The sequence below is a fragment of the Sminthopsis crassicaudata genome, chromosome 4 (assembly GCF_048593235.1).
Source record: "Sminthopsis crassicaudata isolate SCR6 chromosome 4, ASM4859323v1, whole genome shotgun sequence".
NCBI lineage: Eukaryota > Metazoa > Chordata > Mammalia > Dasyuromorphia > Dasyuridae > Sminthopsis > Sminthopsis crassicaudata.
Window position 1 is genome coordinate 444,598,800 of NC_133620.1, and position 72,089 is coordinate 444,670,888.

At 40.1% G+C, this 72,089-nt stretch overlaps 1 protein-coding gene across 2 annotated transcripts; it reads right to left on the minus strand.

The window, feature by feature from the left end:
• Window positions 1–19,526: 19,526 nt before the first annotated feature.
• HEATR6 (HEAT repeat containing 6) lies at window positions 19,527–47,799 on the minus strand. Of its 2 annotated transcripts, XM_074263516.1 has the most exons (20): window positions 47,494–47,799; window positions 45,466–45,573; window positions 43,238–43,378; window positions 42,496–42,611; window positions 40,746–40,860; window positions 39,044–39,145; window positions 37,432–37,569; window positions 36,364–36,659; window positions 35,974–36,151; window positions 34,779–34,985; window positions 34,263–34,362; window positions 32,941–33,296; window positions 31,237–31,359; window positions 30,592–30,678; window positions 28,387–28,521; window positions 27,648–27,770; window positions 24,279–24,403; window positions 23,928–24,024; window positions 22,514–22,718; window positions 19,527–21,666 (listed from the first exon to the last, which is right to left on the minus strand). In XM_074263516.1, exons 1-20 carry the CDS (start codon window positions 47,698–47,700, stop codon window positions 21,110–21,112), a joined length of 3,516 nt encoding a protein of 1,171 aa, XP_074119617.1. In that variant the 5' UTR covers window positions 47,701–47,799; the 3' UTR covers window positions 19,527–21,109. The 2 variants fall into 2 exon arrangements, with proteins under 2 accessions (XP_074119617.1, XP_074119618.1); XM_074263517.1 differs by lacking the exons at window positions 40,746–40,860; window positions 43,238–43,378; window positions 45,466–45,573; window positions 47,494–47,799 and having other exon boundaries at window positions 42,496–42,607.
• Window positions 47,800–72,089: the final 24,290 nt, after the last annotated feature.

Here is a 72,089-nt window from a genome sequence, read left to right on the forward strand (position 1 = left end):
CCAAGATTCTGCCACCAAAGGACTTTCTAGCAAGGAAATCTTTGGATGGCCCAGACTTACATACCCTCATCATCACTGGTGATAATGGTGATTTGATTATTTATTCCTGATAAATATAATAAATATTAAATATAAATTAATAAGCAGTTTCTATTGCTTAAGTGGTTACAAGAAAAGACAGGATTAATTTTGGGATGCTCATTCTGACTTGGGAGATTTGGGTAAGTCGATTGACCCTTGAGTAGACTCTGAATTTAGAATGAGAGGAGCTGAGTTCAAATCCCACTTCAGTCCTTACTTATTTGGTAACCTCGAGCAGGTGACCTGCCCCCTGCCCTGAGCCCTACTTTTCTCTTCTCTGGACAGGATGACCTCAAGGATCCCTTCTAACTCAAATCTATGACTCCATGAACATTTTGTGAAATGTGATCCTAGGTTTGGAGTTAAAGGAACTTCATTTTAATCCTCACTCTGTACTTGCTAGCGAAGTATGACTTTGAGCAAATCATACTTTTCTGGGCCTAAGTTTCCCTATCTGTAAAATAAAAGGATTGAATGAGCTGACCTCTAAGGTCTCTTCCAGCCTTTAATCTAGAACCTTTGTGAGCTTATTACTTGTTACTGAAATAAAACTGAAAGGTGGCTAATGCTTCTGAAATACATGAAGGTGTGTAGCTAGAAGCAGACGTGAAGGACAAAGTGTGGGAAGAAGACCACACAATCTCGATAAAAGAGGGACAGTGTGGGGCAGTGAAAATGATGTCCTATAAGTCAAGAAGATTAAGTCTTGACAATATCAAGAAATCCAATATCAAGTCCCAACTGCATTATCATGGTCCAATCACTTTTCCCTCAGTTTTTCTTTTCTTGTCTATAAAATGGGCATCCTAGTAGCAAAAATCTTAAATTTAGAACTTGGAAGAACCTCAGAAGTTATCTATTCCAACACTGTAACATCCCTCGTGAGGAAACCAAGACTTATAAATATGGATTAAATTGTTCAAGATCCCAGAGATGATGATTAATCAGCACATAATTAAACTGTAATATGAGTCTTCTGACTCCAAATCCAGCTGTTTTTTGTTTTTAGTTTTAAAGATGATGATACTTTCATCATCCTCATCACTGAGTTGCTGTAACCCAGTAATGTTGTAAGGATCTAATAAAATCCTATTAATAAAATGCCTTGTAATTGTAAGACAGCAATACCAGAATAAACTGTAAATATGCAAATATGATTTTAATTTACAGACAAGGGTGGCTCAGAAATTTCTAGTGTACTCCATTCAAGCCCAAAGGCCACGGAGCTACTGAACCACTTTTCTTGAAATTATTCCCTCCTTTTCCCCCATCTCCCAAAAATAAATGAAAGGGAAGAGTCAAGGATGAGCGCCCAGAGAGGTTTTCATGTGCCCAGCTCAGCAGATTCAGAGCTGACCCCTTCAGAGTTTGGACTCTGACCTAGCACTGACATTCTCTCTGCTCAATGGTCATTCACACAATGAATTCATCTGTGTAATTGCGCCTCCTTGCTCACTGTCCCCAGTTAACTCCATGTTTGCAGGTAGATTCAAATGCTTAACTTGAAAAAAGCTGGGTTTTTCTTCCATTTCAGGCTTATCTTGGAGGCATTCATGCTGGAATTTCCTGGGCTTACCTTTTTTATCTTTTGCTGGGAGTGAGAGCAGGAGGAAGGGAGTCCTCCTATGTTTTATGGTTACTTTGGGGAACAATTATGAGCAAGGATTCTTGACTACTCTTATGTCCTACCCCCCCAGGCCACAGATCTTGGGGAGCAGAAGTGACTCAAAGAAAGGCACAGAGATGTGTGAGAAAGGGACTAGCTGTGGAACCTGAAGATCTGGCTTCAAATACTATGCTAGTTATTTACTGGCTGGCTGACATGGGGCAAATCATCCCACTTTTCTAAGCATTGCTATCTTGATCTGTAAAACAAAAGGGCTGGGCTAGCTGGCCTCCAAGGTGTCTTCCAGCTCTGAATTTTGGATCCTAGGTTCTTCCTAGACTTTGGAAAGTCTTAATGACCTTCACTTTTCTCCTTTATAAAATGAGGGGATTTGACTCAATGGTCTTTAATGATCATCCTTATATCTATGATCATCTACTGCCCATTTGCTCTGGTTTAATTTATTATGATTCAAAATGAAGGAGTTGTATTGAAAGACTTCAAAATTTCTTTCCAGATTTTGGTCCTGTCGCTAAGAACCTAAGACTCTAAGAGATGAAAGTTCTAGACCAGGGGTTCTCAAACTACAGCCTGTGGGCCAGATGCGGCCGGCTGAGGACGTTTATGCAGCCCGCTGGTTATGGCAAATGGGCTGAGGGGCAGAGACAGAGTGTGAGTTTTTGTTTTTACTCTAGTCCGGCCCTCCCACAGTCTGAGGGACAGTGACCTGGTCCCTATTTAAAAAGTTTGAGGACCACTGCTCTAGAGTGATCAATTAAGGGCCCACATTTAAGTGCCCTTAATATGGTAAGGTTAAGTGCTGAGGCTACAAAGATGGATGCGAGATACCTGCCTTCAGGGAACTTACCTTCTGTAGGGAGAGGCAACATGCACACATAAGGACATACAAAATAAAGTCAAGATAATCTCCATAAGGAGACTCAAGAAGAGCTTCATGGAGGAGGTGATGTTTTAATTAAGCTTCATAGATAATCAGAAGAATTCCTCATTTATTTGAAGAATACTCTGCAAAATGGAAAACTATGCTTGGTTAATAACATGACAACATTGTGATATGGTGGAACAACCACCAGACCAGACTCCCCTTGGACTAGCTCCTTATCTCACTGAAACTAATTTCCTACTTGTATTTTCATATTTCAAGTTATCAGTATATCCATCCATCTATCAATCCAAAAGCATTAAGTGCCTACTATTTTCCAGGTGCTGGCAATACAAATGCAAAGAATGAAACAATCTTAACAACAATAAACTAGCATTATACCCCCCACACATGCACACATATACCCACACATATATAAAACATATATATGCACATATGTTCATACTCTAACTCTAATTCTAACCTTAACCATACATACACACAGATGTATGTAGAAACACATGTATGAATATTTTTATGCACGTGCTGTTCATTCTTCATGTCCCAATAGACCAATGACAATATGATATTGGGATTAAGATACACAATGTGTTTGACGGAGGCTGATCAGCCTAGTACAAGATCAGAAGATTCTACCACAGTTCAGTCACAAAGAGTCCATCTGAGATGTCTCTGGATTGAACGTCTCACATTTCTTTTGCTGTACTGCAATTCTGCTTTGCTTATAGAACACAAGAACACAGCACCTTCTTTGCTGAGGGCACACCATGCTGGGTAGTCCCGTGCCAGTGTCTCCCACCTAACAATCATTCCAAAGTTCTTCAGAAACACCTTAAGATTATCCTTCTGTCACTCCTGACCATGTGAGCACCTGCCCTGTGTGAGTTCTCCATAAAAGTCTTCTAGACAAATATATGTTTGGCATTCCAGCTATGTGGTCAGCCTATCAGATCGCTCTCTCTGAAGTAGAATTTGAATGCTTGGCAGTCCATTCTGAGAGAGAAATTCAATATCTTGTATCTTATCTTTCCAGGTGATCTTCAGAATTTTCCTAAGACAACTCAAAAGACCTTGAAAAGACTATAAGCTAAGGCTAAAGTAGAGGGAGAATTGGTGTGCAACTTTTTGTTTGCAGATGATTGTATACTCAATGTAGTCTCTGAGGTCAGGATGTCACAACACAGTATGAATTAATTCTCTGCCACTCGTGTTCATTTAAGTCTGACAATCAACAGCAAGAAAACAGAGGTCCTCCATCAGCCAGCACCACACCATCCGAGCGTGGAACCATTGGTTACAACAAACAGAAATTTTGAATGTTGTTTATAAGTTCACTTATCTAGGTAGTACACTTTGCAAGGATGTACATGTAGATGAAAAGGTCGACACACACACACACACAAACACACATTGCCAGAGGTAGCTCAGAAGCTGTGAAGGGAAGTGTGGAAGAGAAGAGATATTAAGCTGTCTACTAAATCAAAGGTCTGCAAAACCATAGTACTGATCTCATTGTTATATGTCTGTGAAACCTGGACAGTCCACCAGTGCCATGCTAGAAAATTCATATACACGTATAGACATATGCATGGATATATGTAGAAATATATGTATATGTGAGATAAATACTTATATATGTATATATATATACTTATACATATATATGGGATAAATACTCATATGATTATATATACTTCCATATAAATGTGAGATAAATACTCATTGGTGTATTATATATACTTACATATGAATATGTGGGAAAATTCTCAATATATATTATGTATACTTACATATATGTGGAATAAATACTTATAGATATAGATATAGATATATACATAGACATGTATATATATACACACTTAGATATGTATATGTGGAATAAATGTCAAGTGAATTCAAACGATTTAAACGCTTGCTATATTTTAACAATGTGTTTGTGAAGGAAGGCCCTAGGGGATCAGAAGATGCAAAAGATGAAACCTGAACTGTTAGAGAGACACTCTGAGGCAGAGATAAAGATGAGTACATTCCAGGTAGGTGGACATTCTCTCTTTCCAATAGGATAAATCACAGTCCATTTGGGTTCTCTTCATGAATGAGACTTGTCCATGGATTCCCATAAGTCTTTATAGGAGGTCCACTTAGTGTTCTGGTGTCCTCGCTTTCTGTCCCGTGACATTCTACTGACATAACACATGGCCTGACTATCACTTGCCCTTCATTCTCACTCTTCTGATCAAGAGTAGAAATGATGCTTTTTGTCCTCCCTTCCTCCCAGGAGTGTTGTGAGAAAAGCCAATACTATCTTAGAGTTTTGAGCTGTAAGTGACCTGAAAGATCATGTAATGCAGGAGTTCTTAAGATTTCTTTTGTATCATGGGTCCCTTGGCTCTAAGCTGATAAAAGCCTATGGGCCTCTGCTAAGAATCATACTTAAAATTAAGAAAGTAAAATAAATAGGATTATAAAGAAAATCAATTATTTTGAAATACAGGCATATTTTTCTTAATCCAATATCAACGATCTCCTGAATTCTATGCAAAGATGCCTTGAAAAGGAAAGCGTCCATTAATTCAAGTTCGAATCTGATCTCAGATATAGTTGTGTGACACTGGGTTAAGTCGTTTAACTTCTACCTCAGTTGCTTCAACTGTAAAATGGAGGATAATAATCCTCCTAGGATTGTTGTGAGGATAGAAAGAGATAATGTTGGTTAAGTGCTCAGCATATAGCTTTGTTGGTGATGATGATGATGATAATGATGTTGAGTCATGTCTGATCTTCCATAGTCCCATTTGGGGGGGTTTCTTAGTGAAAATGTTAGAGTCTTTTGATATTTCCTTCTCCAGTTTATTTAGCAACTGAGGAAACAGGGTTAAGTGGGCCACATAACTAGTAAGTGTCTGAGACCAGATTTGAACTCAGGTCCTCTTGGTTCCAGAGCTGATCCTCTATCCACTTTGCCACCTAGTTGCCCTTTTGGTACATAGTAGGTATTCAATATAAATACTTGTTTCCTCCATTCTTTCTATCCTCTACCAATGCAGGTCAGTTTTAGTTTTCTGGGGCACTAAGAAGTTAAATGATTTGCTCAGGGTGACAGTTACAACAGGTAAGACTTGAATCCGTATGTTCTGACTCCAAGACCCTGAATCACTATACCATGTGCTGTATAAACATGATTTCTCATGACTGTTCCTATGACTGTAGGAACACTGTAGTTTGTTTGCAACCTCTTGCTTTTGAGGAGTGCCACCTAAAGGCCAGGTCAAGAAAAGGCTTCTTCCTTCTTTTTCCGAATAAAAGCAGGGGAGGATGGGAGGGAGCTAGTGTCCTCAAGTCTGAAAGGATTTGCTTTCCAGTTTGAATCTCTGCTCCCATACCCTTTGACCCAGCAAGAAACCCCTAGGACTATACTCCCAAAGGGACCAAAGAAAAAGGAAAAGGAGCCTTATATACAAATATAAATACAGTGTAGTTCTTTTTGACTAAGAAAAGAACTTGAACTTTACAAATGGGAAATGGCCAAACAAGTTATAATATATGGCACAAATGGAAATATTGCTCTTGTGCTGTAAGAAAAAGTTTCAGAGAAAGGTGACTTGTATGAACTTAGTCATGAGAATGATTTGTACAATGACAACACTGTAAAAACAAACAACTTTGAATGACTGAAGAACTCTGATCAATACAATAAAGAACCATTGTGAAGAATTCTGATCAGTACAATGAAGCACAGTTTCTGTAGGCTGATGGTAAAACCTGACAGAGAAGTGATGCATTCAGGGTACAGAGTGAGGTATTAATTTTATGGACATGGGGATTTGATTTCTTTGACAATATGTGTGTATACATATATATTATATATGTATGTACACATATTATATGTGTATACACATGTATATTTGCATATATATACATAGATATTGTGTGTATAGAAACATAATTATTACAAACATTTTTCTTTTTCCTTTGTTCTCATGGAAGGAAGAGAAAAGATGGAGAGAAAATAAATCTTTGTTCTTAGAAAAAAAAAAAATAAACTCCAACTTTCAAAAAATAAGAGGTTTGGCTTTCTCCCAAGTCTCCCATTTCACCTCATTTGTACCTTTCTCAGCCCAGTAGGTCACATGTTCTGTCTGAACTTGATGGAAAGGACATTGGGGTGGTTGACATTGTGGGGGGAGGGAGCTGAGACTTTTGACAAATATGTCAAGTTTTCACTTAATCATTACCCCTGCTGACATCAATGGAAATGAAATCGCAAGGAGCTTCTGGAGGATGATGAAGTGGTGTTCTTGACTGTGGGCCAAATCCCAATATTAACAATCTGACACCCTAGATCAGAGGTTCTTAACTATGGACATGGATTCCATATTCATGGATAGAGTTCAGGGGGATCTGTGAACAAAAACAAAGACCAAAAAATGCCATTTTTAAAAATTAACTTTCAACTAAAATTTAGCATTTCCTCTAATTATTTAAAAAATGAAAAAGGGTTTCACCAGAGTTCCAGAAAGGGGGTTCATGACACAAAAACCTCTATCCTAGATCTAAAATTTAGGTAGGATCTTAGAGATCTGCTAGCCCAACTGCCTCTTTTTACAGATAAGGAAACTGAGCCCCAGAATAGCCCACATGGCAGCAGAAAAGAGATTACCCATAGAGATGAGTAAGATAAAGAGAATGTATATAAACTCACAGGCCTGTTCTGAGGCTTGGGTAGATAATATCTGCTGTTGACTCCCACATGGAAACCAAAATAGTTCCTTCTTTTTCCTAAGAAAGTCAGGCAGAAGGAGAGGGCTCAAATCCCAAAGCAGCTACCTTAGCAAAGCACGAGGAGGCCTTGAGAGCAAACGGACATCTCTTGAAATAGGAAATTGGCTGTTTGCTTATTTGGGTAATGCTATCAAAAGGACTTTACGGGTTGAGCTGAAGTGTGAGTTTTGGCCTGATCCATGCCTGAAAAGCTACCTGAAAGAACCTTCAGTCCTTCAACCCTTGCACCTGGCTCAGGAGTAGACAATAACTTAAGTCCTTTCAAATCTCCTTGGACTTCAAGTTGGAAGGAGACTTTGAGAAAGGATGCCCACTGCCTGTGTCAGCTTGAGGTACAATCGTCAACTTGATTCCATAATTCTTTTTAGGGAAGGTTTCTTAAAACAGTAGCTCTCAAATGATATTGCAAAACCTTTTCTCCTTAACAATCCATGAATTAGCTAACTTGAGTATTGTTAAGAAAAAAAAGGAATACCAAGGTTACACAATATCACACACAATCTAATCTGATCCAATAAATATTTGGTAACAGATTTATAGCTATCATTTTTAAAAAATTATACTCTTATAGAAATGCTTGTTTTTTCCATAAATTAATTTTTTTAAAAAGAGGCTATTATGTTCCAAGTACTAGCCTGGAATGGGCTCCCTTCTCCTTTCTGCTTCTTGGAATCCTTAGTTTCTTTCAAGATATCACTTAAGTGCCATTTTTACAGTCTTTTCTTGGTCTCCCCAGGTTGTTAATGTACCCCCCAACACACATAAATTTTTTATTTACCCTATAGAATTTAAGATCCTTGAAAATGATTTCATCTTTGTATGTTCAGAACTTAGCAGGTAGGTGCCTCATAAATGACTTGTGGAGGGACAGTTCTCAGTACAAATTGCTTTTTTGCTTTGTACAGGCATATTCTCATTTGCATCTCATTTTATTGTTTTGAAGATATTGCTTTTTTTTTCAAATTGGAGATTTGTGACAACCTAATTTTAAGCAAGTCTATCGGCATGTGCTCACCTTGTGTCTCTGTGTCACATTTTGGTCATTCTTGGCATATTTAAAACTTTTTCATTATTTGTTTATCTCTGATAGAGATCTGTGATCAATCACGTTACTGCAGTAATTATTTTGGCATCCCATCAACCATGTACGTATAAGACAATGAATTAATAAAGGTGTATGTGTTCTGACTGACCCACCAATTTGCCGTTCCTTCCAGAGTGCTGGACTTGAGTCTAAATTCTGCCTTAGACACTTCTTAACTATGTGACCCTTAACCTCTCTCAACATTTTTCTCATTTGTAAAATGAGGGTATTGGATTCTCTAGCTTCTCAGGTCCCTTCTACCTTTTGACTTGTGATGCTGTGATCCTGCCATCCCATAGTTTATGGGTCAGAAGCAGAATGTCATGTCACCTAAGGCTATCCAGAGAATGTCAGACTGGCTGTAAGGATGCTTCTCATTCCTTTCATTTTGTGCAAGGAACACAGGGACGTGCTGGCAGTGCCAGACATAACCTGAGGAATTCTTTGCAGAGTTTCCCATATTTAAATTAAAATTATTAAAAGACATGGAAAACACTATTTGATGAACTTGACCAATTAGCAATCTAATTTTAAAAAGAAAGAAGGCTATACATGAACTGGTGAATTTCTTTGTGGTTTTTTAAAATATATGTTTTACATGTATTTTTAATGCATACATGAATTTTTAAAAAGTAGTAACAGAATCATCTCATTTATATCCCTTTCTGGACTTCTTTTGTTTTCTTCTGCATATTTAAAAAAAAATCTTTGTGGCTTTTTTCTTTTCTCCTTTAATGAAAAGCATGTTGTGGCAATGTTGAAATATAATGGAACAGGCATCAGAACCACACTTGGGATGGGAAGGCAGAAGATGCTTAGTCTTACTGTCTGGCTATGTGGTATTATATAAAACAATCTCTCTGAATCTCAGTTCCTTCAACAGCCAATTAATGAGGCTAATCCCAGGGGAGGAAGTAACAAATGGGACAGGTCTATGGAAAATTATATAAAATGTCCAGTTTCCCAAATGTTAGGTATTCTCTTACAAGAGTGTTCATATATGACTTTACTTGTTCATCACATCCCCATCAGACTCATCTTCTTTGTGACAGATCTGATCATGACATTCCTCCGTCTAAAAACGGTTCCCTTTTACCCCCGAGTAAAGTCCACACTTCTACACCTGGCATTCAAAGTCAAGCATTATCCTGTGATTTCAGCTTTGTGTTATTATTCTGTTCCCCGTTCTTTGTGCGTGAGCCAAAGTGAACTACTCGTGTTCCCCTTTGCTCATGAACTTTACTGTGTCTGGAATGCCTTCCCATTATTCTGTTAAGTTCAATACCAAAACAAGTTTAGACAGTGACTGAATCTGAAAAGTACAATCAACATCCCACACCAGCTCATCTCACCACTGAAAAGAGGGGGGTGGGATCCATTATCTGTTCTCTGAGACTAGTAATAATAGCAAATATTTACAATTTGCAGAATGTTTTATGTAAAGAGAGAGAACACTACTGCTAGAAGCTGAAATCTTACACTTGAATGTAAATGATACGGAATGAAACTGTCTTGTAGAGACATTAGAGCATGCATAAAAATTCTGTAAAAGGTTCTGGTCTGCTAAGTACATGAATAGGAGAATCTTTGATTGGCTGCATAGAAAGAACTGGATGATGTCTTGTTGGTCCTTCATTTTTTAAGAGGACCAATGATATCATGTGGCCATGCCCTGACTGATCTGTGAATTAGATTTAAATGAGGCAGAGTTACACAAAGTGGGCTTCATTCTCTCTTCCAGAGTCATCAAAATCCAGTGGCAGGACAAAGGCCAGGATGACTGGTGAGAGCCTGGGATGCAGCAGATGGCATCTTCAGTGCCTGACCCAACTCTAAGTGCTCCTCGGAGGCTGCTTCAGCTACATTCATGGCTGTTTAAACAAATTGTTTCATCCACCCATTCCCCTGGAGAAAGTATTCCCATGCTTGGGGTAGACATTCCCCTAATTCCTCTAATCCATTGGTTACCCTCACATTGGTTGAGCCCATTTGCTGAGGCAGTTTTGCTGGGGTGTGGCTGCTTGCAGGTTATAACTAACTCAAGGTGAAAGTTGAAAGCCAGGTGGACACCAAAGGTGACTAAGCAGTCCTGAAACGGGCTGGGCAAGCCCTCCCACCAGAAGTGCTAGTCCTTCCAGAACACTCCGAACAACCCCAGTATATTCTTAAAAAGGCACTAGAGACCAGGAGCTCTGCTATAACTTCATGGTCAGCATTCACTGAGACAGTGCTCTAAGGAGAGAAACCTTGAGCCCTTCCCACTAAGGCCAAAATGTGGCCCTATGAAATGTGTGATGTCCTAGTATCTCTAGACACCAGCTAAGTTAAGTACCGACTTAGCACCTTGTAAGGATCCTAACAGAAATGTGCCTTGATCTCTGTGTTTATTCTTTCCGGTTTTAGGGGAAGGGATTAGAGATTTTGACCTTGTGAGATTTGAAAGGTCAGGAGAATGAACCATTGGTCAATCTAACATCCCAGCATCTGGGTTTTTTAGCCAACCCTGCATCAGTGCCCAAGGAGCAAGACATGACCCAGCTTGGAGGAAGCTGAGATAAGAACTCCTCCTGTACCAAAATAACATTTGGACAAGAACTTGGTGATATCAAGGTTATGTAGGAACTGAATTAAGTTTGAAGCACTCTCCCCAGTGTCTGAGGTAGTGTAAGGAAGTGTTCATCCTCCAAGATGTTAGAGGGAAATGTTTACACTTCTAGACTTTCTACATTTTCAAAGTAATTGTCCCTTTGAAAAAGCTAATTAATGTTGAGTGGTTAGATAAGACTAAGATGCTAATCACTCACTGGTGACTCATGGCAGTAATAGGAAGGAATACAGCCAGAAACAGAGGAGAGATCCTCATCCCAAATCCCACCAAATCCCAAGGAGAGAGACATAAAGATCTCCAGTCTCTTCTATGTTGAGGAATCTGAATCAATTGGACAAACTGTTCTATTCTGCACATGTCAGTCTCCATTCCAGAGGACACTGGCATACGGCGTATTATTTTTCTGGTTCTATATCATTTAATCTGCATACAATCATATATATCACCCTATATTTATTTGAATTCTTTACATTTGCTTTTGGCCAACCAGCAATCATTTCTTCCAACCCCAAATCCCTGGCCCCCAGTTTCTCTCCAAGGTTGGGTTTTGTTTGTCTGTTTGCTGATACTCGTGGTCCTGCAGGGAATATTTTCATATACATAGATTCTATGGTACAGGCTTAGGATTGGAAATAGATTTTGAAACCAACGAGCCCAATCTTCTCATTATATGGATGAAGGGACTGAGACCCAGAAGGTGAAATAGCACCACACATAGATAGCAAGAGACAGAGACAGGATTTTTGGCTCCATGAGCTCCAGAGGAAAAAAATCTCAATCCTGGAGCCCAAGAGCATAGGTCTAAGTCTACACCTGACCTTGATGATCTCTGAGACTTTGAGCAAGTGACTTGATCACTCTGGGCCAGTTTCCTCAGATGGCTTCTAAGTTTCCTTTAAATTCATCAATTCTCCAAATAAAGGCTTTTCCCCACTGAATCTTGTTTGGCTTTCCTTATTGTAAACTATTTCCTTGGGGTGTGAGAGTGGGGAAGATAATGTCAGTGGAAGCATCTCTAGAGCAAAGGGTAGGAACAATTTTGAAATTCTCCTTTCATAGCTGCAAACTGCTTTCCAAAATAGTTGGAGTAATTTACAGTTAGATTAGCTGAGTTACCCCATCCATTGGGTTTGGGGTTTATTTTCCATATCTTCAGGTTCAAGTTGGTCCCTAGTGAGACTTAATTTTTGATAACAGAAGAATCCAAATTTTGCTCTAAGTCTAGTCTTTTGACTTGCCCTCCCACCCACTTCTCCATACCAGTAATATCTTTTCATAGTTCATTATTTGTTTTGCTTTTTTTGGCTTCCATAACCAGGAAGTTCGTGGTTTTACAAGCCCTAAGACAAATGGTATTATTATGGCATTTAAAAATGTATAATAAAATAGTCAAGGTCTCAAAACAGGAGTGGTAGTTTGGAATTATAAAAAGGCAGGGAAAGACTGACAGCAAAGACTCCTGGCCTTGGACTTCAAAGGCACCAATGCTTTAAAACCAACTTGGAGGAAAAACACGCTGGTTGCTGACTTCAGGTGATGGAGTCGAGGAGTTGGAAGGGAAGAAAGTCACTTTATAGTTTATATAGCACATTCACCTATGAGATCCTTTAAATTTCATTAGAATTCCAAGAAAAAACCAAGGCAGGAATCATTATGATTCCTGTTTTACAGAAAAGAAAAACAAGAAATGAAATGATATCTATTCAAGATCACACTGTGAATTGGTGGCACACCTGGGACTAATTCAAACCCATCATGTGCTGGAGTCTCACAAGATAGAGTCATGGAGAAAGCACTGGTTTGAGGAGATCTTGGTCCCAATTCCATCTCTGCTTACATGAGTGAATTATGAAAAAGCTTTAGTATGCTGGAAATACGTAAACAAAAGTAAAGATAGAACATAGCACATATAGGGGAGAAGCAGCAGAATTGAGTATTTTGGTTTCAAAAGTTAAAAAGATGGTACCTCAAGTCACCAGGGTGTAGACTGCAAAGCAATTCTGTAGCAAATTGCATTCTGGATTTGATTATGATTCCAGAAGAGGGGAGAGAGATGTGAGGAGGGTCATGGATGTTACTAGCCAAGCTGATGAGAGAGAGGATGGCAGAAAAACAAATGAAGAATGGATGATTGAGTTGTGTGACTGGGTAAGTCATTTAACTTCTCTATATAACCAAAAGAAGTATACTTCTCTATAAGTCTCCATTGTCTCATCTAGAAGATGAGGGGCTTTGGTTGGACTCAATGACTTCTAAGATCCCTTCTAGCTTAAAATCTATGATTTTGCCTCTATCATTTGTCTGTGTGCTCTTGGGCAAGTGCCTGAGTCTCATTTTCACAAACAGGGGTTAGATGAGATACCCATGAAGGTCCTCTCCAGTTCTAACTCTATGGTCCTATCATAGTTAACGATATGGAATATGAGCACTGTACATTCATATAATTGGTTGATTTTTGAAGAAGGAGGTTAAGAGAGCTAGGCAAAACATGGAATGGAAAAGCCTGACTTATGGCACCATCAAGGCATAGTTGGAAGTGACCTTAAGAGGATGAAAACAATTCTTTCATTTTTACAGATGAGGAAACTGAGGCTTAGAGGAGTCATAATTTGCTCTGGTCTACACAAGTAACATGTGCCTAAGAAGTGTCTTTCTGATTTTCAAATCCCATGCTTTATCCAATGCGCCAAGATTTTGGCAATCTAGAAGGATGTAATTTAATGAAAATAAAATTCTGTTTTGGAGTTGAAAAAGCCAGTTGGGAAAATACAGGATGCTATACATGCTATAGAGCAAATTAAGGGGAAAACTTGGGGGATTTTGAGGGCTACAAACTGGCTATGATCCAATAATGGGAGATGCAATCAGAAGAGCTCATTTGGCCACGGACTGCCTTCATGGAAGTATAAAGTCCAGAAAAAGGGAGATTACAAGTGCTGCTGACTCTGCTGCACTCAGACCACACCTGATGATGTGTGTGAACGTCTGGGTATCACATTTTAAAAAGGACAAGGGTAATCAGAATGATAAAGGGACCAGAAGCCATATACAAAATGTCCCAAAAGTTTTAATAGCTTGAAACTACACTAAAAATTTGAGGATAGTTTGAATATAAACAAATCAGAGGTGAAGATTAGCTTTTTTTCCCCCTTTTTTTATTAAAAGGAAGCATTATTGCTGTTTTCAAATCTTCTAAGGTCTGATAAGTGAAAGATGGTTTATATTTATTCTTTGTAGTCCTAGAGGAAAGACATAAAACTGCTAGGCAGAAGTTACGGTGAGAAATATTTTGGTCCAATTGATGAATGATCTAACAATTAGAGCTATCCAATAGAGAGCTTCCTATCACAAAAGTATTCAAGTAAAGCTTAGATGATCTTTTGTCCAGGATATTGCAGGGGAGAGTTCTGTCTAGGGATGAGAAAGAGTTAAATGACCTCAAAGGTCTTTTCTAATGCTGAGGTTCTGTGAGGCATGATGCAGAAGAAAGAGTCTTTAAAGCATTTAAAGTCTTTTTGGAGGTATTGTATTTGAGTCCCAGACTCTGCTGTTCATAATCTGTGATATAAAAATTAGAATTGGACTAAATGGTTTCTAAGATCTCTTATAGATCTAAATCAATGATGATGATGATTGGTAATGGTGAGAGTGGTGATGATGGGAAAAGGATAAAAAGGAGGAAAAGAAGAGAAGGAGAAGCAGAACTAAAATGAAGGAAGGAGGAGGAGGAGAAATAGAGGAGGAGGAGGAGAAATAGAGGAGGAGGAGGAAGAGGAGGAGGAGGAGGAGGAAGAGGAGGAGAAATAGAGGAGGAGGAGGAGAAATAAAGGAGGAGGAAGAGGAGGAGGAGGAGGAGGAGGAGGAGGAGGAGGAGGAGGAGGAGGAGGAGGAGGAGGAGGAGGAGGAGGAGGAGGAGGAGAAGGTAGAGTGATTAGAAGGTCCTGCTATAGCAATAATCATCATAGGATTTAGACATCATCTAGTCCAACTGTAGATCATTTTTAAAATAAGTGTGAATAATGAGCACTGGATTTGGATTCAAAGGACACTAGTTCAAATCCCACCTGTTTAATTCAATGATTTCAGGGAAGTCCTGAGCATCAGTTTCCCTATCTGTAAAATGGTCTTTTCTAACTCTAACTCTACAATCCCAAAGCCACAAAGTTTGTATTAAATCCTAGAATTAGCATTTGAATTCAGGCCTTCTAATGCCAAATCCCATGTTTTCTTCCCATTGTACCATACAATCCCTTATTAGTAGGCTTCTAAAGAGTTTCACACACTGACCTTACTGAGACACTGAAGGTCAATTGGCAGAGTAGGCTGCTCAAACTTATTTGGCAGAATAATATATGGTTTGGATAAACAGTAGCCAGTGTGCAATTTGAAGGCCTGAACATCAGAAAACTGAGACCAGTCTCTGGTACGCCCCAGCTGTGTGACTCTGATAAACCCCTTGCCTTCCTTATCTGTGAAATGAAAATAGTAATAGCTAAGATAGCTATCTCTCAGTGGACCCTCGATGAGTCACAGGTGCAGGAGCACAACTGCAGGTGTGGATGAGATGGAGTCCTAATTAATTGTCTCCCTCCTCTTCTTAGCCAAAGATGCCAGTCTGCACCCAGCTTGAGGTAAAGACCCTCTGTTAAAAACGAAGCCCTGAGCCCCAAAACATAAATCAAATTTTCTAAGAGCCTAACTGGGGCTTGGATGCCCTTCCTTAACTTTTTTGATTGTAAATCAATCACATTGCAGGGTACGGTAATTGTCCTCTACCCAAACAATCCATAGAAAAAAACTACCCAAAGCCCAGTCTGGACAATATAACTTCCCCCTGGGTGGGGTAAAGCCAACATTTCTTCTGACCACTGAACTTTCTCCCCACCAACCGCACCTGGGAGAAGCTGCCAGAGTCTGCCCAGCTCTGTGTCTATGGATGACACGTTCAGGAAATGGAAGCTCTTTTCTGCCTTTCATGCCCAACAGACTTTCTTCCTTCTCTCCTACTTAACTTGCATCATAGCAGAGCTGTAACTAGCAATTTTGTCACCTTGCCAAACTTTTCACAAGAGACCTGGGATGAACTTGCACAAATGAATTTTTGAAGACAAACTGGGGAGCAGAGGACTGAGAAACTGACACAAGGCCTCAGGTAGACAGAGCTACCAACAGAGTGTGTTGTAAAACCGTCTCCTGGGTTGGGGTCAGGCTAGGGAAGAGCTCATTGACATGCCCTTTACAGACAGGTGGCTTCCTATTCTGGTTAACTAAAACTAGAAAAAGAAATGATCTATATAAATCATCTGACATTGATACTAAAAGACAATTGAGGAAAGCATGATGGTTGCCCAACTTTTACATTGCTCAAAAGCTGAAAACATACTCTGAACATCTCTAATTTTCCTATACGATCCATGATTTCTTCATCTACCACTGGTAAGCTTAGGCAAATCCTTCTTAAATTCTTTTCTATTTGTCTTGTATTTAGAGTTTTAAATCTCTCAAAAGGCATCTTCTGGCCAAAAACTCTTGTTATAGAGCTAGCACAGTCTTTGTCTCCATCTTCTGTTGTTTACCAAGTCCCCACCATTATGAAATGCAAAGCAGCAGAATAGTTTCTCCTCTTTTACCTCCAAAACACCTGGGCCTTTCCAAATTTTGCACCTTCAGAACCCAAAAAGTCTCAACAACTTTTATAAATGTACAAAAAAAAAACCCAAGCCAAATTGGTTCTTATAGAAAACTTGGGAGGAGCCAAGAATTGTAAATGAGCTTTATGATTTAAGAGCTCAAAGTTTACAAAGGGAGAAAAATGGTAAATTTTAAAGACCATCACTATAGGATCTTTGCCAAGAAAACCCCAAATGTGGTCAGTCAGGTGACTGAACAACTGCTCAACAATTACAAAACTTTTCACCAAGAAACATGCCCTAAAGTCATTCCTCTAGAGACATGAAGTACCACCAAGAGTGCTCCCTTAGGTGTTCACATTTTCTTCCTGCTTAACTATTTTACCTTCCATTTTTAAACCATTGAGATCTTTGTTTTCAAAAATGAGTTTAATAGATAATATCCTGATCCAGTGGAGTTTGGTCTGGTCTTAGATCATAAGGATAACAGACTTTAAGACTTTTAACACTTTAAGACCACCAGATATTTGCCATCACCACTGGGAATCCTTGAAATACCACTGATGGGCATCAGAGATGGAACATTTCCATATGAATTATTTTCAGCGTACCCACCTTGTCTGTAGGACAACTCCCCTCTTCATCAGTTACTGGGGGAGCTTCTTCCCACCTAACTAGATCCCCTAGCTGATCTAAGGCTGCCCAGATTTGTGTTGCCAAGATAACTGAGTTAGTTGGAAATCCAGCGCATAAGAGCCACTGTACCCCAAACCTTTGCTGGTAACAAACTTCAATAAATCTCACTGGGACATGCAAGCTCTGGGTCCAGGTGGCCTCTTACTACCTGGCAAGATGGCTTAATCTTTTCGAGAGAAATTGCTGCCAAATTTAGGAAATATACGAGAACCAATTCCTCTTTTCAATTATCCTTAAGAATCCAAAAATAACATTCAATCACTGACAAGTCTTAATTTTGGTGACATATCTAGAGACATACTAATTTATCTTAGTGACTAAGTCCTGTGTAGTCCAAAAGATGCTTCCTTTCCTGGTTTGTTTTGAGGGGAAGCGAGAAAGGATCACCATACAACTAGATCAAGGGAGAAGATAGTGGTAGTGAACTAGAATCCTGTCACTTTAACATGGGACTCACTAAAAATTCCTCCACTTCTGCATAACTGTTCCTATTTCCCATTTCCCAAGTTAAGTTTCTGATGCCAAACTGATTTTAAAATGAATATGTGCAGGGAAAACTGTGTTAGTTCTCAAGTTGAGCAAATAGAAAAATTTACCTGTCAGATGTATAGATAAGGGAAGAATTAGTGACCAAGTGATACTAGTGACCAATTAGTGATACAAGAAATAGAATCACAGGTCAAATAGATAATTTTAATTACATGAAATTAATGTTTTTGTAGCCGACCCAGCCAAAATTAGAAAACAGGAAACTGGGGGTTAATTTTTATAGCAAATTTCTCTGGTAAAGGCCTCATTTCTCAAATATTTAAGGACTGATTCAAATTTATAAAAATAAGAGCCATTCCCCAAATGACAAATAATCAAAAAAGGATGTGAACAGGCATTTTTCATTAGAAATCAAAGCTATCAACATTCTAAATAGAGAAATGAAAATTAAAACCACTCTAGGATACCTCCTTATGCCTAGCTAACATGCAAGAAAAGGAAAAGGAAAATGTTGGAGGGGATGAGGAAAAATAGTTACCCAGTTGATGAAGTTTGAACTAGTCCAATCATTCTGAAGAATTTGGATCTATGCCCAAAGGGCTACAAAAAACTGTCTAACCTTTAACTCAGCAATACTTCTGTATTTCCCTCCAAAGAAATGGCGAGAAAAAAGGGAAGAGGAACTATCTGTACAAAAATATTTATAGCAACTCTTTTTTGTGGTGGCAAAGAACTGCAAATTAAGGAGATGCCCATCGATTGGTGAATGGCTTAAAAAATAAGTGATATGTGACAGAATACTACTGTGCTATATAATGTATATATACACATACTATATAGAAATGATTGAATTTCATAGAATACAGAAAAAGATGTGTATGAAGTCATACTAAGGAAGCACAACCAAGAGAACATTGTAGAGCAATATTTTAACGCCAAATTCTGAATGACTTAGCTACTGTGCTCAATACAATTATCTAAAACAATTCCAAAGGTCTCAATGAAAAATGCTATGCCATCTCCAGAGATGAACCTGAATACAGATCGAAGCATATTGGTTTTCATTTTATTTTTCTTGCTTTTAAAAACATGACTAATATAGAAATGTTTTGCCAGACTTCTCATGTAAAATGGATTTTTATTCTCAACAGAGAAGATGCTAAAAGAGAGAGAATTTGGAACTCAGAATTTTGGGAAAAAAAAGATATCTAAAAACAATAATAAGGGCAGCTAGGTGGCGCAGTAGATAAAGAGTTTCAGCCCTGAACTCAGGAGGAACTGTGTTCAAATGTGAACTCAGACATTTAACACTTCCTAGCTGTGTGACTCTGGGCAAGTCACTTAACCCCAATTGCCTCAGCAAAAAAAACCCAAACAAACAAAACCAATAATGAAACTAAGTCAGGAGCAAATACACAAAGTATCATACACAGTATAGAATTACAGAATTTGGGAACTGGATAAGAATCCTACCTGCTGTAAGAAAAGATTCAGTTACTTCTTCTTCCCTAAGCATTCTGGGTAACTGTACAAAGTTTGACAGGTTTTCTGCATATGTACCCATTAGCATTTTGGAGAAACAAGATGGTCCAGAACTCAAGAAAAATGTAAGGGGAGAATTCAAAAGAAAAAAATCCAAATCCAACTGCCTTTAGAGAAGTGTTTTAATAGTGATGTAAAAAACAGTTAAAACAAATATTGCCACACATTTCTTACTAAAACCCCCATTTAATGTCACTCAAATGGACAGAGGATTAACAAGACAATGAAGTAAGGTTCAGGGACTATCTCAGGTCCAGCGTTTTAGCTTTTAACGAGTGAGTGTTATTGCTGTTATACTTTGTATATTATACACCAGATAAAAAGTAGGGGAAGATTATGTGCTGCACAAACCTGTGCCCCTGTTGATGCTTAAATCACTGCTGTCAAACAAGTGAGGACAAAGTCAAAAAGTCAAAAATGCCAACCCCCATCCTGAATGTGTGTGTGTGTGGTGAACTGACAAAGCCTCTGAGAAATGCCAACCCAACCTATGGGAAGCGTAACGGGTCTGTACCAAACCTGGCGGACAACATTGAAAGGCCAAGGAACTGGACACTTGATCTATTGCAGCGCTGAGGTTCGCTGGGATCAGCAGTCAGAGGCCTACTGGAGCACTCTGTGACTCTGAGCCCGGACAATGGTAGGAAGTTGTGACATTTATCCTAAACAAACAGCAAGCCAGGGAGCCAGGTGTATAAGCCGCCCTTCTCCTTTGTAATTCTCTAATAATCCAAGGCTTTGTAGTTCATTAAGGAAGCCCCTAATCATCCCTGCTCTTTTTAGAGCTCAGAGGTTCAATGAGAGACTTTGTTGGAAAGGCCCTATTCGATGTAGAGAAGGCACATGAATAAAGCAGTCATTGGGACAACCGAGTTACCAGGTGTAAACTGCCATGTTAGGTACTATAAGGTCCTCAGCTCGGTCTGACAGAGGATAAATTATGTTTGGAACGTAATTTAAAAGAATATGTTTATTTAATTTTCTATTTGGGTTTCTTTCAAAAGTGCAAAGTACTAGCATACATGTCATCAAAGCAAAGATATAATCAAACTCTAGGAAAAACATTAGCGGACACAGTGCTGCTGGCAGAGGAAGTGTTTTATATATTGTATAATGACTGGCAAGAAACTATTTCTAGTTTGTGAAATTTGGGGTTTTGAATAGGAACAAATAAAAGGCGGTGGAGGGAGCGGCAGGCTATTTGTAAAAGGAGCCTCACTTGAAAACAGTCATAAAGTAACTGATTAGTTTGGCCAGGAGTCATAGCGACAGCCTTAAGCCCCAAAGGGCCAGAGGGTGGCTCCCAGAGAAGGGTGGGGCACAGCCCAACAGGCCCCTTGGTGGCTCTTTCAGCCCAGGCCACGGCTGGTCCTGCTCAGGACGCTTTCTATTTTTTGTCCCTTTCCCTCCAGCTGGCTCCTGGTTAGAGGGGACTGGCCCGGCCTGGCCGGCAGACACACATCAGATGGTGACTGCTTGGTGTGTATCCTACTGCCAGAGCACTGTGCGAGGGGGATGGCTGAAAGGTTACTACCATGCTCCCCATGGAGGCCTGAGTTTTACGTTCTAGCTTCCGCCCCCCAGATCCCACTGAGCACACTGCCAGAGGAGGCCCCTTTCTTTGCTTCTAAATTCCCTCTCGGCATGCTTCCTGCCTCTTCCTTGGTCTATTGGTATTTGGTCTGCCTTAGAGCAAAGAGCCACATGATTCAGCTGCACTGGTATATGTGGTCAGGATGCCTTCCAAGTAAGCAGTGATGGCCTTCTTAGCGGCCTCTCCGGAGGGTTCCTGGATCCCTCTTACGTGCTCCAGGGCCTCGGAGAGCATTTTGTCTCGTTCCTGGGGGCTGGGGGCTGAGCCTGTGTCATCTCCCTCCACTCCTGACTTTAAATATTGTAAGATGTAAAGCCTGACCATATCACCACTTTGCTCCATGGTTTCCTGAATACACGATAGATCTGCACCACTGGCTAGGTTTAACAAATGAATCAGTGCCTGGCAGATCTGGGTTCTGAGGCTGGCACAGTATTTGAATTCCAGAAAGTCGGTGGTGTCCTCGCTCTTCTGCAAGGCAGTCACCAGCGCGCTCCAGATCTGAGCATACTGTTCCACAGACCCATACTGCTCCCTCTTGTCTGGAATGGAAAGAGCAGTTGCAGACTTGATTCGCACTTTGAAATTCTTGCAGGATTTCACAACCGATGTGAGAGCACTGTAGGCTTGTGCCGTCCAAGGAGCCGTCCCTAGAAATAGTTGGGAAAACAAAAAGTTTGGGAAAGGATTGGGGATCAAACACATGGCTACCAGGACAAACAGGCCACATTGCTGAGAGGTTTCCTATTAGAGTGAGCAGAATCAGCTCCTGGGGTGAAGAGAAACCTACATGTGCTCTTTGGATCTTCAGTAGTTTAACAATATACCTTCTACAATCCTACAAAAAGCACTGGACTCGAAAGAGGAAGCTTCATGTTTAGTCCACCAGCTCTGTCACTCACTGCCTTTGTGACTCTGGGGTGTGTTTTCTCCTCTGTAAAAAAGGGGCAGAGTCCAGTGTCTCTTGGAGACCCCCTTCAATTTTATCTATGGCTCCACAATATGGTGTTACACTGCCAGTTGATGATAAATTTCCTCTGACATGACCCACCCAGCTCTTAGCTGACCAGAAGCCCACAGACTGGAGAGTGTGTTCTACACAAATACGCAGGGAAAATGCTGATAGATTCAAAAATTCCATAAGCTGGAACATTGGACTCTCTTACAATATGACCCCTAATGTCAAATTGTGTATGTGTGTGTTTGGGGGGTGGGGAGGAGAATACAATTTAGTGCCTAAGGTCAAATGGGGGGAGGAGGGGAGAGAACAGGGGAGAATGACAAGAAGGAAAAATGAATTTTGGGAATGGCTATGAGGTATGGGCTGGCACTTATTACAAACTATAATCCAGAGAGATGCATTTCTTCTTTCCAAACAGAATCTCTTTTCTCACTTTTATACCAAAAGCCTAGTTTTTTATTTTACTTAGAAGAGTTCAGAATTTTGCAGAATAAACAAAGAAAGCAAAAACAAAACCAAAAGAAGTTTTTACTCACCCAAAGGCAAAGCAGAATTTTTAAATACATTTCCTAGAGCATAACATGCATTCCATCGGACTTTCATGGTAGCCTCACTCAAAACAGTTGAGATAAGGGCCTGAATAGATTCCTCGATGGTTTCTGTAAATCTCGGCTTTACTATATGATACGGCTGCAGAAAGTGGAGCAAATTTCCAAGTGCACGAACGGCATTACTTTTCACCTGGTTGGGGGAAAAAAGGATTAGAAAAATTCTTCCCCATAGACCATCTTAAATGCTTTTTAGTTTTAAATAATTTCCTAGATTTCGTAATCTTGTGAACAAGACAACAATGGTTAGTAGGAAAAATTTGGGCACTGTAAGGTTCTAGAATTCTTTATGGTGAATATGAAATTCCAATCACTGTACCGATCCCCAAAACAAGACTGTTCTGGAACTTCATCAAGTTGGAAAACTAGTGGATGCCCATCAATTGAGGAATGATTATATAAGTTATGGTATATGAAAATAATAGTTATGGGGGCAGCAAGGTGGCGCAGTGGATAGAGCACCAGCCTTGATTCAGGAGGATCCAAATTCAAATCTGGTCTCAGACACTTCTTAACACTTCCTAGCTGTGTGACCCTGGGCAAGTCGCTTAACCCCAGCCTCAGGGGGGGAAAAAAAAAAAAAAAAAGAAAAAGAAAATAATAGTTATGCTATAAAAAATGATGGAAAGGATCATTTTAGAAAGACCTGGAAAGATTTACAGGAACTGATGCTGAGTGAAGCAAGCAGAACCAGGAAGACATTATACATAGCAACAGTAAGACTGTGCCCTGATTAACTATGATAGACTTGGTTCTTCTCTACGTGGTTCAGTGACCCAAGGCAATTCCAATAAACTTTAAGATGGAAAATTGCCATCTGCATCAAGAGAGAGAAAACTAAGGGAGACTGAATGTAAACCAGTGCATGCTGTATGTTCACTTTTTTTTTCTTTCTGTTCCGAATTTCCTTTCTCAACATGATTCATATGGAAATACGTAAAAAATGAATGTACATGTATAGTTGAAAAAAAAATCTTATTTTACTTGTAACTGGGGAAAATAATAACAATAAAAAATTCATCTGTCCAATTTCAAAGAATCATGAAATCTTAAAGATAAGAGGGAATTTAGAAAGCACAAGAAAACTGGGTTTCAGAGAAGGAAAATGGTTTGCTCCTAGTTCTCCAGCAAATTAATGGCAGATTTGGGACTTGAATCTAATGAGGAATGCCCTTCAGGCACCCAATTATCCCAGATCTCCAGGACCCTGCTTGTTTTGGATCTTTTCCATCATACCAACTCTCTTAGTTCCAAGAAAAGAATGAGCAAAGGTGTGATCAGAGCTCTGACCAGCCTCTAATTAAAGAGCTTAGTCAAATATTCCAAGAAAAGATCATACTACCTTGTCTTTATCCTTGGAGGCTTCAGTTGCTGATCTCAACATTTTCAATAGCAAAAGACCGGAAAATTCTTCCTGGAAACTCTGGCCCAACATTTCCCTGTTCAAACCAAAACAAATAAAAGTGTCCAAAAGGTGAAACCCAGTTTAATAGCATTACAGTTACAGCATTACACTTTCATTCATTAATAAGGTTATAAGAGCAATATAGGGAGCACAGCATAACTTATAATTATGCAAATCACATGAAGCCAAGTGAAAAAATTTGCATCCAGATATTGTGATTGTAGCTCCACAGCCTTCACAAGAGGTTGCAGCCTCATACCTCAGAGTCTGGAACCAAGAAGTACTTACATGTTGACAATCAAAGTGTCTGTCAGGTTGCCCAAGGACCAGGCTGCTTTGGCACGGACATTTGGAGACTTGTCATGCAGAGACATCAGGATCGCATTTGCTGTGTCGGCCACAAACATGACATCCTACAAGAGAAGATCAATGAAGTTACCTCGGAGTCCCAAGGGACATCGATGAAGTTTCAAAGTATTTATATTAGGTAACAAATCACAAACATGAATGTAAACATTTATGAAAAGTCTGTAATTGGGAATTTATTCATATATTAAGTTGAACTAGTCACTCAACAAAAATCCCAAGTCCAATTCTGAGGAAATTTCCCTTGGTGTTCCCATTATTCATTCACTGTGTATCCTGCCCTCTCACCAATGCTGTTAGCTTCCAAGGCTGTGACCCACCCCACCACCCCCCCCTGTCCCCCCAGGGAGTAGTGGCTGGCTGGCTGGAGGTGAGAGCAGTTTCCGCCTAATAACAGCTTGTAGTCTATATACCAGTGGCACTCAAACTTTTTATATAGGGGGCCAGTTCACTGTCCCTCAGACTGTTGGAGGGCCAGGACTACAGTAAAAACAAAAACTCACACTCTGTCTCCACCCCTCAGCCCATTTGTCATAACCCAGAGTGCTGAATAAACTGTCCTCAGCAGGCTGCATCTGGCCTGCTGGCCGTAATTTGAGAACCCCTGCTCTATACTAAGGGCTTTTTAAAATTTACGTACAGGTGCAGTGCATAATACAGAGATGCATATTTCCAGGGATCACTATAATAAATCTTTCCTAATTTTCCTCTTGACCTTTCCATGACATTAAATTTAGTTAAGAGTAAATACCTTAAATAGATGAATAAAATAAAATAAAATAAATTTTTAAAATTCTCTCAAAATGACTAGGAAAGAACATGGGTTAACTAGTTTTCTTAATATTCTGATGGCTGCATTTTGACCTTTTCATGACATTAAATTTAGTTGAGTAAATACCTTAAATAAATAAATAAAATAAAATTTTAAATTCTCTCAAAGTGACTAGGAAAGAACATGGGTTCTTAACTAGTTTTCTTAATATTCTGATGGATGCATTTCAATCTAATTGGTTCCTTAGTCTTACAGATTTTGTTTTTTGACCATGTTATTCACAGAAAGGAATCCTAGGCTTCAGCAGATTGCTGCCTGTTAGGTTCTTATTAAGTGAAAATGAGATAATGAGATGATAGGTTCCTACTAAGTGCTAAGTCGGTACTTAACAATTCTCTAGTTCCGGCCTTTACTGGGAGTTTTATCCCTTCAAACTTCTGGGGAGGAGCATGCATGTTTATGAGGAGCAAGTTCATTGGTTGAGGTATTTTTTCCCAGAAGCCCCTGAGTTATTCCACGCCCATTTTCTGGGAGGATAAAAGAAGCAACATTGAGCAAGGGAGAGAAGATTCTACTCTAGGTCAGAGTTGGCGGTTCTAAAGGAAGAAGAATCTGGCCGAGAGATTGAGTTGAGACAGCAGATCTCCTCCCAGAGAGCCATCGGCAGTTTCTGGAGACAACAGAACTTTACAGCTGCCAAAGGGTTCATGACACAAAACAAGGTTTTAAGCCTCTAGACTAGAAAATGCCGGACTTATATGGTAGTGGTACGAATAACATTAATAGAATTTGTCAATTTTATCTTTTATTTAACTTCTGAACTCATTTGCTGAGAGAAATTATTATGTAAAGCAGCTGCTTTCAATATTTTTTCCCTGTGACTTGTCAGTTACTCTTATATGCCATGAACAGACAATATTTACCACTTGAAACCTTAACGCTTCAAAGGTGGAAAGGGCTTTAGAGACCTTATTCAAGTCTCTGATTTCACAAAGAGATGAGAGGCTACACAGTTTGAACAATTTATTTAATCATGGTCTTTGTGTTAAAGATGCATACTGTTCATCTACTAGGGAACAATAGGGGATGCAGGCCTGGCAAGCTGGCTGGTGAGAACTTACATGAGCAAGAGAAGTAAGCAACCCTATTGCCTCATTTCTTCCACAGATGTACATCAGGACAAGGCAAAGATAAGACAGTTTATTATGGAAACAGGACTGAGGAAAGCTTGTGAGAATATTGGGGAAGGGGTGATAGGTATATCTTAGGTTGTCATGAGGGAACTAAGAAGTGACAAAAGATGAACCTCTGCATGGTAATAATTGGGTATTATAAAATACCTCCAACATGAATAGGAGGACACTGTGACAAGGAAGATGAGAACCTGGGCAGGGGCCTTAGCCCTTGCTTGCCTTGTGTTTTTATCCTCTTCATTGAAAGCACTTTTGTTCAGAAACTCTGACTTTTTAATATTACTGTGATCAGGAAGTTCTCTCCGTGAATTTGAGTTAGAAATATTTGAAGACTGCTACTGTCCTCCCTCAGCTCCTCTTTTCTGTTTTGTCCTATGACCCCCCCCCCGTCTCCTTTAGGTCCCAGTCTATATCCAATAACTAGACCTTCTTAAGTCAACTCAGGCCCTGTTTTCCCTTTATCCTGTGAAAAATATCATTCTCCCCTCCCTCCCCTTTCCATAAAGCCCTCCAAGAAGTTTTATCTGATCAAGCCCCATCATCCCTACCAGCATTATCCTGGAGTCTGATCTTCCTTCTAAGATTTCTCTTAGGCCCTAATATCTAACCTATTTCCCTTATGAGAGTAAATTTTTTTATTATATTGCCCATACTTCTGATATACAAGAACTTGGGGGAGTGAGGACACACACACACACACACACACACACACACACACACACACACACACACACACAATTTTAAAATTCAGTACAAGCAGCCAATATACAGAATCTGTCATCCTATAGTTATCAATGGTAACTAAAAAGTATAAGTAAATTATATATATATACACACATGTTAATTTTTTTGAAAAGGATCTCTACATAAGTGTATATTTACATTTACAGCAATAAATGTGAGAATTCTAAATCTATACATGTCCCTTGGCATTTATCTGACCATTCAGTACCCCAGGCAAAACTAAGCTGCAGACATGGTGCCAGTCTACAGTGGGACAAAGGTTATTTCTCACCAGGTCCTCTATATTGATAAAATAACAGGTCTATTCTCCCAAAATACACACATATTAAATAGGCAAACCACAACTGGCCTTGAAATTAAAAGGCTGGGAGCACTTGGGCCTTCCTCAGTAGTGTATAATGTGGCCTGCACCTCTGCTCCCATAAGCCTTCCACGTCATTAGGCAGGGGATCATCCTTGGGGAGATAGCTAGGGACGGGAAAAGAGACAGAAAGGTCTATCTCCCTCCAACGACACTGGCGCTACTGGCACTGGCTCTCTTTGAAGGTCTCCACAGAGCACCAGTGCCTGGCATGTCCTTACCTGCCTCAGACAGGAGAAGAGCACATAGACACCCAGAGCGCGGGCAGCAGCTGCTTTCACCAGAGGGTTCTTGCTGTGATTCAATCCCAGCAGCAGAGTGATGCACAAGATCTGTCTGTCATTCTATTATTATTGACAGCAACAGAAAGGTACAAGTCAGCAGAAAAGCTCCATTTATTCCCTCCCAAATGTGTACAAATGAGCTACTAGGAACAAGTACCCCATGCTAGGCAGCGGAGGACCAGGGCCCAGATAGATCACCATATCCAAGGACTTGAGGCTGCAAAGGAGCTCTGAGAGCATCTGGGCCCAAAGCTCTCATACTTAGAGAGGAGGAAATGATGGTTCTGGAAATGTAACACATGGTCTTGCCTCAAGGAACCATGGTAAAAACTAAACTGCACATCGAGAGCTCATCAAAGCTGATCTTTGATACCAAGAAAGGCCCTAATGCAGGATCAGGCTCCAGTTCTACTTCCTTCCTGTCACTTCCTAATAATGAGCTTAGAGAGCACAAGAAAGAGAGCCCAGAGACTGAGGGGCAAGCATGACTGGCTTCAATCTCAACCACTAATAAAATAAAGACCTAGACTTCTATTTTTTCTGTTCTTTTTTTAAAACTCAGAAATATTAGCCTGCTCTCTTTGCCCAGAAATTACATCAAACACTGGCTTATAAAGGCTGTTCACAGTCCAATTACAGCTGGCAATAAATAGATGATGCTTAACAGGACATTTACCGGCAGACTACTGAAAGCCTCTGGTAAGATGGAAGAGAGGGCATCACAGGAGCTGGCCTGGAGGGTTGGATGCTGCGAGTTCTGAAGCGCTCTGGGCAAAGGACCGTTCAGCATCATAGCCCAAAACATCACCACCTACAAGAGAAAACTGATCAAGACACATCCCAGGGAACAACTCTACTCAGTTAGCAATCCTGAATCCAAGAGGCATGATCGTCTCATCTCGAGCTAAATTAATTACATATGAATAATCTTGTAAAGATAACAGAGCCCACTCTTTGTCATCTGTCCCTTCCAAACTGAGCACTGATATATTTGAGACTTGATTCCACAATCATTTCTTCACCCCATCCTATATATGAAATTCCAGAAGAGACAAGATTCAGCTAAGACCGAATGCCTGCCCTCATGGCGCTTCCACTCTAGCATGGAGCTACAGGAGATCTTGACCACAAGGCCAGGCCTCTTTTCTTTTAAGGCTAGAACTGTTCCTTTACACTCCTCTAACACACATTATTCAGCTCTTAACATTTTTGTGAGCTGCATCATTAACACACTCCTTATACAGAGAGAAAAACCAGCAAAGTGACTTCTGCAAATACAAAGCTAACACACCCCCTATAGGACTCTTTAATCACTTACTCTTACATGGTGGTCTCTAAGACTTTTTTGATTTTAAGCACTTCAAGTTCTCTCCTACCCTAGCCAAATGTATATCCTTTAGCCAATTTATAAGCGATACACATTTATTTTTATATTAATAAGTACATACATTGTAAAAATTATATAAAATAATCCTAAGCTCAGGAAGTTATAGAAGGCCAGTCAAGTTAAGTGAGCAGAGACCACTCTGACACCTGAGCATGGCCTGAGGAAAAGCGTGAGGTAAGGAACCCAATGTTATGTTGAGGTTTGATAAAATCAGGATCAGGATGATGATTCTGATTGGAGAGAAGAAAAAGACACCAGAGTTGTGGAGTCAGAACTGACGAGATCCAACAACTGGCTGCATATGGTGGGCAACACAAAGTGAGATAGCACTGTGAACCCCAGTGATAGGAGGAGGGGGTGCTCTCAATGGTGCTAGGGAAGTTTGGGAGAAGGATGGGAGCAGTGACAATAAAATAATGAGCTCTGAAATGCATGATCCACCCAAGCCTGTCCATTTCCTGTAATTCTTTGTTCTGTTCCACCCAAAATGAAAAGCAGAAGGAGGGAAAATAAAGCTCTGATTTATTTATTGATTGATTGATTAAGTTACTACCTCTGAGTGAAAAATCTGACCCAATGGAATATTTGATGAAGACATGAGAGGAGGGGGCAGAATTTTCCAAATGACACCTGGCAGCTGCTGCTGTGGTAGCCCAGATTAAACACACAGAGGTTAGGTCCTAGATTAGATGCCTAATTCAGAGTGGGATAGTTCAAAAATTGCACAGCAGAGGTAAGGGACAGAGCTGAGCGTTGGGGAGTAAGGATAATAGGGCTGTGTTGGAGATAAGATCCATGATTGTCTCATGAGTGGGATGCAACCAATCTTCCCCCCACCCACTTTTCCTCCCAGTCTTTGATGAAACATGCTCTAGAGTCAGGCCATAGCCCCTTGGGAGGCCTAAGCCTCCACTTTGGAGACCACTTAATGGACCCTTCTAATTCCAATTAACAAAAAAATTTTTTCTTACTTTCCAAAGAAAATATAAAATCCTTGAGGGCAGGGAATATTTTAATTTTGTTACAGAGTCGCTAATACTGAGCAGCAGGGGCTTCATAAATACTGACTGACAGACTACTCTTGAAAATTCTAAGCCTTGAACACTGACACATTCTACCATGAAGAGCACATTCAGTCTCCTCTAGGCATATTGGGTAACAATTCGTGTTTCATAGCATTTGTAGACACAACATAGTCCAATTTTTTTTTCCCTGAGGCTGGGGTTAAGTGACTTGCCCCAGGGTCACACAAACAGGAAGTGTTAAGTGTCTGAGACCAGATTTGAACTCAGTTCTTCCTGAATTCAAGGCTGGTGCTCTATCCACTGCGCCACCTAGCTGCCCCCAATTAATTCTAATTAATCTAACCACAAGTATTTATGAATCAGTGCCCAGCATTTAGCTGAGTGCTATAAGACAAAAACAATTGGAGGCCAAGTTCTGACTGAAATTCAAAGAAATGGTTAACGGCCAGATGAATAGCCATTCACTTACCAAACTGACCGGGACTCTTTGACTCGGGGCAACAATCGAGTCTGCTTTATATTGCTGGATTAAACCTGTTCCTAGCTCTTCTAAAAGCTGCCAAAAAAAAAAAAAAAATTTATCAAAGGAGACCATCAGAAATATAATCAACACATACCTGGGCTTTCTTCAAGGTTGAGGTCACACCAAACCCAACAAAAACTAATTCTATACTAATTTCATTCTTTTCTAAGGAGTTCAAGTTTCAACACAGAGCGCTCAGGTACTCAAAAAAATCTATCCATCAGCCACAAGCAATCAGCTTCCATCAATGAAATCAGTGCTCTCTGAATAGATACATAATACCATAGAGCAGAAGTATTAAATATAGGATCTGCTAACTACACTCCAAGTGTGGCCCAAATCAGATTAAAATGTTTTTGGAAAATAAAGAAAAATGCAAGAAAACATAAAGAATGTTCATTTGTATGTGATCCACAAGGTCTAGTAACCCCCATTTCACAATAAGTCTGACCCCACCATGTATTAATTTCCCTGCCTCAAACAATGTCACACAAAAACATGTTCTCAGTTACAACTACCTTTAGAAATGATCAAACTGGTGGATATCTAGGATATGGAAAAAAACAAAAGAAACAAAAGAGGAGATATTACTTTTGCACCATGAAGCTGAATGGATGGGTCCGTTTCCTCCATGCACCTGCAGGCCACCTCCCCAAGTTCCATCAAATAGCCCTGAGCCATTACAAAATAGCCTTTCACCAGAAGGGCCAGCACCTACAGGGAAAAAACATACATGAGAGCTAGTCAACCATCATAATTTGAATTCACTCTGGCTCTAGAATGTTTAATGAAACACATCCTTGGGGCCTGATGTGATGGTATAAACAGAATGTGACAGAACTTGGACAATGGCAGAAGAGAAGGGCAAATACTGCCTTGATTTTCAATAGAGAGAAAAATCTGCACACTTTGGGCCAGTGAGTTTTACTTCAGTGTCTGGGGAGTTTTTAGAACTCACCTTTTATCATCAGACATGGCTAATGAACATCCGAAGAGGGAAGTGGTGATTACAAAGAGACTACATGGCTTCCTCAAGAAGAGGTCATGTCAGACTAGGGGGAAGGGAAGGGAATAATAATCACCTATCAAGTGCCAAACCCTGTGCAATATAAGTATTACCCTTGTTTGATCCCCTCATTTCCTTTTGAATAGAAACTAGTATTAAACTAGTAGATGAGGGGAATGCAATAGATAAATATTTTACCTAAATTTCAGCAGGGCTTAAGATAACATTTCATAATATTCTTGTGAAGAGCATAGAGGAAATTGGGATTGAGTGATAATACAAACAGATGGATTTAGCACTAGTTGGATGGCCAGACCACAACCAATGGTTCCATGTCATGGTAGCAGAATTTTCTCCAGGGCAGCACCCAAGGGATCTGTGCTTGGCTTGGGAACAGCTTTAACAAGTGCGTCAATGACTTGGATAAAGACAGAGTTGCCATACTCATCAAAAATGCAGAAGACACCAAGCTGGAAGGGATCCCGGAGACCCAGAATGGCAGAATCAGGATCCAAAAAGATCCTGACAATCTAAAGCATTGGGCTGAACTTAGTAAGATGAAATTCCATGGGATAAATGTAAAATCTTGCACTTGATACTAAGATGGCACATACACATAGCAGTCATCCTGAGAAAAATGTGAGGGTTTTAAGAGCTTGCTTGCTCAGTGAGTCAGCAGTAGGATGTAAGTCTGGAACTGAATTAAGATAGTGAGAATAGGGAGGTGGGATGCCACTCTCAAAAGGCTGGCCAAGTGTGAGGTTCACTCGGTGTTGGGTCCATGGTTTATAATGGCTACTGGTTAAGTATTCAGAGCAGAATACTCTGGGAAGCTGATGGGCTTTGAGTCCATGACAAATGAGGATGAACTGAAAGCACTAGGCATGTTTAGCCAGGTGAAGAGAAGATCCCAGGTAGAACATGATAACATCTTCAGGTATCTGAAGGACTATTTGTTAAGAGATTAAACTAATACTGTTTGGTCTCTGAGGGTATCATCAGAAAGAAATGGGCAGAAGTCATAAAGAGGCAAATTTAGGTTGATATCAGGAAAAACTATTAACTTCCTAACAAGAGAGGAACAATCTGCCTTGGGAGATAGTGGGCTCTCCTTCCTAATGGGTCTCTCTCAGTGGGCCCAGGCTGCTTGCATCATATGGCTCAAGAGGGAGGTGCCCCTAGACCCTGACGCTCTGTGAGCCTGTGAATTATAACAGTCAGGAACAAGTCTGACCGATACATTGAAACGAATGGTTCTCTGTGAAAACACAAATATTAGACTCTCTCACCTGTAAGGATTCCAGTCGAACAGGAGATGGTTCATATATGTTCCCAGCTGTGCAGCTAGTATCGCTATCAGAACAGGGATCTTCTCTGGGCAGTACAACAATGGAGATGCAGAGGCGGATGAGCCAGCAGGGCTCGCCACTGGAAGCTGCCAACATATCTGTGGATTCCTCTAGAGTTTCTGCATAGGAAGCATCTCGGCGCCAATCAGAAGAGCTGAGCCACGACATGGCCGAACTATTACTACTAAGCCCAGAAGAACAAGGCTGCTGTAAAAGCAACTGCACTTCAGGCAAAGGAGCCTGAGCCGATACTATGGCCCCTAAGAGGGTCAGACTTGAGACCCGGACGTTGACATCTGTGAAAAGAAATAGTCAGAGGTGGGTGCCATGCAAACAGTCATTATAAAAACTGAGATAGAGGAAACATACCAGGAGAACAGAAATTTAAAGCAGGAATCCTTAAAGCAGTTCAACCCTTTCTATATAACTACATAAATGTTTACAGATGAGAACAAAACTTAATTCATTCCAATTGAGCTCTAATGCTAAAACTACACTTCCAAAGAGTATTTATAGTTTCTAGGTGGCCTATACAAGAGATAAGAAAGATTCAAATGTTACAATTTTTTTAAAGTAGAAAACTGGAGATCAGAATAATGAAGTTTTGTTCTTAATTACAGTGTAGAATATATCCCTAACCAAGTTATTCTGTCTCTCAGTCTGTCTTTAAAGTGAGAATCCCGTTATCCTCCACCTACCCTCAGTTAGACTCTTAATAAGAGATGTGAATAACTATATACCGACAAGCTTAGCAACTATATTATATTATAATATTATATATATATATATATATATACATATACACACATACATACATACACTACATATATTATGATATATAAATATTATAATCCCATTAATTACTTATGGATGGTTTGGGGGTAGAAATATGATTCTTTGCCAGTATCAAAGATATACAGAATGCCTTGAAGCAGCTGGGGAGTCTACAATTCCCTATTCCATTTCCTTCCATTCCAGACTCAAAGGCTTGCAAGATCAAGATGGGAGGTCCAAAGTGACATCACCTCTCCCCAAAGGCTAGAAGAAATTCTTCACAGGGGCTAAAGGTTGGGAAGAATGAACTCTGTAACCCCATCATTCCTTAGGGGATACTCTTTGAACAAGTGGTCATCTCTTTGCTTTGAGTTCATCTTACTGGGATGAGCCAATAAACGGTAAATGGCTTTGGGACCATGTTATTACTAACCTATTATCTAAACATATTGCTTACAAAGCATGCTTGAGCTGAACAGGTCACCAACCTTTATGGCGGATGTAGGGCTTTATCTGGTTCCAGACTTTAGTCAGCAGGTTGGGTTTCAGACGATTATAAGGTGCATTTGATACTAAGTTTGCTAGGCACTGTAAAGCACAGATATGAGAAAATGGCACCTCATAAGCAAGTTAATGGTTTTAATTAAGGCATCATAAACAGATAACCAGTTAACACTTTAAAAAATTCATTTATATAAAAACTGCAAAAAAAAAAAAAAAACCCAAGGACCCTAATTCTTTACATTGGAAAGACTATATATTTTAAATCAGTCCTTCGTTTGGACAATATTTAGATCTGTTTGATATATTTAAATCCCTAGAAGGAAAGAAATTTTTCCGAAAATTAAATTATAAGATACATTCACATTTGTAAATACCATTTTACTAAAAATCACCCCTCAGTTAATTTGCAGTTTGTGAATTTTCCTTACAACAATTTAAAATATCTTTTAGTCAAATTATTTTGACATGGCAAAAGTTTTCCAGGCTCACAGTTCCTTTACCTTAATTATCTGAGTAAGGGTTTGGGAGGATGATTCAGCCACCAAAGCTAACAAAAGACATCGATGTAACTCGCGAATGCTGGAAGCAATGGTCACCGAGAAGGGCGTGAAAGCCCTTCTGTGGTCACTTGTGTCTTCAGCAACGGAAAGAAACTGCTTTGAGCCATCCAAGATGGCTGATAACACTTGCAGAGCACAGGCACGAGTCTGAAATTTCAAGTTAATTAATTTGTTGATAATGAAAGCAAGTCACTTCTATTTTTCAAACTTTTTGGACTATGACTATATATGGACACCTTTTCTATCATTAATAGGGGTGCTTTAATTTAAGATTTGTTTTTTTGCAAGTTTTCTATCATCCATACGGGTTACCTCATCCAAACAAAATGATATATTACAATGTAAATTGCTTACAAGGTGATAATTAGGATCGATGTTTCTTGAGAGCAAGTCTGTCTCACCCAGAGTTTGACTCACGCCAGGACTTCTTTGCCAGTTAGTAAACATCTCCACTGTAAAACAAGTTGTTTCCTTCCTAGGTCCTACGAGCTGCTTTCCAGAAGGTAAATAGGGAGCAGCATTAAAGCATCACTCACTACTGCCTTCCTTTCATCACAGCTAGCATCAGCCCACGTAGCCTCTGTCAGGAGGAAGGGTGCATGGCGCTGCTTCAGCAAAATGATGGGTACAGGGAAGAGAGTTAGGAAAATGTAGGCTCAGATCCCACTTCAGACCCTTCTAAGCTGTGTGACCATTGGCAAGTCACTTCACTCTGCCTCCATTTCCTCACCTCAAAAATAACATGATTAAAATGTTACAGGGTTATTGTGAACACCAAATGAGTTTGTGTTTATAAAGTTCTCTGTAAACCTTAAAACACCTTAACCTTAATGCTGACTAGTATTTAGCCTCATTCAGAAAGGATATATGATTACAAGGGTACAGGCTCAGACTCGGACTGCCCCTCTCCTGGCAAGAAGCCTGGGTCTGAATTCCCAGAGACCAAGAAACAGACTACTTCGCCATCTACCTGAACCCTTGTCCTGTTTCCTTTTGAAGCCAAAAGAACAATTTTTAAGTCAGCACTCCCATTAAAACCATCGAGAGCTCTGTATTTGGATTAAGTCAATTGGGTCAGAGTGAAAGAATAAAATTTAACAACAATTTTAAAAGGTTAATAACAAAGTTCTCTTACCTTTGGAGAAGGATCTTTTAATGAAATCGTCATCAGAGACACAGACTGCGGGCTTCCTATGCCGGGGGTATCAGGGACAAAGGCAGACCAGTAGCCATAAAGAACTTTCTTCTCTATCGATTTTATTGTGGAAAGGAAACAAGCTAAAGCTCCCTGGCGGACTTTGGCTTGGTAAGATCTTGAATGAAAACAGACAAGAGGTTTTTCAATGAAACACAAGAGCCCTCACTCAAACTGGACCCTTCTACTAAAACCAAATGAAGTATGTTCAGGAACTCTGCCTTTTAAATGAACCCCAAAATTCACATGGTGATTTTATCTCAACTAAGAAAAGCCTAACTAATTCATAAAGTAGCCCAAGAGCAGACATTTCAAAACCAACTTTCAGACCTCATCTTACTCTGCAGACCACCCTCGGCATCCGAATAATCCGATTCACTACTGCTGATTCTCTTCCATGGGGAAGAACTGAGATAGGAGGAAGCTCGATCTCGGGCTGCGGGGCTGCTCCCTTCAGAGCCCCCACTTGGAGTGCTCAGGTAGGCAGAGCCCACAGCGCTCCCTTCATGGAGGGTCAGCTTTCCCAGGGCGCTAGCGGCACCGGCTCCGATCTCTCCATTCGCTTCTTTCAGTTCTTCTCCTTGATGGCCTTTCTTTTGTTTGCCTTTTGCCTTCTTCCTTTTACTCTGACAGAGAACAAATGAAAAGTCTGACACTTCCTATCTATACCCAACTTCCCCCTGTCCTCTGCACTGCAGACGTGGGGAGCACCTGAGGAGCTCCTTCCTGATCGTGACCCCAACATCCCCCAGCCCAAGGCTCCTTCATGTTCCACCACACCTCCACAGCCCACACTTCATTCATCCCTGCCTCCTATATCCTACATCTCCTTTCTCTATTATGCCTCAGAAACCAACTTTTGGGCAACACTATCTTTCCCAGCTCCCCACTCCCCACAAAAAAACCAAACCCATGCTCCCAACTGTCCTGACACTCACTAGGGAGTAATAAAGTAACTGCCTAAACAAGGTGCAAAGTGAAAGGTCTGGGCAGGAAGGATTGCTATTTAAACAGCCAGCAATCATAGACCAGAGAACATGTCACAGGATTGGATAGAAAAAAAGAGGGTTACTGGAGAGAAGGCAAGACGGAAGGTGGCAATACTGTGGAAGCAGGAGACAAGGAAACACTCAGGATCACAAGGCCCAACTTGGGAAGAAGGGTATCTTAGTGCCGCAAAAGCCATAACATGCACAGTACCCCTGAAAAGTGCCCATACTCTAAGTGATCCACCTAACCTTTTTAAACTGATTATATAAAAAGCCCACAAAGAATAAAAATCTGCTTTCATGAGGGAGTCTTCTCAGGTAAGAATGATAAAAACAAGAGAAAGTGTTTATGAACAATATATTTTACAAAATAAATCCAAATTCTAATGCAATAAAACTGCAATTATACCACTATTGGTTTTGAAGGATTTATTTCCATCGGCTCCTGTTTGAGAGGTGATCGCCCATCATACTGAGGAAGAGGAGCTGGGTATAAAACTGCAGGCATCTCTATGTTCAATCCAGGAAGCCCATGAAACATATATTTCTAAATATTAAAAAAATTTAAAAAAAAAGGAAAATCACAAAATTCAAATCTAAACAGACTAATAAGACAAACATTTTTATTGTTAAGAAAAATGGGAAGCAAATTTGCCACTTTCTCCTTTCCTCAACTTCAATAAGTTTCAATTACTAAATACAAATCTGAGAGAAATTTTTTAAAAAGACATATTATCACTAATGCAAACAAGATTAGAAGGGAAGTAACAAATTGGGAAAATATTTTTAAAAACAAAGGTTCTGACAAAGGTCTCATTTCCAAAATATATAGAGAACTGACCATAATTTATAAGAAACCGAACCATTCTCCAATTGATAAATGGTCAAAGGATATGAACAGACAATTCTCAGAGGAAGAAATTGAAACTATATCCACTCACATGAAAGAGTGTTCCAAATCACTACTGATCAGAGAAATGCAAATTAAGACAACTCTGAGATACCACTACACACCTGTCAGATTGGCTAAGATGACAGGAACAAATAATGACGAATGTTGGAGGGGATGTGGGAAAACTGGGACACTAATACATTGCTGGTGGAGTTGTGAAAGAATCCAGCCATTCTGGAGAGCAATCTGGAATTATGCCCAAAAAGTTATCAAACTGTGCATACCCTTTGACCCAGCAGCGCTACTACTGGGATTATATCCCAAAGAAATACTAAAGAGCGGAAAGAGACATACATGTGCCAAAATGTTTGTGGCAGCTCTTTTTGTTGTAGCTAGAAACTGGAAGATGAATGGATGTCCATCAGTTGGAGAATGGTTGGGTAAATTGTGGTATATGAAGGTTATGGAATATTATTGCTCGGTAAGAAATGACCAGCAGGAGGAATATAAAGAGGCCTGGAGAGACTTAAATCAACTGATGCTGAGTGAAATGAGCAGAACCAGAAGATCACTGTACACTTCAACAACAATACTGTATGGGGATGTATTCTGATGGAAGTGGAAATCTTCAACATAAAGAAGATCCAACTCACTTCCAGTTGATCAATGATGGACAGAGGTAGATACACCCAGAGAAGAAACACTGGGAGGGGAATGTAAATTGTTAGCACTAATATCTGTCTGCCCAGGTTGCATGTACCTTCGGATTCTAATGTTTATTGTGCAACAAGAAAATGATATTCACACACATGTATTGTACTTAGACTATATTGTAACACATGTAAAATGTATGGTATTGCCTGTCGTCGGGGGGAGGGAATAAGGGAGGGGGGGTAATTTGGAAAAATGAATACAAGGGATAATATTATAAAATATATATATATATATATATAATAAAAAAAAATTAAAAAAAAAAAAAAAAAAAAAAAAAAGACATATTATCATGAGCATCAGGCTCATAACCATCAGCTCCTAACCATCAATGGGTAAAAGGCTCCTAACACCACTTAAAGTTAAGAAAGGAAAGATCACAGCCATGAAAAAAAGGAACTGAGTCACACTTGCTTACCTTTAATACAGCCAGAAGAGACCCAAGCTGCTCAGTCTGTGTAAGCTTCATCTTCCCCCCATTCAGAAGGGATTGGAGACCTTTCAGTGCATTTTGTAACAACTGGGGGAAAAGGAGACTAAATTACAGGGACAGCCAAACCTTAAGCCATCTGGACACTAGGCTTCCAGAACCCTCAAGCATTCCCAACTGCACCAAATCCCAAAACAGAATTTGTAAAAAGACATCTCTGCCAGCAACACAAGAGCAGCAAACAATGACAAAGCAGCCACGGACAGCCCCAGACCTGGAAACAATAAAAAATGGTGAGAAGAGTATTATAGTCTAAGAATGCAGAAGTCTGGCTGCTAAGCTTGTGGGTACTACTCACTCCACATGCTCTTGGGCAGTGTACTGTATCGCTCTAATCCTCAGTCTCTTGCTCTCTAAAATGGGAATGATGCTACTTGCCTTTCTTCCCTCATTTTAGGTTGTTCTGAGAATCAAATGAGAGAATGTACACGCAAAAACTTTGGGAACTCTTAAGTGCAAGTGCCTGGCAGACGAAGCAGGTAGATTTTGTGTTTCTTTGTTCTAGGTCAAAGAAGCCATTCTTTGCCTTAATTGTTAGTTACCTAGCTTTAATCACTAAATGGGTGCGGCCCAGTCAAACTGAGATTTGTGGAAGACCTGAGCTTAAAAAGGCCAAGATCTCCCACTGCATCTGGGGCCATCTCCAGGCATCCTGATCTCTACCTGGCCACTGGACCCAGATGGCTCCGGAGGAGAAAGTGAGGCAGGTGACCTGGCACAGCCTACCTTACTTCAATTCACTTGTGGGTCATGGCATCACCTCGTTTTCTTCAAGAATGAAGGACAAACAACAAGGCAGTTAGTAAATGCTTCCCGAATTGGATTCCCTAAGCAGAAGGAAAAGAGCCCTGGGAATGATTAGTGCTATCTGTGCATAAGCAACCCTGAAAAGAAGAGAGTTCAAAAGAGCTAGAAAAGAGGGTGCCGGGGCAGCTAGGTGGCGCAGTAGAGAGAGCACCAGCTTTGAATTCAGGAGGACCTGAGTTCAAATCTGGTCTCAGACACTTAACACTTCCTAGCTGTGTGACCCTGGGCAAGTCACTTAACCCCAACCTCAGGAGAAAAAAAAAAAAAAAAGAGGGTGGCTTTGTGGCAGCAACTGCTTTGGATGAGGGGATGACAGAGATGAAAAGCAGCAGACCTTCTCCCAGAAAGCTAGGGGGAGAAGCTGGGCACATTGGCTTTGCTGGGGTCATCAAAGGCAAAGGCATAGGGTACCCTGTGGTCATGTTCACAAGAGAGAGAGAAAGAGAAAGAAAAAGAGAGTGAGTGTATGTATGTGTGTGTGCATATATTGTAAGTGTGTATGTTATGCGAATGTACGAATGTGTGTGTGTTTACAGAGCAAATATTGACACCAAAGTAGACAGCGGCACAATTCCAGCACCTAAACATTAACTTCTGTTATTCAGGAAACTTTCATCTAGAAGAATAGTTCCAAGCAATACTGAGCAGCCCAAGTTCTCTTATATTTTTTCAAGCTAAAATTATACATCCGCTCATAATGGCACCTTAAACAAACCAACTAGATTCTTTTCTTTACTTCCTGCATTCTGCAACTATGTGTTTCATGTATAACAGTAACTTACATTATAAGTGAGGTATTGTAGAACACTAGGTTCCTACCTACCATGCAAAATGTGATATCGTCCATACCAGAAACTTTGGAAGACTGTAAAATAGTTAAGAAAGTTTGAAAGCAGACATTTCGGTAAGGCTCATCCAAGTATGGCTGTCCTGGGACACTAAAACACAAGCAAAGGAGGCAATTCAAACTCCAGACGCTTTGAGTTGAGCTTAGAAATCACCACTAAGCATGACCCATCTCCAACCCACTGAGGAGGAGGCAGGCGAGTTACAAGGGAATTCATGAAACTCTCCACTGGGCATCTGGGGAAGGGAGAGCAGCTTGCACACTGCGGGGCCGGTGACCAGAGGAGAGCTTAAGAGATTAACAGGAGGGACGAAGATTTTGCAGTCCCAACAAGTGAATCACTAGTGAGGGGAGTTTTCAGCTATAAAGGGAAAGAAGAAGAGCAAAAGGGCCCAGGGGAATGACACGCATCTCCCTCCTTCCCATTGGTAATGGCCCAGGATCAAGCCCTGATCTTCAGTCTTCTCAAAGGCCCCTTTCACCAAGTTTGAGAAGTCTCCTCCGAACCACCCCAGGCTCTCCTGAGGTTCCCTTACCATCCTGTACTCCAGGGAACAGTACCCAGTCACAACTGCTATGAATCACTAGCCAGTTCATTAGATGGGCAATCCTGCACACCCATCTGGATGCTAGGTTGAACTATTAATCAACTTTCTCATTTTATTCCACTTTTCACGGTTTATGTTTCATCATTCCTAGTCAGAACAGGGCCCCAAGACCAGGAAAGGCGAAGACCACATTATTTGTATTACAGAAGCTCAGAAATTTAGACTTTTTATACTGGAGGGACCTGAGAGTTCACATATTTTATGGGTTCTTAATTGGAGGGAGGAGTGCATCCATGACAGATTTCAAGGGTCAGGCACCTGAGTAGAAAAAATATTATATCTCTATTTTTGCTAATCTCTCACTAAAATTTAGCCATTTCCTTCCATTTTTAAAAAGCATTCTTCAGTGAAGAGAATCACAGATTTTCCCAGACTATCCAGGAGATCCATGCCCTCCAAAAGGCTGAAAACACTCATCTGGGCCAACCCCATCAGTCTGGTGATGAGGAGACCAAAGGATAAGGAAGCAAGCAGTCGGGCTGTGATCTCAAGGTTAGCCAGGAAGGGGATTCAGGCCTCCAGGGTCTAGTGTTCCTTCTGCTTGTGACTATGGCCACAAGCCCGAGACTCTTCCCTTGCCAGATAAATGGACAGGACAACCTGAGTCACTACAGATGATACCTCTTTCCTATGTGTTGATCCAGAATGAGCTGATCAAATCCCTGAACTTTAAGTACTTTTTTTTAAGCAACATTTTATAAAAGGGAAAAACGTGGCCATAATAAATGCTAAAGAATGACAAAGGAGTTTCAAATGCCTAACGGAGCCTTTTCAGACTTACAAATCATTCCTTGTATATTAAAAGCTATAATAAAAAAAAATAAATCATTCCATTTTAGGCCAGGCAAATAGAAAAGGCTGTAGTTTTCAATATTTCTTTATTAACTGGGCACCTAGAGGGAAGATGGATTTTCTATGACATGGCGATTTCAAAAAAATGTCCTCATATGGCAGTCTTATAAGCAAAATAGAAAAATAGGAAAACCAGTCTCCTGTGAAATACACACTGTTAGGGTACTTCACAGATGCCATAACTAAGTAGGAAACTACCTTAACTTCAGAAAGGCTCTACTCCCCAAAATGGGCCCTGGGCCCCATCTCCTATTTGACCCTCTTACCTGAGACATATGTTTGCCATACAGTGCACTGCAGCTCTTCTGAGATCAGGGTCCGACTGGCTGGGATCGCTCAACTTCATCAAGATTCCAGTCTCCCCGAGCAAGTCTGGAAGGTACTAGGACAAATACAGCAGTCAGAGGTAACCCAAGAGAACTGAGAGGGAAGGACTCTGACTCAAAGAAAGTTCTCTTTCTTTCTCTTTTCCTTGGGTGAGAAGTAAGTGGGGCAGGGAGCGGGGAAGTGTACAAAAAGGCACTTGGGCACTGCAGGACCTCCCGCTACATGTGTCTTACACATGACAAAGCTAAGACACATCAATGTAGCATTCAGGACCACTAGAAATACAAAGTGCTTAGATCATCAAGAATAGAAGTTCTAGCAGAAATTCTCTCATCACAACTACATCTAAGGGAGGGCCTGCAGGTCAGCAGGGAAGCTCCAAGTTATGCCCATGGGGCCACAGACCACAGTAGGTCCAGCAGATGCAAGGGAGAGGTGCTCATACCGTGACCAAGATCCTTACAACACTGGGCAACTTTATGAGGCCAAAAGGGCCTTGGGGGAAAAATGAGAGCCTTTAGGCAGTAATGCCTAAGGTAAAGTAAAGACCAGGGCTACAAACCACTAAGAACCAGTTCTTCATGATTTCTATAGAACAGTTAAGAAGAAGTGAAGGGGAACTATGGGAAGAATCTCCTCCTTCCCTCTTGGTAGTGAAAGAAGAAAAGAAATACAAATTACCTTCTGACATTTGGGGCCATTGTAGTAAACCAGAGCAGACAAGGCCTGAAGAATTTCCATGTGTGTCCAGGAACTACATTGTTGAAAAGCAGAGATTGTGTATGCCAAAAGGAAATCCAGATTCTGTTCATCAACAATCACCTACCCCCAGGGAGAAAAAAGACAGGTACGTCCAACTTTGAAAACTATTTCCATTCTAAATATTATGTTAATAACACTTACCCACATACATCTTTGTGTGTGTGTGTCTCTATTTCTTACATTATATATACATATTCCAATGAACGTTGTCAGTTCAAGTGCCCAGGCCATAGTAGGTACTCAATCAAAAAGCTGTGAACAAGTCTTTACTATGTGACTGGTAGGATACCAGGCTTAGAGACCACACCAATGAAATTTAAGATATAGTTCCTACTTTCTACGGGGATTAACAATTCTATGACTATACTTGAAATAACTAGATCCTGCTCTCAAAGCATTACTTGCACCATCCCTTCCTTCCTACTCTTGCCAATTATTAGTCCCTGGATGAGCCTAACACAGTCTCTTCACTTTTTCTATTCTGTATCTTGTAGTATCATTTTGTATGTGGAAGGACAGCACTGCTTACAGTTCTCACTAGGTCTACCCCCATTTGACTCGGGGATCTTGAAAGCAAAGATTATTTTCTCCTCTTTGCATTCCTAGCATCTAGCACAATGCCTTGGACAAAGCAGGTGCTTACTATGTCTGTTTAATTAAAATATTTTTAGACAAGACCTGTGAATTCATTGAAATGACTTTGATTGAATGTGAGAAAAACTATAAGCCAGAGGCAAATGCATGGATTAGATGTGCCACAGGACATCGGGATCCTTTTCAATTGACCAGGGCTACAGATATGATGCTCCATCTGTAGCAAAGGGTCAAACCCCAAATAGAAGAAGTCCCCAAAGTCTTAGACTCTGGGACACTGTAGACACTGCCTAATGTAGTTTCCCATCAGTATTAAAATCAGAGGTGGGTATAGTGAAGAGGACCGGCCTCAAAGTGGGCAAGACCTAGGTGATATATCTGATATTCCAGCCAAACGACTCTGGCCAAGTCACTCACCTTTCAGCACCCTGAGCCTGCATCTAGCGCCTCTAGATCTTTCAGGCTGCTGAGCCTTCACACGTGCTGACTCCTCTGATCGTCACGAGCCTGTGAAGTTGGCCCTCTCATCCCCATCTTACTCACAGAGAAATGAGCACAAAGAACTGCCTCCCAGTCCGGAGCCAGGAAGGTGACAAGCACATTGGGAGCTCCCTCTGCCAATCAAATTATAATTCTAGTCCTCAACCTAGGAAAATCTTCCTTTGACTGCAATCTAATTTCTTCTGGGATGTTCACATCCACATAAGGGGATATATGTCGAGAACAATTCATTTTGGAACATCTTTAAGAATCATCTCACTTGATAACAGCCTTACTGCACTTTGCATTAAAATGTATTTAGCAATTTGTAAAAAATATTGGAGAAAAGAGGAAAGTCTTGATATAAATGGGCTAGAAAAAGGTAAGCAGAATAAAATAACTCCTTTTAATCATGTAGGAAAAACATAAGTGTCCCAAGAAGTCCTGTATTTTACATAGATCACAGATTTAGAACTGGAAGGGATTGGAAAAGTCATCAAGTCTAAACTCCTTATTCTACAGCTGAGGAAAGTGGTTACAGAGGGTGAAGTAGCCTGCCTAGAGTTCTATGCCTCCTACGATCTGGGAGAGCTGTTTTGAACTCAGATCTTTTGACAGAGTCAGATGCTGCATCTCCCATTCCACAGTGTCTCCTAGATCCGAATTAGCCACATTCCTTCCCCCAACAAAAACTAAACCACCCAACAGCAGCCAAGCAGGAAGATACAACTAACTAGACAAGGGATGAAGAAAAAAATCCACATTTCAGATAATTCTGTGGCTTTTCTGGGTCAGAGAAGAAATCTGATGCAGCAAGCCAAGGGAGGCTTTTGCAGTCGGAGAACCAGGTTCAGAAATTGCTTCTGATATTTATTTGTAATGTCCTCATGGACAAGTCATCTGTTACTTAGCTTCACCAAGACCCTTAAAATCTGCCTCCTAAGTGAGAGAACTGGGCGGGCTGAGTTAGTAACAGAGGCCGCCACATCCAAGAAATCACAGAAGAATCTTTGAGGGAGGTTGCGATGAAAGAAGCATTTTCTTCCCCAAATCCAAACCTGGGGTGTTCTCACCTGTAATCTGTTAAGTAGATGGTGAATGAGCTGAGAAACCTTGCTGACTAGATGTTCCTGATTAAGATGGACTAATCGACAGGCCTGGACCAGTAAAGCACTGACATCCTACAAAAAGCAATGAGAACAATAATAAACACAGCAGCAAATTCCATTTGTCCAATTCAAACCCCTAAAACAAAGTACATCAGAGCTGAAACGAGCTTTCCAAAATGGGAAAAAGGATTAAAAAAAAAAAAAAAAGGGCAATGGAGACATATCATAATATGGAAGAAAAAAGTAATAGCACAAAATACAGCAGGACAGAAAGAACATGAGACCAAGGCTGTGGAAGGACAGGCGAGGTTAGACCCCCTGTTGGTTAATGTGAATACGTGCATTAGTAGATGTGTGTACATGTGTAAATATAGGCTGTATGATACAGGTTTATAAATACATATGCATGCTATGAATCCACATGGGCACGCACGTAGTATATATGTGTGTGCTTGACGTGTTGTCACATGTAATGCATGCTGTGTGCACTTACAGACCTGTACAGATATACATACTATATATATACAAATCTACAAATGTGTACATAGATGTGTAGTGTACGCATGTATAGAAATAAAGCTATGTGGGTATATGCGTGTACTATGTGGTACACAATGATCAATCCATACACACATTTGAGTACAGATTGCAGTATACCTGTGTCCAAGGTGTACCTATGTATATGTATGTGCACACATGCAAACTAGGAGTCTGTCCAGACTTTAACCTAGTTCTGAACTTTGTGTCATGCCCCCTTAACCCGTCTGCTGAATGTTTTGAACTGCACAAAATAATACCCAGAGGATATAAAGAAAACCAGTTACAGTGAAATAAGGATGTATTTTTTTCCTCCCTTCAAGTTCTCCGATTCCCTGTGGATTCGGGGACTACATAAAGCCTTGGTGCGGAGAACTGAGGCCCGAAGAAAAGTTAACATTCTATGATTCTGACTTCAGACCCCAAACCCCCTCCCCTGGAGAGCTTGGAAACAGCGCCCTTCTATCTTAGGCTAGGTTAGAGTCGGAGTCATAGTTTAAGGTTAAGTTGGAGTCCAGAGGCCTTCGGGGTTGGGGTTAGATGGGGGTCAGGGGCCTTTGAAGGTTAAGGTTCTGCACCAAAGCAGCAGGATTCCTTGTGCCTGGGTTACAGACGCTCCTAGAGTGTTTATGACTGTCCCTCCCATCCCCCACCAGGCCTGGACCCAGTAGTTGCTTAATAAAGCGACCATGAACTGAGGTAACAGAAAAGTTTGCGTCCTCCTGAGAAGATCGAGGAAATGAGCAAAACTGGACTTCGGGAGCGGGAGGTCACAACGGATAAGCGGGAGGGCGGCTTCTCTGCCAAGTCCCTGACCTCCAGCAGTCAGTCAGCCAGCAAGAATCCAGCAAGCGCCTACTGTGTGCGGGACGCAAAGAAAGGCGGAAAACAGCGCCCGCCCTTGAGGAGGCTCACAGGAGAAAACAGGTAGACACTAGGGATTTTAGCAGGTCCTTGAAAGAGGCCGGGGAGCCTCAGTTTACCCATTAGTAAAATGGGCGAGGGGAGCGTTCTAGAGGGTTCTGGACGTCCTTTTCTAGCTATGACCGGGTCAGCAACCACAGCCTAGAGGAAACTTTTAGGGCGAGGCTTGGAAGTCAGTTGAGCCCTAGGTTCGAATCCCAAACCAGGGCGGGGGCCGTGGGGGGGTGGGGGGTCCCCTCCCCATCTGCCGAATTGGGGACCGAGGCGCCGGGAGGGTCCGTCCCCCGGGGAGGGAGACTGCCCCCGGTGGGCGCGTCGGGAGGTCCGCACCCCCGGGATGGGCTCGGCGCTGAGTGCTGGGGGCCAGCAGGACCGTTGGGATCGACGTTGGGGCGGTTTCTAGAGGGCTAAGCCAGGAAACCGTCGCAACGGAAGCGAGGGGGACAGAGCCCCGGAGGGGTGGGTGGGGGCTCGGGCCGCCCCCCGCTGCCTCCCCGGCCGCGCCCCGCTTCTCCGGCCGCCCCCCTCTACCTCCGCCGTGACTCCCCCGCCGCCCTCGCTGTAGTTCTCGGAGATGAGCTGGTCGAAGAGAAGGTGGATCTCGGTGCGGGCGGAGCTGCTGTCCGCGGGGCGCAGCGAGCCCAGGCGGGCAGACAGGCGGCGGAATCCGCTCCCGGGGCCCGGCGGCGGCTCCCGAGCCCCACACACCGGAGCCCCGGCCACCTGCACCGCCGCCATCTTTCTCCCCCCGCCCTCCGCCCCTCTCTATGGCAACGGGCGAGCACTTCCGGGGGCACGTGTCCCCGCCGCCGCCCTGGAGCGCGCCGTGTCCATAACAACGGAACGCCACGGAGGGCGACCCGGAAGTGCCTCTGAGGTGACGGGGCTCCCAGAGCCTGGTGGAACCACAGAGAAGCTGCATTCCCTCGCTCCCTCGTGCGTTTGGGACAACCCTTGGAGTCTGTCCGTCAGTCTACTAGTGTTTATTAACCGCCTACTATGTGCCAGGCTCGGAAGAGCCTTGTCCCTTTCAGTTTCCTTTTTAATCGTCTCTGATTACGTTTCCTTATAGTGTATGTTCCAAATCTTCAAACGCCTCATCTCTAAAACCGAACCATTAGTAATTAAAACCATTTCAATAAACATTTATTAAGCTCCTACTGTGTGCCAGGAAATACCTCTCTCCTCCAGCCCCTCCTCCCACTCTCCTAAATTGCCGAGAAAACTGGGCCCATTCATAAATAATAATGTCGTCCCCATCCTAAAGAAAAATATTCCCTTGGAGAATCCTCAAAGCCATTGTCCTTTACAAACTCTCCTTAAGGAATAATCTCTGCCCTCATCTTTTTTTAAATATCTACCCGTCCTAACTATGGAAAGTTACCCTGGTTGATGACGCATCGCTCCCAGACCTGCTTGGAGGTGTCCCCCAGTCACCTGCTCTTTGTCACTCGTCCCTGCCTGTAAATTGTCACCTTATGCCCTTAGCATAGTATCTGACATAAACCAAGTAATTAACAAATACTTTACTAAAACCTAATTATCAAATCTAATTTTTTAATCAATTTTCTGAAACATTTACAGAATTGCTTAAAGTGATTTCACGAAAGTCCGATCCTAAAACTCCATCGTGATATAAAGTTATTGTTTGGGTCTCAAAGTTTATGCTCTGACCAGTCAATAAACTAAGCACCTACTGTGCGTCATGTTACAGCCCGAGGGTCAGATGCCGCTGCTGAGGACGTTTATGCGGCCCCCGGGGTTACGGCAAATGGGCTGAGGGGCGGAGACAGAGCGTGAGGTTTTGTTGTTACTCTAGTCCGGCCTCCCACAGTCTGAGGGACTGGGAACAGGCCCTTATTTAAAAGTTTAAGGACCGCTGCAAGAGCCGGTGGGATGGGAGGAGAGAAAGCAGAAAATAAGGCAGTCCCGGCTTTCAAAGAGATCATGACCTAATGAAAAAGAAAACATTCAGAAAAATATATTTATCCATGGTGTAAGTTGAAGATAATAAAACGCAAAAGCATTAGACACAAAACAGACCAGGAATGGCTTATACTCAAAGACTGCACTTTGTCACACAAAACACACCCGAATTTTCACTGATTCCCATGTTCATGCCTAAAATTTTTTCCCTTTTTATCTGCTTTTCCTAGATTTTTTGCATTCAAGTCCCAGCTAAAAATCCTACTTTCAACAGAAAGCCTTATATACCTATGAGAAAATGGTAGATTTTTTGTTCTGTTTTGTTTTTGGTTTCTTTTCCCTTCTCCGCTATCTTCACAACAAAGAAAGGTATTTAAAGGCTCTTTTGTCACTGTGCTGTTTGATAGACATAAAGCCACCAGGGGGTACTCACGAGCAAGGATAGGGCCCTTCCAATCCCAAGAGCAGCTTCATGGGCTAAAAGCATCTCCTTGTACCTGTATGATCAAGAATCCTCTTGTCTCAAATAATGGCTTTATGAAACTGCTCCCCACCCTGGCTGAGGACATTGGATTGAAAGAAGGCTTGTTAAACAAGAGAGATGTACCTCTCTTACCACTTGTCTGGGAGATAACAAGCTTCCAAATCAAAGCTGTGAGAGAATGGACCTGGAGAGGCTTCTATTAATTTTAGGTAAAACTTTTCTGCCCTTTCTAAAACATAACAGCAGCACTCACCTGAGCCCTATACCGGAGGTGGTCAAAGCTGCAGCTGCTTGTTGAAAAGCAAGGCTGGAGTGTCCAGCAGATCAAACTGTCCAGCAGAAACATTGTACCCTGCAAGCAGCAAACCCAGCCAAGTTGCCCATCTAAGCATGTGGGCAGCCAACATAACCTAACAAGAAAGCAACCTGTCTATCACTAAAGATGCAACCCCCCCCCCCCATGAATATCATAAAAACCCATAGAGGGGAAAAAATCATTGAGACTTTGCTATTATAGAGTTGTCTTAATCACACGATTCCTTCCTCGTGTGTTCCTAACTTCAAAAAATAGACCTTCATTTGCCAGATTTTTTTTTTATTCAGGGCTGCTATCTGAATATGCAATACCTGCTGAGTATAAGAAGTACATTTTCTCAAGCCTATTAGGTTTTGTGTTGTCCAAGAACATCTACACGTTCCATGTGAGCAGAACCATCTTTGCAAAAATGTTTGCACCTTTTTTTGTGTTTCTACTATAAGGTGGAATTCTTACCTGCCCTAGGAAGCAAACCAGGTTTGATGAAGCAGACGTTTTTTTAGGTCACTTTTTCTAGGCTTTTTCTCAAAGCAGGTAATGAGCAATGAAGTCTTTTAAAAAAGCTGCTTAGACACCCAGGGGGCTGCTGAATCCCCATACTGTTTCAGATGGATGGAAGACAATGCAATGCCTTGGGCTACCTGTGCAGAGTTGTAGCTACAGGTCCCAGCTTCAACACCCATTTGTTACCCCAGGACTTCATGGTAGAAAAAATAATAAAATTGTGAATTACTAAAATAATGCATGATGTGTGATGTGCTGCCTTGCATGTGAATTGCATGAGACAGAGTTGTATAAAGTTCTCAGACTTACCTTTCTTTCAGAGTCACAGAAGTCAAGCAGCAGAAAAAAAGTCAAGATGATGATCTTAAACTATGGCCTGTGGGCCAAATGGGTTATGGCAAATAGGCTGAGGGGCGGAGATAGAGTGTCAGTTTTTGTTTTCACTATAGTCCAGCCCTCCTACAGTCTGAGGGACAGTGAACTGTCTCCCTATTTTAAAAGTTTGAGGACCACTGATTCTAGAATACAGTGGATGACCTTGGCATCTTCTATGTCTGACTAAGCTCTAAGTGCTCCACAATGCCTGCTTTAGCTGCCTTCACAGCTATTGGAATAAACTGTTCTCTTTTAGCCATTCCACTGGGGGAAGTCTTCACATGTCTAATTAGGGTAGCTATCAGGAGTGGTAAATATGAAATAGGTTTGATAGAACAATTGATAAAAAAAAAAAGGACATATTATAAAAATAGCAGAGATTCAGTTCATGACATGGAACAACCTTAATAAGACATTTATCACAAGTACGAAGGAGTGCTATTTATTATGTAAATTATCTCGCAGGAGTTAGGAAAGAAAGGTTTTTAACAATTAACAAGAGGAAAAACAAGTTCCCTAGTGGAACTCACAATTAATCAGGAGAAAAAAGATATTAAAGGAAAAATGTCAAGAAGTAGGAATATGCCATTAACTGGCAGGCTAAATTCATAGAGAAGTTTAGCAGACTAACTCCCAAAGGGGTTAACCAAACACTACCTAAAACCCTAGTCCCTTACCTAACCCTAAAAGGGATTTAGCAAAGATTTTGTTGTGTATGCATGGGGGAGGAGGGTGTTACTGGGAATCAGGAGAAAATATGTCTCTCTCTACCTGGATAGAGGAAGGGGTAAGTAAGAGTGATTAGTGGTACTAAAACACCAAATGATCTTTGCAAGGATTACACACTACCATCAGCCCTCTTCCTATGTCATTATCTCTGAGCTCACAATTTACATTCTTCCACTCCCCCTCTCCTAGCCATCCTTCAGCTCACTCACTACCACTAGCTGATACTTAGCTTTCTGTGGCACTGCTTCTATGCATGGGATCAAGCTCTTGTTTCAAGTCTGTTATGGTACAAATTAAGGTAAATGAGAGTCAAGGTCAAGGTTCTGAGCATGATAAATGTAATAATTAGGCTAGCAATAATGAATGAATTGAGTCAATAGCCTCTCTCAATAACCAAAGACTTTGAGTGAGGATTTGCAAAGTCTTTTCCAATAATTAGCAAGATAATAGAAAAAAATCTCAAGCAAAGTATGTTTGTTGTTTTGGCCTAACATTCCATCAAGACAATCCTGATTGTTGGATATTAAAATGTCAAATAGTTGGGTTAAAAGAACTAGAATTTGGGATAAAGAGGGTAGTGAAAGAGGTTAGACAATACAAGGGAGAGTCAATTCCCAATAGAATTCAGTCCAGGAGTGCAAAATAATTACAAAACAAAAGCTTGGTCTTTAGGCAAGTTTCTCATCCATCATGTAAATCCAATCACATAAATCTCATCCATGGATGGAATTACAAAAGTAAAGATTTTGGACTTTCACTAGGCTGGGAGAAAAAGCCCATGATTAAGTCTTAAAAATAGAATTAAAATCAATTTTCCATTTTATAAATCGAAATCTTTATTTTATTCTCTAGATAAGAGTCCTTGCTAAACAACTTATTCCACTGAGTGACTTAGTCCTGACCTTCCACCAACTTATCACTTTTGATTTAATTAGAAGTAGGTCTGGAGTTCATGGCCCAGAAAAATGGTAAAGGGATGGTAAAGAAAATCCCTCCTAGAAAGCCCCTTGTGCTTCCCCTGCTTTGCATTTTTGCTTTAAACATTTGGTAAAGAAAAGAATTAATATTCTTATGCATTATATGTATGTAAAATATATGTGTTTATATTCATGTATGTATGTATTTAAACTGATATATTAATATAATCAGAGTAAAGTTTTTTTCTTTTTTTTTTTTTTTTACATGAGAAAGAGTCATCCTTGGAATCAGGAGCCATGAATTTAAACTTTGGCTAAGTAACCCTGGGCAAGCCACTTGACCTCTTGGTAACAATCTTTTGGTAATTTGCTCCAGAGGACTCTTTAAGATACTAATTTGCAAAGGAGTTACTGATCTGTATCAGTTTCATGCTGAGGACTTCCTATTGTTCAAAACAAACAAAGAAATCAGGGGTCATATACAAACATCGTTGACTTTCAGATAAGTATCTGCTGATCAGTTTCAGAGACAAATGGTGAGATGCATACCAGCACCAGTCCTCTGTTCTATCTCTGGCCATAAAATGAGCATATCAATGACGTGAAGCACTTCATGTCTCTGTATTTTTCCTATAAAATAATCTTCTTATTTCTGGTACTTTGTTAAATTCTTTTGGAACTTAGCCTGCTTCAATTGGCATTACAATTACAATAAACTTTGCCCCTTGTCTTGGAGATGGATTCAAACCTACAAATTCTTTTGGGGTACTTCACAACACTGATCTGTGACCCCAATCTTTTGGGGTGTTCTTCTGAGCCTCAACATTATCAAATGAGAAGAAAAGCTCCCTAGGGAGCTTTGTGATTATATTTAAATTGTTTCTTGTACTGTTCCTCTTGATGAAGTGAATGGACTCCAGCAAAATTTCCGGATAGTGACTCAGTAAGGAACAGACTAACCCTGTAGAATGATCTTGAACTTACAGAATTATCTTGTACAGACAGAGCTTTCCTATACTAATGCCTGTTATCTTATAATATCTTGAGGTTAAATTATAAATGTTACTCCAGTTGATTTATTGATACATACAGTGAGCATAAGTAGCATATCTTGTTTTGGCTCCTTTCCTATAACATTTCCTCTTGTTAATTTTAAGTTCAATAGGAACATTGCCCATTTACTAAGTGTCATGATAAAGCTTTGCTCCTTTGACCTAGAGATGATCTGAGCCTCTGAATTTATTCCCAACAATTCCCCACTTTTATGACTTGTTGGTGGTCCTCATCAACTTGACTGCCCCCCATTCTAAGCAGTATTAGTGATGAGAGATGGGAAAGGGGGAACCCCATTGGTTGGCGCAAAGATAGTAAGATAATCCCATGAGGCGCAGTGTCCTCTGTAAATGAATTTACAGGCCCAAAAACCTAGATTGATAAATAAAAGGTTTATTGTAGAAATTTGAAAGTTAAGTTAGAAAAACGCCAGGGCCAAAAGTGGTCGCTGGTTGGGCAGGAACCCTTACATGGCCTGAAGGATACCATGTTTGGGGGGAAGGGCTCCTGCAAAGAGAGAGCTCCAGCTTGGCTCTTTTATACCTAAAAGGGGCTTGTGGGCGGTGCCAAGTTCTGGCAGGCTTTTCAGTTAGCTCAGATCCGGTGGGGGCTGGGGAAAGCCGGGATGTCATTGGAATTCAAAAGGGTGCTTTTTGACCAGGATTTGGAATCAAAGGTCAGCCATGGGGGTTGGGAAATCAGAAAGGAATCTTAAAGGGACCTCAACCTCTATCATTAGTAAATTTATAAATAGCCCATATAGATTATCAATGCTAAGATGTAAGACTGCTGAAAGGGGATCTAGAAATTAATACAGATTGTCCTGAAGATCAAAGGAACATTACTGCAATTTATATCATATATTAACCAAAAATCACAACCTGGTAATATGTACTGAATCAGGAGGGGGAAAGCCATGTAAACTTGGCACTCAGGACCTTTAGATCTCATAATATGTAAATTTCAGATGACTTCCAGATATTTGCAGCTGAGATCAGCAAAACTCCAAATGGTGCTAATAATTTTGAGCTGATATGGATATGTTAATTTTAAAGGTTTACTGACAACTTTGAGGTGATTTGTGTCTGTTAATGAACTAACCTCAAGGTATCACAAATTAGACTTAGCCTGTTGCCCCCCCCAAAAAAATATAAAAATTCACATTCCTATTCCTGTTTCCCTCTTGTCTCCTCCCCTCCCCACTTATCTTTTTCCATCTCCATCTGGGTCTCTGATGCTAAGAGCAACCAGATCTAATCTATGATTCTGTAAGTGATTTTCTGTACCTCTCCCCCTCTCCATCTTCTTCCCATGATATCTGCTTCTATAAACCTTTTCACTTTTTATTTCTACTTTCTGTGTACTTTCTACTTTCTATTTCTTTCTCCTACACCCCTCTGTGCCTTATTAAAGTATGACTGCAGCTTCATTTCCTGCCATCATTTTGGCCTTTCCCAGAAATTACCCGAAGAACCAGGTATACCTGCCCCATTTCATAATTTCATAAAGTGATTAGCAATTAAAGGATTAATTGGCAGAAGTTATTTCCATCTTCCCAGGGACATTCCTTTATAATGTCTTTCTACCAAGGAGGAGAATAAGAGAAATAAACACCAAAAACTTAAGTGTCAAGATTGTAACTGCCAAAGAGAGCCTTGGAATAGCAGTAGAAATAACAATCCAGGCTTGCAACTAAACCTGATGTTTTGCCATACTTCTAAGCAAAATCTAAATCTGGAGTTTGTCAGGAAGAGTGAATAAGAAAGATGCCCAATTTGCAGATCTCAACTGATCATATTTATTCATTCATATGTTAGTTCATTCAACAAGCATCTACTATAGCCAGGCACTGTGCTATGTACTGGAAACACTAAGACAAAAATGAGGATGGCTGCTTTGGAGATCTTGGTCTTGTTGTGGGGGGTATTACACTCAGAAAAGTGGATACAAAATTCAACTTAAGGAAATACAAAGTAATTGCCAAGAGAGCGTGAATAGTTTAAACTGTAAAAAGAGAAGTACTTATCTCACTGTAGGGCATATAGTTTTATGAAGGGGAGAGCACTGAGTTGAGCTTTGAAGGAAACTGGGAATTCTAAGAAGGGGCAGAAAGGTCACAGTGGATAGAGCATGGGACCTGGAGTCAGGAAAATTCATCTTCCTGAGTTCAAATGTGACCTCAGGCATTTGCTAGCTATGTGACCCAGACTAAGTCACTTTAACGTGTTTGCCTCAGTTTCCTCATCTGTAAAATAATCTAGAGAAGGAAATGGCAAACCATTTTAGTATCTTTTTCAAGAAAACTCCAAACGAAGTCATAACGAGTCAGACATGACTGAAAACAAGTAAATAAGAAAGTAATAACAACAAAAGGGGTTATCTGCAGAGATAATTGACTAGGCATATTTGTACAACAATTCTGCTCTCCCCTCTCATAGATGGAGATAGGAGGCAGAAGAAATAAATGCTTATTTATTTGGGGGAGGAGGGGAGAGAAGGCTGGAGACATACTCCTAAACTTCATTCCTAGGAGGCAGCATCTACCTAAATCACTGCATATTTCAATTCAGTTCAGTTCAGTTCCATTCAACAAGAATTTAAGCTTTTACTGTATATTATTATTACCTAACCCTCTTACTTCAAGTATTGTACCAGATGCTCAAGATACAAACCCCACCAGATGAAACAGGACCTGCCTTCAAGGAATTTTCATTCTCTTGGTGAAAGCAACACACACAGAGAAGTTAAAATAAAATGTTAAGAAAATAAATACAAGGTAAATTTGGAGTAGGATGGGCTGGAATAGGAGTAGTAACAATTAGAACTGGGAATGGCACTTGAGTTGAACCTTGCAGAGAGCTAAGAGGAGGTACCGAGAGGCAGAAGAGAGGCATCCAAACTCAAAATGTTCTTCTGACAATCAGGTCAGGCTATTTCTTTTTGTTCCTCAGGTGATTCTGTGGTGTTCTTTTCAGCTACACTCAGGACATACTCTGTTCTGCATTATGCTAGGAAGAGAATTGTTATTTTAGAACCTTGGACTATAATTGTCCTTAAGCTTAGAGGCTTGTGGGTGGGGAAATAAGAGTCAAAGAGAGGGAACAATTAAAGAACATTGTGAGAAGATATATCCAAGTGCAGAACTTAACATAATCAAGCACCAAAATAAATGAATGAATGAATGAATTAGAAAACCTTTATTAGCTTGCTTATGTATATAGTAATATATTATGGTCATCTATAGTACAGCCAATGTCATTGGCATTGAGTTATTTTTTCTTATACATCAGAAATATTTAATAAATGCTTTTTAGATTGGATTTGATAGGTGACTGTGAAAAGAAGTTCTCACCCCTCAATAATCTAGCCTTCTCCCAGTTTCCTAAATGATCTTTTTAAAAGCACAGGTGTGACACTTTCACTCCCACATTCAAAAGGTTTTCATAATTAGCAACCTGGGGTTTCCACTATGGAGATTGCCTCAAGGATTCTAGCAAAAAGTTCTAGCAATAGTTGTGTTACCTACTGTTTGCATTTTTGGTTTTTTTTTCCCTAGGTTATTTTTACTTTCCGAATCCAATTCTTCCTTTACAACAACAACAACAATAACAAAATTCGGTTCTGCACATATATATTGTATCTAGGATATACTATAACACACTTAATATGTATGGGAATGCCTGCCATCTAGGGGAGGGGGTGGAGTGAAGGAGGGGAAAATTCGGAACAGAAGGGAGTGCAAGGGATAATGTAAAAAATTATCTATGCATATGTACTGTCAAAAAATGTTATAATTATAAAAGTAATTTAAAAATTAAAATAAAAAAAAGAGTTGTGTTACCTTTCTGCATCATATGCCCCTGCATTTGAATCTTTTTCCCACTAGACTTTGTATGTATTGGTGGGAAAGTATGGCAGATTTTTGAGAGGAAGTTTTTATAACTGTTCTTGCTATATCAAATGAGTTCACCTGTCTAATTTAAAATCAACTCATGATTATGATAGAGCACACTCATTAGAGACTTAGGACTGTAGCACTAGAAAAATAATTACCAGCCATTTGGGAATATCCCTAGCTCCTCAAGAGATATACTAGCTAGGAATCATCTAGGTCAGAGCCAGAGGCAAAGCAAGAATAAGGATGCCCCAGAACTTACATGAATTATACAAGGTTCTTTCCACTGTATCACCAACTTCCCACTGAGGAAATTTATTTCTGATGGTTTTTCTATTATCTTTGTATTTTTCTCTCTCCTATCCTTTCCTTATTGCCAGTGGCTAATTGTAACCACTTTTTGTCCCTTACCAATTAGTACAGGGTTTCTAAATATGAGCAAGGAATGGGTTTTAATCATCTTCTTGCCCTTTCTTCTATTTAATCTTGAATGAATCCTTTTCAAAGGGTAGATATTTGGGCTTTCTTTTTTGCCTGTTTACATAAGCTGTCACTGCACTGAAACCTTTGGGACACCCTGTATCTGACTCTACAGATTTTTTATAAAGACATCAAACACTGAAATCACCCCCAAAAGGGCCTGCCTATGAAGTAAAATATTCACATGGGCTCTGGATCTACTCTGCATCTCAGCATTTTGTTTTAGCTTTAGGATGGTATTGTGTGTGACACATAAGAAATCATGTGCATACAGACAAATATAAGATTCTGTAGTACACAAGTGATGTGAAAAATAATGTGGGGTTTGTCACCAAATGATGGTAGGCATCAAAAGTTGGGGTTCGGTCATGTGGAGAATTCACAATGGCCATTCTCTTTGGCAAAGGGTAGATTTATTTAGGGGACTACTTTACAGGCAAAATTAAGAGATACAATAGGAACCAGGAATGGTAAATATGAAACAGAGTGGGAAAACAAATGAAAGACAAGTTCCTCAGTGGAACTCACAATTACCCAGTAGAAGGGGAACACCCCATGAGGTCGGGCATGCCCCTTGTTGGCAGGCCAAATCCCAAAAGGGACTTACCCCAAAAGAGTTAATTAGTTGCAAGGAGGAGAAGTAGGGTGAAAAGCCTAGTGGAGTTAGGGGACATAGGCATGGAGGAAGGGAAAGGGAAAAGGTACCACAAAGCAAATTGCTATGGAGGACTGACTCAAAGGAAGATAGCATCCTTGGGATGATTTAATCTCAGGGACATGATTGGGATTTCCATAGAGGGTGGGTCTCAGGAGCTTGACATAACTTGGATTTCTGATTGGATTGCTTTTAGAGGGTGGGACCGAGGAACCAAACTGATCTCCATTATTAGAGCCTTCTTCCTGTTTGCCTAAGAAATTAATTTTTATCAATTACTCTGCTAATCATATTTAACACCGATGATCTCATCACAAGTATGCTTAACCAGGAAAAAAAATCCCCAGTAAAACAATACCCAGTGTCTCCACTTTGATGGAAAGTCTAGAAGGAAAGTTGAATCTTGAGTAAGAAATTAGCAGCTCTCAGTATCATTTACTAGGCAAATGAGACAAAACAAAGTGTGTGGATAAATTAAGTCACCACATATTCTTCTGGACTGTGACAAGCTGATGCAATAGATTTTCTTCCACTTTAGTAGTTGAAATGAGAGCATTGCAGCAAAATTTGCAGAATGGGGGAAAGAGGACATTTTGTAACTCACACTCTTTGGTAGCAGATCAGCCTTCCCCATAGATATAACTATAATCTCAGGAATACTGTTTGAAGGAGCCAATAATGTGATTGCAATCTCAGAAATACTATCCTATGGCTCTAAATTATCTTGATCATCTAGGTTGTCTTAAGTGTCTTCTTTTTGATTCTAAGATTATTTTTTAGATTATTATAATTTTATGACCTGGATATTGACTTCAAAAAGAAATGACTTTTTGTATCCCAAAGAGGTCATAAAAGAGGGGAAAAGACCCACATGTGCAAAAATGTTTGTAACAGCTCTTTTTATGGCAAGAAATTTGAAAGAATCAATTGGAGAATTGCAATGTCAGAGAAACTGAGGTGAGATAGAGATTAGAGAGTTTTTAATATTTTATTAATTGGAGAGTTTGATTGACTGGACAGGACTCTTGTCTCAAAGTATCCAGTGGCGAATGTGAGAATCCTAGTTTTTTTTTATAGGACTCTTGAAACAAAGGAAGAAGAAAAGAGCTGGAAGTTTTAGGATCATAAATTTGGTTCTAGCAGAATGGGGGGGGAAACTAGGGAGCCAGAATCAGGATGTCTGAATAAACAGAAATAAAGATGTCAATGAGGTATCTGAGATATCTTTTGGATATTTAGATATTCAGAGGGGGAAGTGCCATAAATTCTTAATGACAGAAGAAGTTAGGAGTCAGGAAGTCTGAACTCCCCCTCATCTTGAGTCTCACATTAACAATTTATAATCTTAGAGGAAGTGACCCTCAGTCTTGGTGAACCAGTCTTGGGGTTTTGTAATTAAGGGGATTGAGGCAGAACAATTTAGGGAAACTCAGTCAAGACAATTAGGGAAACTAATGCAGTTCAAAGAGACTGTGGCATAACAAATGGCTGACTTAGTTATAATATGTGAATATAATGGGATATTATTGATGAGGTGTGAGAATTGAGAGAAACAGATCCTCCAACAACAATGGGATCCTCTTGGTCCATGGCAGGCTTAGTGAAAGAATTTGTAAACCCCAATGAACACAGGCATGAGGTTTGTGGCAGAGAATAAGACTCATTTGCACTAAGAAGTCAGCTTGCTAGGAAATCAGCCTTCTGAAGGGGCAAGGAATATAACAAAGGTAGGTTACACTGAAAAGAAAATATCTTCAACAGTGGGCATAATCCTGCTAGGACTTCTGTGGAGATAGGTTGACCAACTCTTGGTTATATTGGGTACACCTTGGCCTGGGGGCTGGGGAGCAGTTTGAGCCATTCAGTAGAGGACTATTGACTATGAGATCTCCAGTTTGAGCCACTCAATGTTGACTATGCCCCAAGCTGAGATTTCCAATTGAATGAGGTTACTTATCTTGGGAATTACCCTCATGGATAGAAGGATGTGTCCCCTTCCAAGAAGCTGGGAGAGTATGAGACTCAGGAATTCCCCCCCAAAGAGGGATGAAGTTTTTGGGTCCCCCTAAGATTAAAGGGGACACAATTTACATCATTATTTCTATAAGAAACGATGAGCAGGCTGATTTTAGGAAAGCCTGGGAAAGACTTACATGAACTAAGAGAACAGAACCAGGAAAACATTGTACACAGTAAAAGCAAGATTATGTAATGATCAACTATGATAGACTTGGCTTTTCTCAGGAATACAATGATACAAGACAATTCTAATAGACTTGTGATGGAAAATACCATCTGCATCCAGAGAGAAAACTATGGAGGCTAAATGTGGATTGAAGCATATTATTTTCATCCTTTTTTGTTTTCTGTTATTCTTTCTCATGATTTTTCCCTTTTGTTCCGATGTTTTTTGTTTTTTGTTTTCCCCACAAAATAAATAATATGGAAATAATGTTAAAATGATTGTACATGTATAACCTATATCAGATTGCTTGCTGCCTTGAGGAAGGGGGAGGTAAGGCAGTGAGGGAGAAAAAAAAGCCTCAATCTTACAAAAATGAATGTTGAAAACTCTCTCTACATGTAATGGGAAAAATAAAATACTAATGAATTTTTAAAAAGGAATAATTTAAATTATGAACAGGGATGCTGGCCCTGGAAGAAAGATGCCCAACCCTAACTCCAATTAACCTCTAAGCCATAAAATTTGCATATCAGTAAGCATCCTGGAACTGAGCCATTAGCAAATCAGAAGCTTCATAAAATTAACATATCAGAGGTTTTCCTTAAAACTGAGTTCTAGCTGTAAAAATTAATATTCTAAACTAATAATCTAAATCTTTCCCTCCCAAAAAAAAATTCCCTTTTACCTCCATAAATACACTCCCCCCCCCTTACTACTTCACTAATTTCTTTTTTTGAAACTCAGCCCCTCAGTCAATGGTAATAACAAAATCTTTGCCTTTTGATTTGGAGCCAGGCTAAGCCTACAAATTCTTTTAAGACGCCAGCTTCTAAAACCCAACCCCATCATTCCATCAAACTTTTTGTTCCTCTTTTGCTCATTTCCTGATATACTCCTCCCAATGGTCATCTCAAATTCTGGAAAACAGTTATTTTGCTCCTCCTATTTCTTTTTTCTCTAGGCTGAACTTCCCCATTCCTTTGATTAAATTAAAATTCCATCTTTTACTCAAGCAAACAACAAGCATTTATTAAGCACCAACTAAATGCCAACTACTAGGAATACCAAGACTGACAGTCCTTGCCTTCAGGGAATTTACATTCTAAGATGGAAGGAAAGACCACATACATGTAAATAGATAAAATCAAAATACATACAAAATAGATATAGAGGTATACCATATCACTAAGTAGAACATATACAAAGTAGATATAATATGAACATAGAGGAAAAGACCCCAATAGATAGGGAGACGAAGAAAGACCTCCTACAGAAAATGGCAATTAAACTGAGTCTCAAAGGGAATTTGGGATTACAAGAGACAGAGGTCAGGGGGGAGATTATTTGAATTTTGGAAGACAGGGCAAAGATTTGGGAGACTAGAAATGAGAGATCAGTCATAAGAATTGGCAAGTTAGATGAGTATGGTTGGATTTGGAGTGGGTGGATGAGAGTAATGCAAAAGAAGACAGGGAAGGTGCTTTGCTGTGAAGGAGCTTAATAGCCCAGAAGAGGAGTCTATATTTGATCCTAGATGTAGTAGAAAGCTACTAGAGTTTATTAAATGTGGGGATAAATAAAATAGTGAGATTCATTTTAGGAAGATTACTCTGGGGCTGGGAGAGGGTGAGTGAAGAAGGGAGAGAGTTGATACCAGTCAGAAAGCTAAATGCAATAGTCCAGGCAAAGCCTACTGAAGCCTGACCCAGGGCTTAGCTTCCTAAACTATGGTTTGTGCTCCCTTATGGGGTTGCATAACTGAATGTAGGGGTCATGAAAAGTTTGGCAATAGTATAAAGTTATAAAAGCTTAGCATAGAGCCTGGCAAAAAGTAGGTGCTATATAAATGCTAGCCATCATCATCATTACCACCACCACTACCTCTATCCTCCTCCTCCTCCTCTTCTTCCTCCTCCTCCATCTCCTCTTCATCATTATATTTGTGTTTTTTTGGTTACTCCAGTGTAGTGTGAGTGAAAGAATGCTGGACTTGGGATCAAGAAGATCTTAATTCAAATTCTTCCTTTGTCATTTACTATTTTTATGGAGACAGGTAACCCTCCTGAACCTCCCTGAGCTTTGGTTTCCTCATCTCTAAAATGGGAATAAGAAGAGATTATTGTGGTTTTCAAATATGTGTAAAATATTTTGCATACTTTAAAATGCTACATCATTTCAGTGATTATACTGAATATTGCCTTCCCCCAAACCTAGCACAGTACCTGGCATATAATAAGCACTTAACAGATGTTTATTGTTTGATTTTGCTCTCTTGATGATTCTTCTTCTTGCCCTATCTTAGCATATCAGCTGGAGAAAATGAGAATGTTTAACTTGGAGAAAAGAGGACCTAAGACTCAAGATACTTTAGATCTGAAAATTTGTCACATGAAAGAAGGATTAGACTCATTTATATTTGTTCCCAGAACATACAACTAAGTATAATAGGCATTAGTTGGTAAAAAGGCAGATTTAGACTCAGTTTAAGAATAGTGTTCTTAATGATTAGAGCTGTCCAAAAATGGAATGAGCTATTTTGTTAGATGGCCATTATGATGACCTGTACTCAGATGAAGCTAAATAAATGCTGATTGAATGAAAGTTTCCTCATATCATTTCACTGAGTACCACCTTTCATACTCAGTTACCCATCTCTGGAAGGCTTCAGACACTAGATTTTATTGGGAAAGTTGTAAAAGGGACTCTTAGTGGGTGAGACTCTACAGATTATGAAATCCTTTCCAACTCTTCAGATTCTATTTACATATTGCTTCTATTTCTTGAAATACCTCTTCTCATCCCTTCTGTCCATACACATTTTTAATACCTTTTGTTGTTGTTGTTGTCATGAACTTGACAGAAACCAACAATCATGAGCACCATCCATGCCCAAAGAATAGGAAAATAATATTGTACATCAGAATGCATATTTCCATTTTATGTAGCTTGCTTTTTTTCTAAGTCAGTAACAAATTTAACATGTTAATCTCAAAGATGTCTTGCTTGTCTTTGTCTTTTTCTAAAATTCCTTCTGTTTTCTCCTATTTGTCCAGACAAATTTAGTTTGTCCCATATTGTTGTGCACCTGTTCCAATGTGGCTTCATAAATTGGTTAAATGGCTTCCTATTTGTTCAATTTCCCAAATTAGAATGCAAGCACTTGGATAAGAGGGAGTTTTCATCTGAGTCATTTTCATCCCCTGAGATACAACTTCAGCAGTCTCATGAGTAGCTGCTCTGGAGAAAATGTCTCATGCTTCCTTTTTTATTTATTTTTTTTAGTGGGGAAACCACTGTGCCAGTGTGATGTCCTGTACTCAGTAGAAGCTAAATAAATGCCCATTGAATAAAAGTTTCCTCATATGGTCTCACTGAGTACCATATTTGGACTTGAGATCTTTAGTGTAACAGAACCTCTGCAAAGAGAGGATTTTAGTTTGGCTCTTTTATATTGTGTGTCCTAGTGGGGTCTGGAAGAGCCCAAGTTGGCTCACTTCCAGTGGGGACTGGGACAAGGCCAGATTTCCTATTAGAATTCAAAGGGATGCTTTTTGACCAGGATTTGTAATTGAATCAAAGGGTCTGGCATCCTGGAAAGCCAACTTGTCTGGGGAGGATATGCCTCAGTCAGGAGGGGCTAGGAATCTGAAAGGAATCACAGATCAATAGGAAATAGTTTCTTAACAATCTGCTTCAGTAACAAAGGTTAACACTGAGAAGAGAATAACTTCACAGTGGACAAGAGTCCTGGCAAGCAGCTTTGCCAAGAAGAGACTTCCTTGGCAAAGCAAAATCCCCTTTCGGATTTCTGCAAAGATTTGGGATTCAAAGTTATCCTTTTATTAGCTATCCGAGGCTCAGGCTTCCCAGACCTAGACCAGACCTAGATTTCCAATTGAAATGAGAGTACTTATCTTGGAGTTTCCCACTCAATAGGATAATCTGGCTGAGATCTCCAACTGAATAAAATCACTTAACTTGGGGAAAGATATGTCTGTTCCTAGGGGAGAGCCTGAGACCCTGAATCACCCCTCTTTTACAGATTAAAAGGGACACAGTTTCAGGGTTCACCTTCAGCACTACCATATAAATGGCACATAATAAACAGAAAGGAATTTTTTGGCCAGGAGGTACTGATGAAAAAATTGAGTTGCAAAAAAGAAGAGACTTGCCCAATCTCATTCATTAAGTGAATTGGTGTGTGGGACAGATGCTAGACCCCTTTCCCAAATTAACTAATCAGAGACATCTTTAAGTACAAAGAGAAAGCATTTATTTAGTCCCTGCAGGGAGAGGCCCAGACACACACCTGGGAGCCATCCCAACTTCCATCAAGTAAGTGTTCCTGGAATTTGGCCAGCTACCACCTAGTCCATGATTTAAAAGGTAAATGACCCAAGCCTTTTCATTGGCTAGAATCTAACCATTTTTTCCCCCTGAGGCAATTGGGGTTAAGCGACTTGCCCAGGGTCACACAGCAACGAAGTGTTAAGTGAGAGAGTGCAGATTTGAACTCAGGTCCTCCTACTACTGGGCTGGTGCTCTATCCACTGCACCACTTAGCTGCCCCTGACATTACATTACAATATACTCTACCTGGATCTGGGTTATTTCTAAAGGATCAACATTACAAATAGGCAATTAGTGGAAGATATTAATTATGGAAGGACTTTAGAACTATTAAGTGATGGTAGATTGCTTTTTACTTTGCATTGATTTATCTGTGTACATATTATATCCTGTCTACTTCAATTCTTCCCTCCACTTTCCCTATCACCCAGTGAATGTAAGCTTCTTGATGGTAACAACTATCCTTTTGCATTTTTTATGTCCCCCAACAACAATATCGTTGTCATTTTTTCAGTCACACAATTCTCTTGAAGACCTCACTTAGGGTTTTCTTGGCAAAGACATTGAAGTGATTCATCATTTTCTTTTCCAGTTCATTTTACAAATGAGGAAACTGAAACAGAGTTAAGTGACTTGCCCAGAGTCACACAGCTACTTAAGAGTCTGAGGTCAGATTTGAACTCATGAAAATGAGTCTTCTTGACTCAAGCCCATCAGCCCATCACTGTGCCACCTAGCTACCTTAGGAACTATTTTAGTGCCTTGCTAAGAGATTGCTGGTGTTTCATCAATATTTGTTTTATGGAATTGTGTTTGGGGGGGTACATGGAGGGATCGGTGATATTTGGTTATAAGGTATTAATGATATTATGGAACAATGACATTGTTTGGAGCAGTTTTCTCTGGCTATATGTGCCCATACTTGAAATTGATGCCTGGAGAGGAATGACCAACTTCCCTATTTCAGTTCAGTGAATCAGTAACTTAATCTGCTTGGAAGTTCCTCCCATCATCCAGTATATAACCTACCATGCCTCCCTATCAAGAGCCTAACCAATATTCCTTATATTCTTCTGATGCTGTGAAGGAACCAATAAATGACTCTGGTTCTTACTTATCACAAAAGACTAACTAACTAGCTCATCTTTTTTCTCTTCCTATCATACATTTTCTTAATGGCACCTTTTGATCTTTTTTCTTCAAAGTCCTTCATTGAAGGTCCTTTGTTCCATATGGTTCTATGTTCCAGCCTGCTCACATTCACTATGTGCTAACCACTCCAATATAACTCTGTGATAAGTGGTTGCACTTCCAGTGTTCCTGAAGTCTTACAGAACAAAGAAAAAAAAAAAAATAGAAAAATCATTCAACAGAATGGTATGAGCTTGACCACAAGTAAAGTGTATAGTATAGGGATTTTTTTTTTCAGATGTGATTTGAATGAGGAAGTCCTTGAAATTCCTTACAATTCTGCAATCTTGTGATTCTCATGAATACTGGGAAAAATTCATCTTGGACAGAGCTCTATTATCCCACTGATTGCCTTATGTTGCTGTTCAATAAATACTTGGTGGTTGACAATATATTTGTTTTAAAGTGTTTTTGTACCCAATAGAGGTAGAAGGAAGTTGATTTTTGTCCAACTTCCCAGCCCAAAGAGCCTAGAATGAAATTTCAAGGTGTTAAATTATCAATAAAGATGCTCCTACTCCCCAGTCTATTCATTAAGGAAGCAACCTTCTTGGAGGAACAAAAATTCTTCAGGAATAAATAAGCCCTGAGGATAATATTTGATTTGGGGGAAGAACAGACTCAAAAGTCCTTTGGGAAGCCAACCTTTGCAGGATAGGAGGATGCAATTCTTTCTTTCATCCTCTTCTGCCATTCATTGGACCTGGCATCTAGCATCAACTTGCCCATAACAGCAGTAAGAGAGTTTGTTAATTTGAAAAAAACTTTAGGCACATTTGAGGGATGAGTGACACTCACTGCAGAAAGACATGAGTATAAAAGACAGATACTTCAGGGAGTGAGCAGCATTGAAAAATAGAACCTTTGGCAGCAGAAAAGAGAGCTGTAGTGAACAGATTCTGGGAACCCAGTTGAGTAATACATGGAGTCAAAGTTTTGCTCCCAAATGGAGCTGTAAAAAAAGACTTCTAGGTCCAGAAGTTGTGAATTCTTCCTCCACATATGCTTCATTTCCACTGTGCTAGATAGCTCTTTGTTGAATTACTCAAATCTTTAAGTTCATTAACCATAACAAACTCTCTCTAACCACAAGTCTATTTCTTCTTTTTCTGTTTGTTGTAGAAATTGAGAATATTCATCTTTTTCTTTCCTTCCTTCCTTCCTTTCTTCCTTCCTTCCTTCCTTCCTTCCTTCCTTCCTTCCTTCCTTCCTTCCTTCCTTCCTTCCTTCCTTCCTTCCTTCCTTCCTTCCTTCCTTCCTTCCTTCCTTCCTTCCTTCCTTCCTTCCTTCCTTTCTTTCTTTCTTTCTTTCTTTCTTTCTTTCTTTCTTTCTTTCTTTCTTTCTTTCTCTTCTTTCTTTTCTTTCTTTCTTTCTTTCTTTCTTTCTTTCTTTCTTTCTTTCTTTCTTTCTTTCTTTCTTTCTTTCTTTCTTTCTTTCTTTCTTTCTTTCTTTCTTTCTTTCTTTCTTTCTTTCTTTCTTTCTTTCTTTCTTTCTTTCTTTCTTTCTTTCTTTCTTTCTTTCTTTCTTTCTTTCTTTCTTTCTCTTTCTTTCCCTTGAGGCAATTGGGGTTAAGTAACTTGCTCAGTGTCACATAGCTAGGATGTGTTAAATATGTTCAGCAACATTTGAAAACTCAGGTCTTTCCTGTCTTCTGGGCTGGTGTTCTATCCACTATGGCACCTAGCTTTCCAGAGAAGTTACATTTCTTAAATAGTATGGACCCCACTTGCAAGGCTATGCAACCTCAGTGTTTTTCTCTTTTTCTTCCAGAATTTCAGAATTGAACTGGAGACTATTAGAGTGGCCCAAGTGTCAGTTTCATTTTGTCAAAATTAAAACTCACTTGTTTTCAGAAACTTAAGGGTCAGAGACTTTAAAGGTCATCTAATTGAACTTGCTCCTTTTTTTTTTTTTTTTTTTTTCTTTTTTTGGGTGGAGATAGGCCCAGAAAGGGAAAGAAATTGACTTGTGTAGGATTCTATAGTTAGTTATCTGGAGAACTGCGATTAGAACCCTAGTGTCCTGAATCTTAGCTCAGCTCTCCCTCCCCTAAGTGACTTACAAAACTTTTTTATTTTTGCCATGTGCTATGGTGGGAACTCTACAAAGACAACCAACAGAGTATGATTAAACAAGATTTGGGATGGTAGATTTTGACCTGGGGAATCTTAAAGGTCATCTAATATATTCTTCCCATTTTTTTTTGTTTTAATTAAAGTTTTTTTATTTTTAAAACATATGCAAAGATAATTTTCAACATTCACCCTTATAAAACCTTGTGTTCCAAATATTTTTCCCTCCCTTTTCCCCATCCTCTCCCCTAGACAGCAAGTAATCCAATAGGTTAAACATGTGTAATTCTTCTATACATATTTCTACACTTATCATGCTGCACAAGAAAAATCAGATGAAAAAGGAAAAAAATAAAGAGAACAAAATGCATGCAAAAAACAACAAAAAAAATGAAAATATTATATTGTGATCCACACGCAGTCCCCACAGTCCTTTCTTGGGGTTTAAATAATTCTCTTTATCACAAGACCATTGCAACTGGCCTGCATCACCTCATTGTTGAAAAGAGCCACGTTCATTAGAATAGATTATCATATAATCTTCTTGTTGCCTTGTACAATGATCTCCTGGTTCTGCTTATTTCACTTAGCATCACTTCATGTAAGTCTCTCCAGACGTCTCTGAAATCATCCTGCTGGTTGTTTCTTACAGAACAATAATATTCCATAATATTCATATACCATAACTTACTCAGCCATTCCCCAATTGATGGAAACCTACTCACTTTCCAATTCCTTGCCACTACAAAAAGAGCTGCCACAAACATTTTTGCACATGTGGGTCTTTTCCCCTTTTTTATGATCTCTTTGATTTCCCCTAAGTTTATAGATGAGGAAGTTGAGAATTTAAGCGATTCCTCTAAAGTTACACTTCCAGTAAGTCACAGAGACTACAGCTCTTTCTAGTTCCTCATGTTATCTTTCATTGGATTGTAAATAGTGCAAGGAAAAATGAATGAGGGATGGCCACCATGTTGTGATAATTATTTGTTGTATATGGAGGGGTCCCTGAGGACTAAGAACAGGACAGGGCAACATGGAAAGAGTGGGAATTATGGCTTCTAATAGCAAGCCTCACTTGAGGAATCTCTCTGCAATGGAATCCAAAGGTAGGATTCCAAATACAATTCTTACAATTTCACTAGCAGGCTGAATGAGGGACTGAGGACCTGGAAGCTCTTTTTCAGCCCTGCTGAGAGAACATACAGATGTCTTCTCTTCACAGACAACTAGAGGATAGCCAGCATCTTAGTCATTTCCTTGAAGGTGGAAGTCAGAACTCAGAGGCAGCTAGAGAGTGAAGGTTCTTTCCTGCCATGATCATGCATCATCATCCCTGAGTCACATCAAATTGCATTTTAGGAAGAGGAAAGAAAGATCCCATCAAGTGGGAGAAGTTTTCCAGTCCTCTCATGCTTGGGTAGCATGTTTTCTAACAATAACTTCCATTATTGTGGAACTCTGGTTGGAGTAAGGTATGGTGGCTACCAGCGATCTGTGATCTTCCTAAATTACAATTCAGTATAAATTTGTGTAACATTATTGGTGGATGACAAAATTATTGTGGGAAAGAAGTGATGATTGATGTAGTTTTACTTTTTCCTTTAACATCTGATCTATGAGACCTGAGTGTGTATATTTGCTATGGTGGAGGAGGAGCTTGTGGAGAAGAAGGGAGATGGTGGGGACTACCTTATTGATGATGCTCCTTCTGGATAGAATCAGATTTATCTGATGGACTGGTGATATGTGTGTAGAAAAACATTTTGAAGGCAAAATAGAGAGGAAGCAAGAGGGACACAATATCTGCCCCCCTACCATTAGTGCTATTAGATTTGTGACAGTCAAGTTTGCCATAGGCCCTTTGTTTTAGAGCATTTTTGCAAGGTTTCAGTGGGCTAGGAGCTACAGAATACTGACCTCAGTGGATTAGAGCATTTTAGGATTTAGAGAAGTTTTCCTGTGTCTCTCTTTGCCAATATATCAAAGTTCCAAAAAGTGACTAAAAGCTTCCATAGCATTTTCTAATCCTGATGAAGAATGATAATTGAGTTATTTCCATAAGTATCTAGAGGAAAAAGACAGACAAAACAGATAGAAAGAAAGGAAGGAAGGAAGGAAGGAAGGAAGGAAGGAAGGAAGGAAGGAAGGAAGGAAGGAAGGAAGGAAGAAAGAAAGAAAGAAAGAAAGAAAGAAAGAAAGAAAGAAAGAAAGAAAGAAAGAAAGAAAGAAAGAAAGAAAGAAAGAAAGAAAGAAAGAAAGAAAGAAAGAAAGAAAGAAAGAAAGAAAGAAAGAAAGAAAGAAAGAAAGAAAGAAAGAAAGAAAGAAAGAAAGAGACAAAGACAGAGGAAAAAGCAGAGACAGAGAGAAATAGAGGGAAAGAGAAAGGAGGTCAGAAAAAAGAAGGAAAGATAAGAGAGACTATGAAAGAGAGAGAGGAGGGAGGAAAAAAGGAAGAGGAAAGAGAGGAAGATAGAGGCAGAAACAGAGAATGAATTGCAGCCTATTTGTATCCCTGTAGTTGGGATGGGATATTGAATGGGATGTAAAATTTATGTCAGGTACAAGTAAAGATCCTACCAATCTAATTAATTAAATCTAAGTCTAATTAAGTTGTTTAATTAATTTATCAATTCAATTAATTAATTAAATCTTAATCTAATTAAGTCATTTGTTTCACTAAGTCTTTGGTCAGAAGATATTGACTGGCACAATGTACTTTATGGGGAAGGATGGGTATGGTTATTAGGATACAGACTTAGCTTGAGAAACTGAATGTCATACTTCCAAACTAGATAAAATATGAACCCTGGAAAGCAATAATAGAAGGTGGACTTCCTCAGTCATACTCATACTTTCAGAGTCTTGATTTCTAAATGGGACCAGTCACTATCACAAGGCTCCTATTTTTATTATTAAAATTTTATTAAAATATTACCTATTTTTATAAGGGAAAGTGCTTTCCTTGGATGCTTTGGACCTAGAGAACTATAAGAAACAAGGAGGGAGAGAAGGAGGGAGTTGTCGAGGGAGGAATGGGATTGAGTAAAACAAAAATCTCTTTGAAGCCTATTTTATAGGCTTTAAATCTTGGCGAAGTTTAAGGGCCATTAGTTTGAATTGGGGAATAATACAGCAATCTCTTAAGGAATGCATGTAAGGCTTGAGTTCTTGCATTGTTAATGATTTATTAAGATGGAAACCTGGCTTTCCCTTTCTCTCCCACCCTTTAATCTTTTACTTCCTGTCCACCACCCTCTCCTTCCCCACCCTCACAGCCCATCACCCCTCCCCTACAAGCTTCCATAATCTATCTAATTTTCTAAGGTAAGAACTCCAGCAAGATATGATCAACTCCCAGTGGACTTTTCTTCAGTGATTTCTTCTCTACTGTGATTCTGGTAAATGAAACAAAAACATACACAATTAAAGCAAGATTCTTACATACTAAGTGAGTCTACATCTGCCCTGACCGGTCTAGCTGCTTTCTACTATCCATAGCCATCATATTGACAGAAGCACGTGACAGGATCTCTGGGGAAACCTCGGTCTCCCTTGCCAAGTGCAATTTCAAGTATTCCCTAGGGCCTTTCTGGCTCATTTAGATCATTCAAGAGAGTTTCTTCTTTCTATGGTTGACAATTTTTTGATCCAATCTGTCCCTTTCTGCAATAGTCTGTGTCATGACTTTGCATGTGGTTTCTTAATTGTGGGAGGGGATAAGGGAGAGAATCAAGAACTCAAAAATCTTAAAAAAACAAATGAAAAAATGGTTTTGAATGTAACTGGGGAAAATTATTAAATTAATTAATAATAGTCTGTGTCATAGATACACAAGAAAGCCAGCTGGGAATGAAAGTCAGGCAGATGTGGAATAGCCCAAATTCCCATATCCTCATTTCCTAAATCGTTTACCTTCATCGCTGAACAGTTATCATCATGATGCTTTAAGCATTATATAAATCCCACTGAAAGATAAGATAACTGCCCTCACT

Bases quoted from the DNA above. Each gene is read 5' to 3' on its own strand.
- HEATR6 (XM_074263516.1), bottom strand. From the start codon at position 47,700: ATGGCGGCGGTGCAGGTGGCCGGGGCTCCGGTGTGTGGGGCTCGGGAG. The intron at 42,612-43,237 runs GTAATTTGTATT...TATTTGTCCTAG, and splicing joins ATGGCCCCAAATGTCAGAAG to TACCTTCCAGACTTGCTCGG. The intron at 22,719-23,927 runs GTAGTATGATCT...TCCCCCAACCAG, and splicing joins CCTCCAAGGATAAAGACAAG to GTGAAAAGTAATGCCGTTCG.